Source organism: Thunnus maccoyii, chromosome 6, assembly GCF_910596095.1.
Source record: "Thunnus maccoyii chromosome 6, fThuMac1.1, whole genome shotgun sequence".
Classification (NCBI taxonomy): Eukaryota; Metazoa; Chordata; class Actinopteri; order Scombriformes; family Scombridae; genus Thunnus; species Thunnus maccoyii.
The window spans coordinates 19,953,297-20,014,244 of NC_056538.1; the positions used below are offsets into that span (position 1 = coordinate 19,953,297).

General features: G+C 40.3%; 1 protein-coding gene and 1 pseudogene across 2 annotated transcripts; both read left to right on the top strand.

Moving 5' to 3' along the window:
• Positions 1–17,085: 17,085 nt before the first annotated feature.
• On the top strand, positions 17,086–17,552 carry LOC121898460 (annotated as a pseudogene).
• Positions 17,553–17,727: 175 nt separating this feature from the next.
• On the top strand, positions 17,728–60,672 carry ppp1r37 (protein phosphatase 1, regulatory subunit 37). Of its 2 annotated transcripts, XM_042413544.1 has the most exons (14): positions 20,427–20,573; positions 21,648–21,675; positions 37,574–37,671; positions 44,500–44,545; positions 44,657–44,757; positions 48,729–48,848; positions 50,455–50,605; positions 50,803–50,958; positions 52,135–52,247; positions 54,691–54,832; positions 54,935–55,101; positions 55,264–56,947; positions 57,054–57,139; positions 58,245–60,672. In XM_042413544.1, the coding sequence occupies exons 1-13, from the start codon at positions 20,523–20,525 to the stop codon at positions 57,128–57,130; spliced, it is 2,934 nt and encodes a 977-aa protein (XP_042269478.1). In that variant the 5' UTR covers positions 20,427–20,522; the 3' UTR covers positions 57,131–57,139; positions 58,245–60,672. The 2 variants fall into 2 exon arrangements, with proteins under 2 accessions (XP_042269477.1, XP_042269478.1); XM_042413543.1 differs by lacking the exon at positions 21,648–21,675 and having other exon boundaries at positions 17,728–20,573.
• Positions 60,673–60,948: the final 276 nt, after the last annotated feature.

Genomic DNA, 60,948 nt, shown 5'->3' on the forward strand with positions numbered 1-60,948 from the left:
CTGAAAACAGGACTGATAACAGGCACATGAATAACTAGAGCCCATCACCGAGCAGCAGTACATGATGCTCCTGAGATACATTAACACAGGCCGCAGCCTTTCCAATCTCCCTCCAAAAAGCAAGAGGAGGAAAAGAGAAAAAAAAATGAGACAGGGAGAGGGGAAAGAAGCCGAGAGAGGAGGGGGAAGGCCTGGCATAAAGATTAGATTAGCACTTTAAAACATCTGTGAACTCGTCCGGCCCAAGCTACCGCTTCCCCACAGATTTGGGCCTGATCTCACATTTTCTTTACTCCACCTCCCCTCCCCTGCTCTTCACCTCTCCTTCCTCCTCCCTCATTCCCTTTTTTGTGGGTTGTCTGCTCTGTTTGCTCTGTCAGTGGTCTTTTAGTTAAAAGCTAAGGCTGGTGTTACATTATCATTTTATTTTTATCAGAGAATACCCTGAAAAGAAACCATCAATGAATTAATCTAAGATATATCCACTGTCATCCAAAAACTGTTCAAACACATAAAATAACCATACTATTGCAATGAGTGACATATACGCTCAAAGAAAACTGAATGACTTCACTTTAGATCTCTGAATAGCTCTGCGTCAGGCAGACGTCACTTAAAGCAGCCGATGTTCATGTTATCCTGACAAGGGCTTCAGTATGCTTCAAACAGTGCTTGTCAGATCACTAACAGAATCTAAAAGCTCCCTTCCCTCGCTCCTTTGGATGCCAAAATTGGGCTGCATCAAAGCATTTCTGTAACTTTCCGAAACCGACAATCCGACATCACCATTTTACGCAGTGATGAGACCAGATGGGGCCAGATACTCAAATGATGCGTACACACAAAAAACATTTCCCACATATAAACTATTGATTCAACTTCTTGATTACTTTTGTGTGATTCATTCTATCTGTCTTTTAATTTACATAGGGGTCAACATATTATTTTGCACTTAATAGGCCTATAACTGCATTTTATATTTATTTATTTGTTACACATCTTGTAAAGTCAGTTAAGATGTGAGCAGCACTACAAACTAATCACTGATTACATTTCTGAGATATCACTGCCGACGATTGTTTACGGGTCCATGTGATGAATTAATGATGTGGATGGTATAAATAGCCGCACTTATATAAATACTAGTACCTCTTAAGCTCAGTATTTAACAGTCTCAATTGTTTATACAAGGCCTTATACACAAACCAAAGTGTGAAAACAACAATGTGTGGTTTTACACAGAGTTATGTGCTGGCTTGTCTACATGCGGTGGTGCATCAATTGCTTCAGTGGTGTCATTATAGTTTTTAAAGTTTTTGTTTTTATTTTTGTTTTTGTTGCCATGTCAATCACAGTAGGAATTAAAATGTATATCTGTATTGTGTTGGCAATAGTCCTGTTTGCTCCTGTCATGCTTTAAGTAGATACTAAGCACTCTTACGTCTACCTGCTGTAAACTGAGAACATTGTTGAATTTATTTGTATTTTAATCACACATTGGCCCCCTCAATGAAAACTTGTTAACCAGCCCTTTAATTTGTTCTGGAGCTTTGCATCATGAAGGAATGAGGGATCCCAAATATGAGGTAGAGTTTGACAACAACTCATAATATGAAATTATGTCATCTCATACGTGTTTCCTGTGCAGCGCTGCAGCATCACCACCCTCCCTGGGGGTTGTTTTTTTAAGGCTTGATAATGTGTGTCGCATTAAACACTTTATTACAGGCCATCCATCCCTGCAAGTGAAGGCAAAGGACGGCATGCCTCCCAACATTGTTCACATCACCATTATGTACCCACTGGGACGAAAACGTTGGCCCGGTTTGGAGGAAAAGGGTTTCCTCCGTTCCTTCCCTCTTATAGCTGCAAGCTTGTTTCCAGAGCAGTACTGAGCTGCAACTCCAAAGGGAGGAAGGGTGGGAACAGTATGAAGACAAAGCGATGGAAAGACTGATATATTCCCTCTAATCTCTACTGGTGGGCTGGTGGAGTCTCAATTATTCTGTCTGAGAATGAAGAGATGAGCTGAGACTCTCTTGGGACCACAAGAATGCCCATCTGAAACTACAGATTTAGACTAAATATATTCTTAATTGAACCACATGCTATCTCAAGACAGCTTTGATGGCTCGCCCCCAAAAACTTAAAAAACTGTAAACTGCTCATCCAAAAAAAAACATTTGCGCTTAATCTCTATTTGTTACATGTAAAAAATATGACGGTTTCATAGTTTGTAACACAATGTAAGAATTATTCACGACAATACGCATTATAATGTGATTTTAAAAAACATTAATTACTGAGCTGCTCTACACTATGTTCTATAATTAACTGCTGAAGTATCGGTGCAATTTTTCTTTTAAAATACACAAACATAAAACATTTGACATAAAATAAGTAAAAATGTACTGTAATTAGGCACTGCAGGTCTGTCAAGCTTCAGTATTTCTCTGCATGTTGAAGCAGAACGCATGGGGCTGTAAGAAAAGATACTCAGTATAGAAATAGTTTTGAGGCTTTTTTTTTAGCCTTTCCATAAACAAAAACACAAGAGTAAAATTTTAAATAATGGATTAAACTTCATTGTTAAACACACACACAGTACATGTGAGCTGTCTTTATTTCTTCCTGAAGTTTCAGTGCAAAACCTTCAACCACCTTCAAAAAATCCTGATCAGATTGCTGAACTTGATAACTAATTATGCACTCTGAGCTAATCAGGAGGCATCTTTCTCGAGATGATTACTTCATGCATTTCATGCCGTTTAAGACACAAAACAACTTCACATATTGATCGCCTCATACACATCTTTGATGGCATTGCTGGGAAACCCATCTATTGTTAAAATGGCCGGCTAACTAGCCTGATCACTAAGTAAGTAATGATCGAGCAGGTCACACTTTATAATAAGGGTAAAAATTATATATTTAAGTAATGTATGATGATTTAATGCAGGATGTGTCATGAATTCCTGTTGCTCATCATTAACAATAGATCATCAGTTAAGGAATGTTAATTCACAGTTAAAGGAGAACCAGGTCAAAAGTAACACAGTGATTAAGTCTGAGCCTATACAAGTCTTACTGTCTAACTGCATCAGCACATACAACACTTAGCAGAACAGCAAAGAATCATGTGGACTTGTCGTACTTCCACAGAATTTTACCCGAAAAACTGTTTTCGATTATGGTAAGTTAATTCACTCAAGCGGTACACTTTTTTGAATGACAAGTTGTGTTTATTGTTTCATGTGTCATAGTCATGATCATCTGGCACTTCAAGACATCCTGAAGTTTTTGAGTGTAAAAGCAAGTCAATGTCGTGTGTTACTTTCATCCTGACTGCCAGGGTCAAAAATAACAATGTGCAAGTTCCATTCAAAGTCAAATTATACCAAAGTCGTTCCACATTTGTACAAAATAGCACCAGGTATTGATAGAACACACATGTGAGTTGTTGATCACAATGAAAATTAGTTTCTGTCTGTAACATTATCTTTTAAAATTACATTTATCTGAAAAGTGTTCATTTCAACCCGGTTCTCCCGTACTTCATACATTCATTGATATGTGATCAAATCAGCTGAATTCCTCTTACATAACAGTTTATTTTAGGATCATGCCAAACAGTGTTATGGTAGAATCAAATAACATTTTATCCTGTAGAAGTAGCTAGTTAGATTTCTTTTTCTTCATCGGCCAGAAATGAGAAGCCTGCTTTTGTCTACTTCTGTCTAAAATCAAGGACTTGCGGTTTCAAAAGTTACCAAGAATTTCGAGTGGTAAATCTGCCACCATTATGATTTTTAACTGCAGACTATGTGCTTTGCCTGACAGATGTAGCTAAGTAGCTCAGGGGGAGCGGGACATAGCAAACACCAGGTACAACTGGCTGTTTGTGGCTGACCGCTCTATAAGTAGCTAATGTGTTTTGTTGAAACAGAATATTCTTCATGACTCGCCCTAAAGCCCCTCTCATATCTTTAACAGTTGTATTTCCCCTCTCTGTTTTTAATGTCCATCTTTCACTAGATACAAACTTCACTTTAATTCAAAATCCAGCTTTGACAGACTATTTCACCATCAACCAGATGTCCAGCTGAGATCAGTGGTTTACTGGAAGCATGTACCCTCTTTAAATAAAAACAAGCCGCCACATGGTCTTGCAGATTCCCAAAACCTGGGCTGAGTCAACTTCAGGTGTTTGTGTGTGTGTGTGTGTGTGTGTGTGTGTGAGTGTGAGTGTGTGAATGTGAGTGTGTGGGGATGATATGTACCTCACATTTGGCAGATTGTGGCTACAGCTAGTAGGAAGGAAGCAGAGAGAAGCCAGCCAAGAGGCCATGGAGCATTTCCATCTGAGCGCTTATGGGACATCAACAAAGCCTGTTGTAATAACAATGAGCACTAAAGCAGGTGTCCATATTATACTTGTTTTGAAGATGCCTGGCAATAGCAATCGAGTGAAAATCGTTACAGAATTCCTATTTAATATGAGAGGGTATTATGTTTTATTAGGAGAGAGAGAGAGACATCCTGATTGCGGTTTGGTCATAGCACGGAAGGACCAAAAACATGTCGATAAACATCCCTCACACTCAATTTGGATTACTTTATTTAGGAGGCAGCTCAGGAACTAAAGGCTCAGGGGGTTGAGCACATCACATCACAATCACAGACAAAGGTAACCAAAGCAGTAGGAAGTGTGAATATACTCATTTTACAGACCTGTATAGTGTACAGCAATAAGCAAAATTAGCGAGAAATGTTAAAAATCACAGCAAATCATAGGTGAAAATCACTACCCGGCCCTTGTAGCCACAAAGTGCTTCTGTTTGTATAATCTCTCATAAAAATCAGTCTACTATGCTGTGCCATACTATTTAAATGTCGATCAAAGAGAATTAAATGTTTGAGTCAGCCACATTCCTGTAATTTGCACAACAGCTGCAAGGAAGAGTGATTCATCTCTGCTAATTGATGCAAGAACTCACATGTAATTCAACAACTGATGGTGGTCAAATATAATAAAATCAAACAGATGATGTGAAAACTGATACTTTCTGTTGTTATTTTGTTTTATTTTATCTTCTTTTTGCCATTGTTGTTTTTTCTTTTTTTCTACTTTTATTGTTATATCTCATTAATTTTTTATTAAATTATTCTTTTGTATGTTTTTTATTTTTTTCTGTCTTATCTTCTAGCAGGTGTAGGTGCAATTGATTTCCTGTTGATTAATGAAAAGGAAAAGGAGAGCTTGCTATTGTCATATACATTGTATATTGTATATTGTTTTTTATTGTGTTTATCAAGCTTATTTAAGGATTTTTATTCCACATACAGCTCCCTGGTGTTTCTTATTCCTTTTGTGTGGTGTATATTGTTTTGCCGTTTTTTGTACGTTATTGTGTTGTGTGTACAACAAACCGCTCCAAACAAATTGCCCCTAGTGGGATTAATAAAGTTATTTGTATTATATTGTATTATACTTTATGTTTTAATTAAGGTTTCTCCCCAAAACTTTGTCAGTCCATTAGTTGTAAATAAAATGTTCCAAAATAATCATAACATGACTTGCTTCTTTCACCTTTTTCATCACTGGAGTACCGCCTTTTTCCTGAATTTATTTTTTGGAAACAAACATTTGGGCTCACTGTACAGAATACACTTTTCTGAGGGCGCTTTTCATTCCAGCATAAACATTGCGATAATGTCAAATTTACATTAGTAATGTGATTAAGCCCAGACCAACTGTCAACATTTTCAAGTGAGCAATTGAAACTTTGTCCCGTCCAGCGACCCTTCCATTCGTACCTCCGTCCTCTCATCCCTCTTCCAGTCGTGTTTTGGCCAAAGCAACAGCACAATAAGATAAATCACAGGTCTGTTTGTAGCCAGAATGAGAAAACCAAGCCTGAAGGTTCGAGAGCATCTGTTCTTCCCTCTACAACACACAAACATATGCAGACATGCACGCAAACAAACACGAGCCTGAGAACAGCCTTGAGCTGTCAGCACAGGGGCCTGAATCCTGCAATAGGTTATTTTTATATATATTGACAGGCAGGGAGGGACAGACCTGAGGCGTCCTGCGGTCCAGATGGTAGAGCAAGGAACAGATAGAACCGTGGAAGAATGGGAAAAGGCAGATGGAGAGGAGGAAACAAAATATGATCAAGAACAGAAAAGGAAAGATTCAGAAAAGAGAAAAAATGGGCCATGATGATATAGGAGATATTCCAAAAAGCAGCTTCATCTCAAGGTATCAGAGGAGACGTGTAGCAGCTAAGTTACAACCTCATGTTATATTCTGTCGTTTTCTATATATTCTGTCTTTTCATGTTTCATATGATTGAATGTTTCTGTTTTTGTGTTCTCTGTTGTAAAAAACAGAGTAGATGTGTAGCAGAGGTAAAGGTATAAAGGCCTGGTCACACCAGCTTTTAAATCGTCAAAATTTAGCAGCGAAATAAATTAATTTTAATTGCCACATAATATGGATTTTCTCACGAGGGCGATGCAAATCCTTGCAAATTTTTTGTGTCGAGTTGAACTTTGATGAGCCCACAATTTTGTGCTGCTGACCGTTGGCAAGCCATCTTGACAGTGTTGACCTTTGAGAAAAAAAAACAGAGAATGGGAGAGTCCAAATTGGAGGATACGATCATAGCCCATTAGCTGTGACCTACTTTTATTTAACCTCCTCTGTCTGAGTATAAACTCTTCCACAAAAGAGGAATGGTTTGCCTACTGTTTATGAGACAGAAGTCAATGCCACAAATACGTCTTTTGAATAAAATGTTTGAACATATTGTCCCGTTGCTAATTTTAGCAAGCAGTTACCAAGCTCGTTAGCTTGGAGAGCTTTTTTCTGTCTGTAGTAAAACTCTTCATTGAGTAATATGATGTTCAATCCTGAGAAGTGGATATCCCCTGTGGCCCAAAAAGCATTTTTCCAATTAATACTCTTTGTATAATTATTTATCAATGGAGGTTTTATATTTGTAAAACTTTTAGAGTCGAGAAAAGCAAAATTTGTGAAGTCATCCCGATGTAAAGTCTATGGGCCGAGTAAGAAACACCACTATGCATATTCAGTGGGCCGCACAATGCCAAAGCTAGAAAAGGTTTTGGCTCATGCACCAGGTAAGCAATTTTCATTCGACTGAACAGGCAACATCTTTGAGTCTGGTATCCAGTTCCTATACATCCATGGGTTAGCGTGACTGACTAGCATTAGCATGTTCCCAGCTTGCTAGCCTGTTAGCTTGCAGCTGCAGTAGATCACTATACTAGACCTGTGAGTGGTCAAAGCATGACCAAGCGTCTAGCAAAGCAAATATTTTGAGAAGATGAATTTCACTGTGCCAGTTTCTGGTGTGACCGGGCCTTGAAGCCAAACGAGCAGCTAAATCAGTTGCACAGACATCCACGTCCCTCTATTTCCCCTCTTTGACCTCTCAGCAGCCATTGTCTGCTACAGACCACCAAGGAGACTCTGGAGGGCTTCTTCAGCTGAGAGTTTGCTGCTCCTCTGAACCTTGGCTTCCCAACAGTTTTTTTATTCCCTGGTGTCAATGTGTGAATCCTGTAAATGTGACCCTAAGAATCAAGTATTCTTCAGCATGTCAGACAAAAGAAATAGATCTTTTCCAGTCAGAAATGAAATGCACGGATTCAACTTTGCATGTTTATGTCGGGGAAAACATGCCATAACTTCCTGAGTGACAACCTGGGAATTGTTTCTGTCAAAAGAATTAAAGAAATTCTAAGAAACCTCCAGCTGTGAAATAGAGTAATATGCTGAGTTTATTAGCGAGCAGGGTTGTGCGGGTTGTCTTGTAAAGAGGGCCATATTGTCTGGGAAAAGGCTGTTGCAACAACAATTTTTGTAACAGAATCCAGAAACCAGTAATATTAAATGGACAGTAACCTCTGTGGCAGAGGTCCATTTCTCTCTTTCCATCTCTGTCGGTCTCTATAAGGTGGGAATGAGATGTAGGGGGGGCAAGAAATGAGTGCCAGGACTGCCACTTCCTACATGGCGGTTCTCAGGGAAGCGGGAGGGCTGGGAACAGGAAACTCCCCAAAACACATCACAGACAGACGGAAATGAATATTTAAAGTAATGAAGTGTGTGAATGCCTGTGTGCTGTGTGTGTGTGTGTGTGTGTGTGTGTGTGTGTGTGTGTGTATGTGTGTCAGATGATGAGGTACCAAGGGTGTAAAGAGGAGAGAGAGGACAGGAAGAGAATTACATCTTTAAAAAATGAGTTATACAGTGGAGAATAGTGTGAAGGAGTGCCAAAACAAGTTATGGCTGAAAAGAAAGAAAGACAGAAAGGAAAGAGAGAAAAAACAGATGGAGGAATTAAAAGCTGGGAGGAATGGGAGTTTTGCACAGGTGGGATGGACGGATGGATGGCTGGGTGGATGATGGAAAATCTCTTTATCCTTCATTCTTCCCCCTTTTTCTAATGACGTGGCAGTGGAATTGCCGTGTCTGTCTTCTTCTGGTCAATCCCCACACACAGGTGCTTAGTGCCAGATCAAATCCTACCATGATTTTATATCTCCCAAGGTCCACCCTGTGTTTTCATAGTGTTTAAAAAGGGAAATGGTTTTTATTGGGAAACCGGTGACATGTGGTATGGACATATGGTAACTATCACAGCTGGCCTATACCTGAGGAGGATAAAAGATGCATAGTAGTGTGACGCTAAAGATGAGGAAGGTGGCTAGGAAAGGAGAGGATGGTATGGAACAGGATAGGTGGGAAAATAATCATAAAGAAGTTTCTAAAATTAAGAATTTCCAGAAATAGTTAGCACAGGAAGTACTACTTTTGGAAACAAAGCCAGCCTAACATTAGTTTGCAATAGCAGGATTAAGACTATGTGGTGGGTAAGAAAGCCGCTGAGCATTTGTCAGGAGTTAGGAGTCAAATTGGTTGTAATTACTTTATTTCACCATGATAATCTACTCGGTATCAATAGCCCCTTCCAACCAAATAGTTCTCAGAACTATGCAACCAGAGAAACTAATGCCAGGAAGTATATTGGGAGGTAAAAGTTCTTGTTGTGCAGTACTGTCCGCGTTTCCACCACATCTGAAGAACCATATCGATGATGCAAAATAGACTCATGCCAATTACAAAATAAATGTGGCAGCGATTTAAGTGCCATTTTCACACATGAGGAAACAACAACACTGTCATCCTGTTGTTCTTGATAATTACTTCTGTGTGACTTTGATGTTTGAATGAGAAATGCAGAGGAGTTTTCAAGCCTTGGGAAGCCGACAGTGAAGCATAACAATGAGAAATGTCCACCCCTCGAACTAATATCGATATGAGAGTATTTCCTTGTTCTATGAATAAAGCGGTACACAAGTCAAAGCAGCGGCTGTGACTGTTATTGACCAATCAGTGGCGGTCAGCCCTGCAAACCCTGAAATTTTGGACAGTCCGTACCTCCGGAGCAGGTTCTTTTTTAGCACCTGGAACTATCCTACGGTGTGAAACACAAAACTTTCCCAAAGGGCTTTGAGTTCCTGTATCAACATTCCCTGGCCAAGAGGTGAATAGATTACATGTCTACTTACAGCAAGTTCAGAGACAAAATCCACACAAAATATGAAGAAGCTACTGGAGCAGCTAATACCAGCTAGACATCAGCATCAGCCAAGGGATCAGATGTGAGGATCCCCCCTGTCCTATGAAGAGTAAGTCCTGCTGTAGCCTGGGCTCTTCAGACAGTGAATAAACAATTCCCCTTGGACATTTTCCCTCCAAACTGGTATCTAGTGCCATTACTGTGGCTGCAGATCCTTCCTTCATCTGACAATGTGAATGAACAGAGAGAGAGAGAACAGCTTGGTGGCCCACAAAAATGCTTTTATATACAATATAATACCTGAACCCTGCTATCTGGTTCCTAATTCTTCTTTCATTGTAATTGGATATGACAACGTCTCAACCACAAATCACCAATTGCAATGTGTCTGTCCTTCTTCTTCTTCCTTCATGCAACATCATAATAATGACTTCATTAACCCAGTAGATCGTCCACACCCTGGACAGACTTCACCATCAAAGCCAAAGAAATAATGCATGTTTTATACTAATTCTATAAATTAAGTATTTATATCTATATATCCCTGGAGGTACAGAAAATCTGGCAGTATTGCCAAAATTCAATTTCAAAGATAACTAAAAAGAAACTCAGTGGAATACACAGAGTACAAGTGTTGAGAGAGAGACAAAAAAATCCACAGTAATGTAAATAGGATCTCCTTTCATCATGTTCCTTAATACCAAGTGTTTAAAATTTGGTGGATCTGGAGGTTTGTTAAAAGAGTGTAAGCGTGCACATTAAGGCTGAAGAACGGGGAGAGTACACCTACCGTAAGTCTCCTCGTCCATTAATGTGAGAATTCAGAATCTGAAAAAGTAATGTATGTGTTATATATATGTATATATATATAAAAATCTCCCTCTCACCCCCCTCCCATGGGGGGGTGGTGGTGGTGTGTCTTCCTCAAGCTCGGGTCCTCTACCAGAGGCCTGGGAGTTTGAGGGTTCTGCGCAGTATCTTAGCTGTTCTTAGGACTGCTCTCTTCTGGACAGAGACCTCAGATGTTGTACCCGGAATCTGCTGGAGCCCCTCTCCCAGTTTGTGGGTCCAATTACCACTGGCACCACTGTTGCCTTTACTTCCCACATCTTTTCTAGCTCCTCACCTAGCACCTCCTGTAACACATATCCAGTGTGCACCCTTAGGCAAGGTCCTTCATGCTGCTGGCCTACCTCAGTATGAGTGAAACCGCAAATTTGAGAGTCATACAGGCTCGGACGTTGCCCGGGTCAACAAGGTCCGCGTCAGGTGTTGGGGAACCAGGACACCCTGATGAGAAATAGGCAACTGGAACAAGACATAGATGGAGCAGAGCAGAGAATAGGGATATATACATATATATATACATATTTCTGTTCAGTGAAAACTGTTTAAATTCAAATTAAATGCATCAAATGCCAATTTATGTGTGTCTACAGCTTAGGCTAGTAAAACCAACTAGTAAAAACTGTGTGAAAGTTCATTCTTGACCTTGGAAATATTAGTCTGATAAAAAAAGTCCTAACACAAGGTCCACTTATGAGCTTTTTCTAGAGCTTTCAACCACATCTAACAGTTTTGGAGATCTCAGTCGTCATCATGTGACCAAAGTATACGATACAGTGTATATATAAAGTATGTATAAAAATTGCCACAAAGCTTAAAAAAAGACTATATTTTCTTGTTTCAATGAGATTAATGTTCTTATAAATTATACATATAAATGCACCAAATGTGTAAGATTTTAGTAAGAAAATAACTTATTTAACAGGAGTGAGCAGACTGTTGCATGGAAAAACAATCACAGCCTCACTTTTTTTCTAGAAGGTGACAGACTTTAAGCACCTAAGGATCTTGGGACCTATGGACACCCGACCACACTCTGGATGTCCATGAGGTTTCATAATTGAACTGGATCCACTCTGTAAATCACTCACTCTCCAATTACTGTGGACAACCTCACATTAATCGTCTCTTTATTAACTTCAAACTACAAGCAGGCCAGACATATCCAACCCCTTTTTTCTGCTGTCACAGCACCCATTTATGAATGAGGGGAAAGTGGTTGATGATGAATGGGCTATTATCCATTAAAGAGGTGAACAGTTGCAATGAAAAATTAAGTCATTTTCAATGGATTTATTGCCTTTTGAAAAATGACTCCACCCTTCATGTAAAAGCATGTCTATTATTGTACATGTGTGTCCATGACTGTGCACACGTACAAAAGAATTCACTGAGCGTTCAGATGATTAATTACTTTCCTAAGATCAGGCACAATCTCCTGTAATCCGCCGCTGACATCTCCATAAAGCTGAGGAACAGGGAAAAACTAGAAGTCCAAGTAACAACACAATCCAGCTACAGATTTATTAGTGCTCAGGGAAAAGGAGAAGGAGGCCTCCATGTGTCAGCTAAAGGGAGAGTGAGGCTGCCTTCACTGTTTACCTGTCCACCTGTCTGGCACATACAGACGGTGAAGAAGCCCACCTGTAAATTCAGTAATCAATTTGGGGAAAATGACATACAAGGGAGTGATAAATTATCTTGCTGAAACTATCGTGACTTATATAGCAGACACAAAAGATATCTTGTTTTTGGGATATGGTGTCTGGTTTTGCCTTCAATCTTGGATTTTAATCGTATGTTTGGATCATTTGACGGATTCCTCCGCTCTCCCTTTCATCTCCTCTCCTCACTCGGCAGCAGACTGCAAACCTCAGTGTTACTAGCTACTGTTGCTAATAAATATAGAGGGCCCTCAGCCTTTATCCAGATGAAGACTCTCAGGAGAATGGCGTAAAATAAATGGCTTGTCTCAATGATGACAACTCACAAGATGAAAAACTACAGCTTGCAGTCTCATGCTCATGCGATCTGCTAAGTGCAAATAAATTGTGTTAGGAACCAGCTCAACGTGTGCGCTGGCTTTATACTTTACAGTCTCTCACTTGAAAGTCAGGCAGCAGAAGATATGTACTGGGAACGGCTCTGTGACGGCTTGTGAGTCCCATCCTGTCTTCCTCGTGGTTGGGAGGTTGTTGGGAGGTTGAACAGAATCACATCCAATCTGTCCAAGGACGACCTGCTGGGAAGGTCCCTGCTTAATTTGTCCTCCCGCTGCTCTGCGATTGGCCCTTTGCCATACTTTAAAGTGAATTCGAACAGTCAAAATGTCCCTCTCTTTCTCTCCTCCATCTCTCACTGTTGGTAGATGGGGGGGGAGAAATGGTGCAGAGGACGAAGCTGGTTGCCTTCAAATTTGGCAATGACAGAGCCACACATCATGGCATTAAAGCGAAAGAAAACTGAGAAAACGGGTAAAAAAAAAAACGTGGCTGTGAGCACTTCCAGTGTGATGTTAAAATATTTACTTTAAGCTCAGCAAGGGGAGGTCTTATTTGTTCTATCTGCTCATTTCATGTGTGCCACTGGCAAATAACACGTGTTAATGCATGACATATCAGACATCAGAGGATAATGGATCTTAAAGGATAGGTTCACAACTGACATTGTGGTTAAAATGTAAGTGATGGGGTTCAAAATCCACAGTCCTCATTCTGAGCAAAAATACATTTAAAAGTTTGTCTGAAGATAATATGAGGCTTCAGCTGTCTGAGTTAGTCAAATAAAGTGGATATCTTCCACAGTAAGTCTTTTTAGTAAAAATTTATCTCTCTGTGTCTCGACAGAAAGTGTTTTCCTGTTGAGCTGCGGTGGCAGTATAGTAACAAAAAGAGGGAATTTGGCACTAAAAAGACAGAAACTTTGGAAGACACTGACTTGATTTGACTAATTTGGACAGCTGAAGCCTCATATTAACTTCAAATAAACTTTAAAATAAATTTTTGTACAGAAGGAGGCTTGTGGATTGTGGATTGGATACAATGTAAGTGCATTTTTAAGGAATGATTGCAGCAAGAAAAACATGTGTCATTGCTCATTTGGGCACCTGACTAGTGTTTTAGGACCAACTTTAAAATTGTGAACTTGTCCTTCAAATCAAATCAAGTTTCATATGCTTCATGTGGCATTAACAATCTGTGTATGTCCTCCAATCAGAAACAGATATTCTACACTTGTGCACTAACCTTTATTCAACCTGCTTTTCATCTACCAACTACTGACATAAGTAGTTGTTGCCTTTTTATGTCTGTTCTAACACATGTTTGTTGTTCTGTATATTTTTATTTTGCACATTAAGCTATAGAGGAGCAGTTTTGTTCTTTTGTGCACCCCTCACATGCATGGCAATAAAGTTTACCTTGTAACATTATTTGTCCCTTAAATGAAACAGTTTAATCAGCAACTTGACAAAACCAACTCATGGTCGACTTTTTCCAGTGCTTTCAACCATATCACATGGTCCTCATCAGCAGATGGAGTTTACTCAGTTGTCACGGAGATGGATCTGTTGACGTGCAAGCTCAGTAGCTGTAAAAAAACGATATGCACCATAGATATACAAAAAAATACTATGGATTAAGTTATAACAGCTACTCGAGGACCGTGTGATATGGTCGAAAACTGAAAAAAAAACTAGTAAGTGGACCTTGAGTTGGGATCAATCAGTGTTTCCCTTCTAAAATCAGAAATCATCACAAAAAGACAAGAGAGAGACATGTAGAGCAGGTCGCCCATTAACCACAGCTGTTGCCAGTTCAATCCCAGCTACTTCTCCCCACATGTTGAAGTGTCCTTGAGCAAGACACTGCACCCCAGTTGCCCCCGATGGTTAAGCCAGTTTTCAGTGTAGCTCACTGCCATCAGTATGTGAGTGTGTGTGAGTGCATGAGTGAATACGAGGTAGCTTTGTAAGTGCTACATTCCAGTCCTGTCCATAAACAAACACTTATATGATAGCATTCCAGTTACCAAGTTTGGGTTACTAGTCACGAGTGGCCTTTAAGGCCTTTAAACATTAATTGTCCCTGTTTATCCTTGTATGTTTCAACACTTGATACTGAGCTGTACACACCGGTAGGAGATGAGTCATCACTCCCCAAAGCAGTAAGTAAGCACATCGGGCACTGAGGAGGACAGACACAGTCAAGCACCGAAGCATAAAGTGAAGGATCATGGCACCACTAAATGTGGTTTTATAAGTGCTCCATCATTAAGAGGGTCTCATTTAAGTAACAAACATAGAGGAACACGACAGTATCACAGGCCGCAGGTTTAATCTAGGTCTGTGCTGCCATCTGCTGATGATGTTTCTCAGCACATTAAACTACATCTCATTGTCACATGGGAGGAAAGAAAGTATGCTTTCATGTTTTTATAGCAAATTACTCAATTACATTATTTAAAAGAATATATGTTTTATAAGCAGCAGGCCCACACAGATGATTCTCCCTAACTTTACCAAAACATAACATCTTCATATCAGCTAGTGAAACCCGAGTATCAAATACACAAATAAAATCCAACTCACTAAAGGAATATAAGATGGTATAAACAAACATTTTATTCAATATGTTTACATAGTGAGAAAGTGAGAGTTCAGGGGTAAAAATTAACATTTTTCTACAAAGGTAGGTCCAAAAGGTCCAAACAATACCTGTCTACTTCAGACAGAAATGTGTCCCATATTCTACAAGGAAGAAATATTTTTGGATCAGAATATAATGTTCTTCTTACTGTTAATGTTACTTTTTATTTTAGAGTTTAAATCAGGAAAAACACTATTTGGTCCCTCTTTTGCTTATATTGGTGGGCTCACTTGTTTATTTGTTTATTTGTTAGGATCTCCATTAGCTATGCCCTAAAGCACAGCTAGTCTTCCTGGCGTCCACATTTAAAAACACACATTAAACATTACAGTCAACACGAATAGCAAACATAAGACATATAATAGAGAATAACATTGATATATTAGAAAGTAATATTAACACTTCAGCACACTAATAAAGGGGAGTGATGAACTGAGGGTTTTTAAGATAAGAAAAAAAAGGTTTTCACTCACATACACACATTACACACACATATTATACTTGAATAAAAGTACAGAAATTCACATTCAGTTCAATTTTATTTAATATAGCGCCAAATCATAACAAAAGTTATCTCGGGGCACTTTTCACATAGAGGTCTAGACCATACTCTTTAACTTACAGAGACCCAACAATTCCCCCATGAGCAATCACTTGGCAACAGAGGCAAGGAAAAACACCCCTTTAACAGGAAGAAACCTCAAACAGAACTGGGCTCAACAATACCAACAATAACAACAATAATAATGATAGACTAGTAGTAATAATAGCAATAATAGCCGGAGAAGGTGTCAAGGCCGGACCATGCTGTCATCACTCAGGCTCTGGAGTTTCCTTTGAGACGAGAAAGCACAAAAACTCCCGGAAAGAAGTCAAGTTAGTAACATGCATTAATGGTACATGAACTAAATATGCAGCAGAAAGGCCTCTGTAGTGACATATGATTATTACTGATGCATAGACATGTAAACAATATTTTAAAGTTATAGCTGGTCAAGTTTAGGTAGTTAAATATTGTTTGCATTGATTTTGTATGTAAATTTTGTATATAACTACCTCAAAAGTGTACTTGAGTGCCGTATTTCATGTACTTAGTTACATTCCACCACCGCCTGTCATACATAAAAACGTTCCCACAACCCTCCTTTCTTTCAAAATGTGAAAATCTAACTACTGTCACCATAATCAATAAAGAGTGCACCTTCAAAACTCGCTGTCATTGAAACTGAAGGCTAAATCTCTCATCAGTTTTCCTTTTTTAAGATTAAAGTGTCTCCTCTGATTTAAACACTGATTGCACATATATAAACATGTTCAACTATTCCTGCTGCTACTCTTATTGTTTACATCCAGGTGCTACAAGTTGTACTTTTTGGTCAGTTATTGTCTGAATGAGGTGTCATTTTCCATTTATCACTCACAATTTTCTGCTGTTACAGAACCATCCAGCTCACGCAGGTGTTTGGCATTTGCCTAATGAGACTAATGAGGAAATTGGATTCTTGTGTCCAAAGAATACAAAAAGTACACCATGCAAGCAAGTTAATCTGACAAAAGAAACAAAAGTCTCATCTTGTACTGTCATTTATTACAATGAATGTGAGAGGGACGTTGGGCTCCTGCAGATATCGCGCAGCAGAGGAGCCAGGTGTCACCAATCAACAAATTACTGGCTAACTTATATAAAAGCAGCATCGTGAGTTTCAATGTGCAGTTCCTGTCTCATCTTTGAACAAACAGAACTGGTGAGGGTTCACTAAATTGTGTGTTATAAGATGGAATTGGCTTTAATGTTAAAACATGTAGATGCTTCTCTTCAAGCTTCAAGCTCATGACCCAAAACTCTTCAGGCCTTTATTTCAATCATAGCTCTTTTAATGACTTGTTCTTTTATACTTTGAGGTATTTGAAATAACTGAAATTAAGGTCTTACTATGTAATCTGGACTAAAGTATCTCTCTCATCTCAGACTGAAGATGTCTGGTCACGGGAAGAAAGCCAAAATCCTCAGTTTCCCGGTCTTCCAGAGCAGGGATCACTTTCCCAGTGAGCTGCATCCACAGGCAGCTCAGGAAAGGCCACTACGCTGAGCAAGTTGGCAATGGCGCCACAGTTTACCTCGCAGCCATCCTGGAGTACCTCTGTGCTGAGATCCTGGAGCTGGCAGGAAACGCCAGCCGTGACAACAAGAAGCTACGCATCGCTCCTCACCACATCTTGTTGGCAGTGAAAAACGACGAGGAGCTCAACAAACTGCTGGCAGGGGTCACGATCTCAGAGGGTGGTGTCATCCAAAATATCCAGGCAAAACTTCTCCCCAAGAGAACCAAGGCACCAAAGGGTGACAGTCCTGCTAAAGATGTTCAGTCTCAAGAGTTTTAATTGTAAATACAAGTCTTAAAAATGTTATAATACAATAAGTCAAAGTGTTTTTTTAACTATATTCTTGCCCTTAATTACTTTGACACTGTGCTGACTGGCAGTAGCTAATCAAGATTAAATGAAGTTGGCCACTGAGATTCAGTCTGCTGACGTGCAAACACTGGAATCAATAGATCATCTTTAGAAAATGATTAACAGTTCAAGACCCACATTGTCTTGTTGGCAACTGGAAAAAGTCACCCATGTTCAAAACTCTCAATCTTTACTATCAAAATCTGATCTTGTCCCTGTACGTCTTTTCAAAACACTATGCAGACTATATTATATTTAGCCACAGGAAGTCTATATTGATGCAGTCTAGAAAGTTTTGGTTTACTTGAGTGCATCCACACACTATTCAGGACATGCAGCTATACCAATGAAATTGACAGTAAGGCTCTTGTTTTGTGTGTATCCTGGATTGTGCAAAAATCGTAAATGTAGTCCAAAATGCTACCTAGGATAAAATAACTTCAACTGGTGAAGGGTTGTATTCTGTCAAACATTCAGTTGTGCACGATCTTCACAGATAACAGTGGGGCCAAATAAGACCTTACTGATTGCACTGACAGGGCTCATGATCTTGTTGTAGGAGAGAAGTCCAAAAATGACAGCGCAGCCAAAAGCATGACATAATTTAATGTATTCATGTGACTTAAATGCAGCAGAAAATCTTTATGGATTGTTTGTTAGTCAATGAATTCAGACTGTGTCATAATCTGGTTGTCCGGTGTCTACAAAGCTCAAGTGAGCATGAATTTTGTCACACTTGAACTTGAATTACCCTCACAAGTTTCCAGTTAGTTTTGGACATCTACAACAGTAACATGCTGCTTACACACTGATGCTTCGGTATTAATAATCTAATGATGTCATATATATTAGTCAGAGGGACGAAATGAGTGGGACAACTTTTACTTTAATACTTTAAATACATTTTGCTGCTAATATTTATGTACTTTTACCTAAGTAGGATTTGTCATGCAAGACTTTTAGTTGTAATGGACTATTTTTACTTTGCTGTGTTGGTACTTTTACTTAAGTAAAGGATCTGAATACGTCCTCTACCACTGCCTTAAAAAAAAAACAAATGTTTCTCTAAAATATTGTTTGTCTCTGGTGTTTTGCAACCCTATGTAACACTGCGTCTCCTGAACGTACCTCTGTGGGTAACGACGTGCTGACGTAAGACGTGTGAACAACAAACAGTTGTTGGACTTCAACAAGCTAGCGAATAGCAACGCCAGACAAAAACAGGTCCCACGTACTTCTCCCGGACAGTGAGATATCTACGAGACGTGTACGATCGGCATATAGTTTAATATAATCTCATAATAATCAGCACTGTTAGGAGCGGCAAGTGTGTCTTCGGCTCGGATCCCTGGCGGTAACGTTAGCCACCGAAACATGCTCATTGCTCAGAGTGTGACGCCTGTTTTTTTCCTCGCCGCCGCTGGTCGAGGGTTGTGATGCGAGCCGAGTTGCAGCACGACAGAGGGTGAGACAAGAGCTACACAGCCGGAAAATATTTTTTTTCTTGACACAGAAGAATGGACTTTGTCGGGGGGAAACGTAACGAAGCAGGCATGCGACCGTACACGGGCCTGGGTGTCATTGTCGGGCTACAACTTTAGCAACCTAGCTAACGTTAGCTCGCTTAAATTCATGCAAATGAATTGGTTTGGTGTCGGGCTGTGAGCTCACTTTGCTAGCGTAATGGAGGCACCCTGAGTGACTTGTTCATTTCAATTGACTGTCCTGGTCCTCTTAAATACTGCTGGCAATGTGCTGACGACCAGGGAGCCTTTCATCGGTTCCCTTTTTGGAGCAATAGGACACGGTTGGCAGAAATTATTAAGTGGTAACTGTGACTGCCTGGCTTGGTGATAGTTGAGCAAAGTTGCCTAGTTTGTCAAATAAATACTGACATAGTACTTCACACAGGTATCACATATTTATTGTATTGATATTTGTGTGGATTTGCACTTTATCTTACATTTTTAAAGGATGCAACAAAGTCACTTGTGATTTGGACTAGTGCAAGCTATTATTTAAATCACTTTATCCCCCAAAGCAACAAACCGGGCAATACGCAGGAATAATTTTCTGATTGCACTTAAATATAATTTGGTCAATAAAGGGCCAGCATAGGTGCACATCTACGTGTGTTTTAGTGAGACTGAGGCCAGAGACTGGCTTATTCATGTCAGTTGGTTCCTAGTTACTGTTTAACCTAATATCCAGGCTGTCTGGCACAGTTAAAGACTGAGTTTCACTGGAAATGAAAACATGAATATCGAAGAGCAGCGTTTAGATTTGTGCAATGTTAAGACAAAAAGTAACGTGGACGATGACCACAACACTACCAACAACAGCGAAGGGGTCATCCCCCGGATCTCTGAACTGATGACGGACAGTAACGCTGAAAAACAAAACATTGTTCCCACAGAGGCCTCTGAAACGTACCTGATGCCTCAGCTCACTGACAACCTTCAGGTGGCCGAGGAGGATAACCACCAGGCACAAGACACACTGGAAATTGATGAGGTCAATGGAAATAGAAAGAGCAGTGCCCAAGACACCCCTGCTTTAGCAAATCCCACTGACTTGATCTTTTCTAATGATGAGCAGCACAAGGACAATATTGTGGTGGAGAAAAGGAAGGACAATAAGGACACTGATCCTGCAAAGTTTGTTGTGGGTGAAGGGGATGATGGCGGGGACATGGACATTGGTGTGGATCTGAGTCTCGACGAGAGTGGGGTGTTGGAGGCTGAATCGACAAATGTCAGATTTTTGTCAGACAATACTTTAGACTCAGAGTTCACAACTCAAGATGCCCCAGCTGGCAGCACAGCGGACAGCCTCTCAGATGCAAACCAGACGAGTAGCACAGAAGCTTCTGCCACAGACCAGGCTGTGCTGTACCCCTCAGTGCAGGAGGGGGATGATAAACACAAACCAAGTGGCAAACGGGTGACGTTTCCCTCAGATGAGGATATTGTCTCTGGAGCAGTGGAGCCCAAGGACCCCTGGAGACATGGTAATACTCAGTGTTACTGCATCTCTTTTATGTGTGAATTAGTTTCTATTTATTCTACTTGTTTATTGTGCCTGTATGAACAAGCCAGGATTAATTCTCATGGGCCTTCTGACAGCTTTCCAGTTTTCTCAAGCTGCTCAAATTGGGAGTAAAATGTGCACTGTCATGTTCTGTACTCCATGTGTAATCGGTGAGAACATGCGACTGGTTTATGGATGTTGACACTGACACACGAGAGTAGTGTTGATCAGCCGGTCTTTTAGGGGAATGTTCTTTTGTGTCTTATTTCAAAGCTCATCATCTATTGCAAGATCACACCACACACATGCTATTAAGTCCCCAGGCAGCACCTGTGCCCCCGCCCCTTTTTCAAACAGAGGTTTTACTTTTAAATAGACAAATAACATAACAGCTTAGTCTGTTAGTGTTTTCCAACAGCTTAAGTACATATATATGTCTAAATATAGACCAAAGGCTGTGCTGTATGCTGTATTGTGAGAGGATCCCACCACTCCTTTAGGTGTGCCATTTTACCACTGTCGGTTCCTGTTTGTCCAGTGAAAACACCTCTTGAGGAAGCTCATGCAGGATGTGGCACTGCCTTTACTGTGTTGATATACCCAATCTTTAAAGTCACAGTGAAATGAGAAGTTACCTTTTCACCTTTTTAAGTTAATCCTCCATGTGATAATATGCATATGTTTTATAATAAATGCCATGTATTTAGATAAGAGGCAAGTTTAGCACTACAGCAATACAAAAATAGACCAGAGAGGTAGATAAGATCAGGATATAGATCTGTAGGAAAAGTAGATCCAAGTTAGAAAGCAATCTACATCATGTTCCTCTAAACCAGTGAGCATGAACATAATGTACTGTATGTGCAAAACCAGTAGTGCAGTTTTCTGATAATCCAGGTCAAAGTGACACAACAGATAAAGTATATTTGATGTGTTTTTATATATAGATTAGTAGTCATTACCACTATAATCAAATATAAAGTGAAAACAAATATAAATATAGTGTCAGCAATTGTATAGTTATAATTTTTTCTCTTTTTTTGTGTATTTTTAGATTAGATTCAACTTTTTCATTGCACAGAGTAAGTACCGATACAACAAAATGCAGTATGTATTTTATGTCAAAATACTGTTATTGTGTAAAATTAAGCAAAGTAAAAAATTGAAGGAATGTCCTAGTTACCTTTTTTGCACTAGAAATCATGATTCAAGTCTAATAATATTGATAATCTGCTGTTACCACGTCTGATATTTGTTTTTTATTTTATTTTTAATGCAGCATAGTTCTTGATATGCAGAGTTAGACTGCTTTAGTACACTTTTTATGTGCAGTTCTTTCTTGTGGAGGAACTGGTTAGTCTTGTGTGATCTGACCGTGAGTCACACGCTCCTTCATCTGTTGTGGACGATGGACATGATCAAATAAACAGACCCACAAAGTGTGAAAACTGGTGATGACACAGTTGCACAGCTGACTGCAGTCTGAGAAGCCACATTTGTGTTGATTTAGAGTTATATCGCTGACCTTCCAGTCTCAGTGTGACCCTGTGTGGTTTTAAGCCATTGCGAGTCCTGTTTTTTTCCCTGATGTATAAAACCAAAAATGTAGGCCAGGCCAAAGCAAGGGTCAGTGATGCGAAATGTCCAGATGGGGGAGGGGCGGTAGGAAGAAGCCCAAATGCAGCAAGGTTAATATCTATGAACAATACTGCTTCATGTTCAGCTGAATATAAATTGCTTTATTAACACCCATGCAATTGGCCAGACAGCCACTAAGAAAGACACTTTGAAGTTGTCCCCTATTTGTCCTTTCACATTTAGCTTCACATGACTGTAAACTATATTTTTACCCACTTTACATAACATGACATTTGCTTGTCATTGTTGCGTTTCCAAATTGTCTGTGTTGTCTGTATCAGTCTGCAGTGCCTTTTACAGAGCACATGCCAGGCATCCATTCTGATAGTAAATTGGACATGAAATATCTTTAGCCAAACTCCACGGGGGCAAAGTCCAACGCAGTTAGCCAAGATTTCCGGGACCTTATGAAACACAGAGTGCTGGGAACAGTAAAGTCTCTAGATGACTGTAACATGGGCTCAGATTATTTATCACAGCACATTTGTCATGTAGTTTATTTAAATTCCAAAGGTCCAACTGTGTTTGTACTTTTGATATAGAGGTAGACGGACAGTTGATGGTGGTGAAAATGTTTCGTAATGTAGATGTTATAAGGATTTGGTACATTTATAAGAATTAGATTTTACATTATTGCAGGAATAAAATAATTTAAACTGCAAAGGCTGGCACTCTTAAATTTTGTATGTTTTGAATAAGCGAATACCTCCTTTATTCTTATTATTAAGTAAAGTCTTTCATTTGTTAAGCTTGTGGAGACTAAATATTCTACTGTTCATAATATTTTGGAAAAATCTAAATATTTCTGGTGATCTTTAAGTGTGATCGTGTTGAAGACTCAGTTTGACACACAGGCTTTTCTTTTTTCCCAACATTGCAACGTGCTGCTCTGATAAATTACAGTGAAGCAAAGGAACAATGTGATTGATCAGTCATTGTCAACAGCTGAGCTGAATAGGCCTTTTGCATAGCAGACATTTTGACTTGTCTTTGCAGGAAAAGCACAGGTGACAGTGAACCAGCATGCACAAGACCAGGATCCTGAAACTGAAGCAGCTAAACGGATACACCTGTGTTTTTCCTACTTTGACATGTCAAAAAGTCCTCTGTGAAAAAGACTGATCAGACAAATCGCAACAATTCTAGTCTTGTTATTAATGTAATTTGTGGACTTTACTGTGTGAATTAGCACCTCTGCACTTTTTTTGTTTTTGCTTAAGCTTAATATTATGTTTGAAAATGTTTAAAATGTAATAATTTCCTTTTAGAGCTGCAACGATTAATCGATTAGTCAATTGACAGAAAATTAATCCTCAGCTATTTTAATATTGGATCGACTGTTTTGAGTCAGTTTTTTAAGAAAAAAATTCTAGGTGAGGCTTATGGGGCTATTTGGGAGGCTAGTTGGGATGCTAGCTGAGCATTAGCCACGGCATTGCCAGAGGGAAGCACAGCCAGCTAGCCCTGGGCAAAAAATCCAATATCATGCATCCCTAAGTATGCGTTTGCCTTGCGTTGGATATGTCATGTGTGTGTTAAATTTAGAAATTGCATCTGGTGCAAAGCTTTTGCAAATGATGGCCTGCTCAAACCTTTTATGTTCACATGGATTTCTGTTCCTTTGTCAGGCTTCTTACGTCTACTATCTTGAGGACATGCTTGCACATGGGACACTGTGTGTGTGTGTGTGTGTGTGTGTGTGTGTGTGTGTGTGTGTGTGTGTGTGTGTGTGTCTGTCTGAGACAAAGTCCAGGAAATGAAATGTATCTGAATCTCTACCTCAAGGCTCTTCATGCTTAGCGAGGAGTGAGCACTGCGCCACAATAGATCTATGATCTGTGCGGCCACTTTATCTGCTGATCTGGTGTCAGGTTCTCCACGTTCCTGTGTAATGTCTCCTGTCAGAAATATAACAGTGAGGTGGGACTGAGGTCACAGAGCCCAGAGCTTCATCCATGCATGGAGTTACTGCTGTAAAAGCAGAGGGAAGAATTCGTTAGACGGGTATTGAATCTGTTTTAATTGCTTTCACAAATTAAGCTTCTGAACAGGAGTTAACTTCATGGAGCTTTGAAAGCTGCCACTCAAAATAAACACCTGGGGGTTCAGGAGAGAACGATAGTAGCCAGCTGGGGTGTCATATTTCCATTTCTTCCTTGGTGCTCTAATTTTTCGAGAATTGGCATCGTCCAATATCATTCATAGAACTCTTTCTTTTCTTCTTCGTCTCCCTGTCAAGACTTGAGGAGAGCTTGTTCTTTCCCTCCAGGCCTGGGCAAATATTACATCATATCCTGAGATTCCTGAACTTCCCAACATGCTGCGTTGCTTCCCCTACTCCCTCCGCTTCTCTTACCCGATTTCTCCTCCTCCCTGGTTCTCTGCGGCTGGCCAGTTCAGTCTAGGTGTAGCTCAGGCTCATATCAGCAAGGCATGTCTTTACAAAAGCAATGGGTCATACTGGAAGCATGTGCTAAGTCACTTATTTTATCAGACTTATCAGTCACCGCAAATACTCTTAAATCTCCAGAGGTTGTTTTTGTTAAGTCATGCAAGATAGTTTTCCACAGCAGCCACAGTGAATAATAGTGTTCTCAAGTGTGTGTTATAAAGGTTAATACCTATAACTAATTGTAATACGTCATTGTGTGAAAATAAACCTGCCCTCTACTTGCAGTGCAGACAATTCCTTCACAGTAATGACCATTTATCGTGCAAGCAACCAAACCCTTTGGCCTACGTGCAGCTCCGTCTCGTGTCATCAGACCCGAGGCCCACTTGGCACCAAGTTATTAGTGGCTCTGTGACCCATGAAATGTTATTTGTTGTGGCTGTGGACCAAGCTACAAACTGATAGGCAAAGCTGTCAGTGTATAGAGTGGACGAGGGCTTTGAAGACCTACAGGTTGGTTCAGTTTGTACAACAGCCAGAACAGTACTGGATTTTTAGGACAATAGAGGGAAGGCTTGGTATAACATATCATATTTGATAAATGGACTACAAGCGTTCAAGTTCACAGTTTTTCAAGTCTGTCTTAAAACAACAGTCAGGTGCCCAAATGAACATTAGTAAAAAATTCCTTCTTTGTGTCTGGGCAGGCAGTGCCAAGAGGGAATTTGGCACTGAAAATGACAGTAACTTTGAAAGATATTGACTTGATTTGACTCATTTTGACAGCTTAAGCTTTATATGAGCTTCAGAAAAACTATTAAATGCATTTTTGCACAGAAGGACAGATGTGGATTTTGTCCCCCATCACTTACATTGAAATCGCATCATGAAAGGATCTCTTATGAACAGGAGGAATGATTACAGCTAGAAAAACGTGTGTCAATTTTCATTTGGAAACCTGACTGTTGTTTTAGGACAGACTTGAAAAATTGTGAACCCGTCCCTTTAAACCGGCCAAGTTAACATTATCACATGTCAGCTGATAATGTCAGCTGGCATGTAGATGGCATTAACACCCCATTTTACATGAAAACATGCAAAGAAACAGCAGATTTATACTCAGGCAAAGAATGCAATGAAGTAGACAACACTGGAAGCAACGAGGCAAAAATCAGGAATGAAAGTAACAAGTGTTTGTGTGTTTTCTCTGTGTTCTTTGTGTTCTCTGGTCAGTGTTTTTGTAATGTGTACGATAGTTGTAGAGCTGTTGACTTAGTTATTGTTTTTTAAAAAGCACTAAAGGAAAGTTTAGATGTACTCAACTGTGCGTCTGTATGATATAGGACAATATGAATACTTGATCTGGACTTGATTGAAATGTCCCTTTCCTGTCTCAAACAATGGAGTCTGCTAGATAAAACAAGTAATCATGACTCTGAATTGGTGTTTTCTTATTTTGGAATATTTTCTCCTGACCAACAGTACATGCTGATGCTGATATGTCAGTCATAATACCAGCTGATACTATCGGCCCCCTAGTCTAGTTTTAGTTTATATATTCATCTATTATGCATTTTGGCCTGTTTATGCTACACATGCACCTTTTGTACTGTGTATTTGAGAACCTCATGTCTCTCTGCACTGTAGCCCCAAAGCTACAGTGCAGACAGACACTGATAGTAAACGGTAGAATAGACATGGAACATGCTAGTCTACATAAAACATGCCAGTATTTGTCTGTGATGATTAATGATGATTTCTCATCCTGTCCTGATGTCAGTGTAGGACTTACTGTCCCCGTCAAACTGGAATTCCTTGCTCTCCCCCTCCCTCTTATCACTCCTGAGGAGGCTTGCCGTGACAAATATTACTTACACACTCTCCACACACATGGCACAAAATGCCCTTTCATTTAAAAATAGAGCATACAACTGTTAGCTCATAATGTCTCTCTCCAGCTAGTCCGACAGCTTTCTTTCTCTCAGAAAGAGGCCTGGTATCATGTGGGAGATTTTTTAAAATGGCTGCTCTGTTTTTTGTTGTATTAAGCATCATCATAGTTTATCAAACAAAGAGACAGACTGTTGTTGATGTACAGCCATAATATCTTGTACCACTGAAGGCATGGAGGCAACATAGACATGTTGTGATTTTATTTCCTGTCAGGCTGTAGTTGCTTTGTCTGCTGTAATGTGCAAACAAATCTAAAATACAGTTTTTCTACGTTGTATGAGTGCAGTGTAGGTAAATTTGAGGATGGGTATTGCGTGGGATGTGAGTGTGTTTGTAGGAGGCCTGGGGGTTGCATGTGTGGAATTGTTTTTCAGATTCTTTCTCAGTCTACGCTGAGTGCGGTCTGTTAATTATTGATCCGCACGCCGCTATTTGAAATCAATTCCAGGGTTTTTGCTTAATCACACTCCTGCAAAGTCTTGGCATTTCTTGAGCCACAACATTAGAAGTCATCAACTTTACGTTGCTTACTTTTGACCCTCTGCCTGGTGCAGACCTTTGCTAGAACAGCACAATTCAGGTTACGTAAAGGTGCTTCTTTGGAGCGGCTCCCTTCTAAAATTGGACTTTTATCTTCTCTGTGTGTTTACTTGCTGTCACCGTCTTGTCATCCAGACTGGTAAAAGCTCACAGCAGCAGTGCCACAGGTCCCCCCCGTCTCCTGCCCCACCTCTGAGCGGCCAGGCAGGCAACTGTCATGTGTGAATGACGCTGCTGTCACCATCCACAGCACGGCAGTGTGAAATGGCAGAGAACAGGGCTGGAGACTGAGAGAGAGCGGGGCTATTTTGAACACTGGCACTTGCATGATAAGTAGGAGCTGGCAACTCTTGTGTATTTCACTCCCAACATATATCCACATCCATCTCTGGAAGTTCGCCCAAACGCCTGCCATGTTATGTCACATATTGCTGTTGTCTTGTGAAAACCTTGTCACCCCTAAATGTAGGTGATATTCATGTTTTCAATTTAGCCTTCTTTCACACTAAGCTAGCTAAAATTAAAAATTCCTTGTGCATGTAAAAACACGTGCGTCCACACTGGCTGTTTCAGGCTGTTTCACATAAAGATCTCCATCCACAGTTACAAGCATCATTGACATATTTTTCTGCTTCTGTTATCAGACAACTAAATGAACATCAAGAAAGTGATTTGACTAGGCAATCAGTCATTCCTGTGCTGCTGCTTTGTGCTGGCAAAGCCATCTATCAAAATAAACATTTATACAGCTTAATGTCAGAACCTGCTCTATGTAATTAGTGGTATTGACGTTTTAAAGGAGTGCCCATTGAGTGGGTTAGTGGTGGCAGACAGTTGGCTTCTTTACTTGAGTGCTGCACACACCCCCGGCTGCATCGGTGCTGCTTTGCGTCATCGTTTTTCATCGTACTTTTGGATCCTGAGAGCGTCTTCTTTGTTTTTTTGTGTGCGGGCAATCTCTTTATGAAATGGGACTGTTGTTTTTGGCCATACCCATACGCATCTGACACCATCTTATGAAAAGCCTGGATTTAAGAGCGCAAACCTGGTTACTGTTCTTACATCATAGTTTGCCAAAAGCTCTGGTTTCCCTGCACACACTGAAATGCGCAGCCTATTTTGTTATATTTATTCACACTTGGAGACTGTTTTCAGAAAGCTCAGTTATTGGGTGTTAAAACAAAAACTCAATATGGACAGAAGACCGAAACGAAGGGAACCAGACATGACTTCAAATTAAGTGGACGTAAAGGATTGCAAGGTTTCGAAAGAATAATAATTCCCTCAATTCTTGGGCTTTTTAAACACAATAAAAGATGATTTGAGCTCATAGTGAACTGTCAAACCAACAAGTGTACATTTTCTCTCGAGGTTTTCATCTGACTGCAACAACTGCGGGACAGCGTGGTTTGAGTCAGTGGGGCAGCAAATCTCCTAAAGACTGCTGAAGATGCTGGCTATAGATCTGAAACAGAGTGGATTAAACCTTAAGCACTGCTAGTTGGACACCTGGCCTCCATGTGTCGCTAAGTGCTCTGTGTTCAGGCACCTTTTTTGAACTGCTGGCTGGGAATACTTACAGCATGTAACCTGTCACCACTGGTTTCCTGGCTATTACCTTCCGTTGTAGACATTTGAACCTTACAGATTAGGTCTAAATGATCAATTCAAGGTGACGGCCAGAGATCTCATACTTTCCACCGTGGAAGCATTTAGATTTTCCTCCTATCGGCGTGCTAATCCTTCAAGAGGATTGGTCGTCAGTCGTTGTGGTTGGTGTGTGTATTAGCTGCTACATAACAATTTGTCTGAGTATAAGCTAGGTCAGTGCCTTGTAAGTCAGGCAACAGACTTAACTATCTCTCACTGCACTTTTCCTACTACAGGCCTCTCTCTCTCTTTGCATGTTGTTATGTAACTCAACGTTATTCTCTCGTGGAACTCCAGCTGTGCATGCTCTTCCAGATGTGGTCTGGTCTGGTGTTTATCTGCAGTCGCTTGACTGAGGTTGGTGCTGCAATCGAGTATCCTGTATCACTCTTAACTAGTGAAACCAGAACGTGCAGACAAGTCAAACAGAAGAAATTCAAGACATTATCCAAGATGTGCATTTTCACATTTCATTGGAATCCGTTCCTCCTGCCAGATCTTTCAGTCATCTGTCTGTCTCCTTACCAGTTTCTGCAAATAGTGTTGCCTGTTCCTCCGCATACACGCAAACTTGTCTTTGCTTGTTTTCCCGTTTTTCGTGGGAGTTAAAGGAAAAAAGCGCAGCACCTGTAGGCACTGTATTTGCACTTCCCGTCTGCAGCTAGACAAAGAATGAAGGTACAGACATGGCAACGCTGACAAAGATAACAGACATGTTCAGAAATTGGCTTAGACTTTACTTAACAATTCAGATAATGTTACTCTGGATGTACCCTTGGCGCTGTGCAGAGAAACAGCATCTGTGAAATGATCATTTGTTGTACAAATATGGAGCAAGAGCTGGCATGATGATGTTTTTGTGCTAAATTGATGGTTGTCTACATTCATTCAGCACCTTCATATGACAGCGGCTTTCAGGCAGGTGAGGTCGTTCAGCTGCTTGGAAGAAAAGAATCACGTCTGTTTACAGGCCCTGAAGGTTTGGCATTGACATCAAATGCTTTTGAAGAGTTTTATAAGAAAACAGTTAGGGCCCTTACATGCTGTTTTTAGATGTTTTTCACAAGGTCTGAAAGCAGTAGAAAGCTCTTTTCAGAAGTTTAGAGGGAGATGTCAGTATTTCTTAATTTTTTTATAACTTCCAAAACAGACAATCTGATGGACATGTTGCTTTCTGCAGCAACTAGTCGGGTGTGACAAACTTTTGACAATTATCAGAGCTCTATTTTCTCTCCCTGTTTGAATTAAATCATTATACACACCATGAAGTGTTGCAATTTGTTTGCTACCATTAAATGCAATATTTTATTTTCTGTAGCGTGTTTATTGATCTTTTATACCTCTATTATGCAACAAATAGCTTCTCACCTCACAAACATTTAAAATAGAGCAACAAATTAAAAATCCTGACTACTTATCTCATACACAGCATGTTATGGTAACAGTTTAGCAAGCATACACCAATCCACTCATCTAACCCAGTAAGACTAGCACAACCTGAGTCTGGTAAAGCCCACGCTCACACTGTGGGCACTGTGGGTCAAACTGTTCCGACCTTTTGTGGGCGGTGGTAGAGGCTTTAACTGCAACAGTGTGATGATGATGATGTGCGGAAACAAAGGAAAAGAGAAGTCTTGTATTTTTAGTTGCTGCCTTTTTAATAACGGTACATCGTTTTGACGAGATGTTATACTGGCATGGCAAGAGCTCGTTAGGCAGCGTTAATTGAAATTCAAAAATAAATGATACTGTGTCACATTGGTTTAAAAGAGTGGATAAGAGGAGCTGGCAGCATCTAATTAGCATTATTGAAAGCAATTGAAAATAACTCACAGCTGATTACTCCTCTTCTTTTTTACTCTTCTTGTCATGTAAACCTGTTTTTCATTAAACAAAATTACATCAGTTGGGAAACAAAGAAGCACAGAAATGGGTTGAAAGCTCAGATGACAGCCGGAAAGCTTGTTACTCAGCTTTGTAGGAACTGAATGGACCTCTGGTGACTCGTTGATGTTTCTCACTATGTGAGCATGGGTTAAAGCCTCAAGACAGCGATTACTTTGCCTAGAATAATCAGATATTCGGTTGTTTTTTAAAATATGTTAAGGAAAATACATTACTCTAAAATATACTGTACAACCACTGGGTTTTTATAGCACCTTTGATTTAAAGGTTGGTTTGGAGCAGTCATTTCCCCTCCCTTGTTATCATCCTCCCTCTCTCCCCCTTCTGCGTACCTCCTCATCGCCACTCCCTCCGTACATGTACCAGCAGTACTGGAGGGAGTGCAATAAAACAAAGACAGAGCAAGCAGAAACACAGGCAACAGCTGTAGCTCAGTTCTTAATGATCCTGCAGGGCTGAGTTGCACATCTCTGACTTCTATTTAACACCAAGCATCTGACTCTTGAGGAGCCCACTGTTTCTTTTTTCTCTTCGTTTGTCTCTCTTTTACTGTTTCTTACGTTCATACACACAAATTTTATTTATTTTTCATTAAGATGTTCAACCCAAGCTCTCTTACATAGCTTTCTTTGCTATCGAGTACAGTTGTGATTTAAAAAACAAAAACAAAAAAAACCACATCCTTTAATTCTTTCTCCATCTCTCACCTCTTCTTCTTTTTCCCTAATTAATGAGGTGTGTGTAAAAATACAGTGCGGTAAGCATGGGACCACCTCCATCTCCCACCCCCAAACCCCACCTTCCCTCAGGAAGTGTTTACACACGCACACTTGCTCCACAGCGGCTCTGCACAATAACACTTTTCCAAGGACACAGTGTTCACTGGAACGCACACGCTGTACTGTACAAATTTACAAGACTGCACACTTACACACTGGTAGAAAAAGCATTTAGGTTAAATCCACATGTGTGTATCCAGATATGTTTTGTAGATAAAGCATAAACAGGAAATGGTTACAAGTTAAAAAAAAACGATTTTTTTCAGGATATATCTGAACTGAATTAGCTGTGCAGTGAAACCTATGAAGGTGGTATGAATGATGGAGAGCCTCACCCTAAAACCACTACAGGAAGTTAATAACATGCTCTTTTCCAATTAAAGGACTACTATAAACCATGGATACAGGCCAAAAGAAGAGCTGGAACTTTAAAGTCACAGTGAAACAGAAGTTTGAGCATCTTCAGCTTCTGTACTGTGACGTATTTCCCAGTGAAACGTTATATGTGAGCATTTGATTTAAATCAAATCCTCCACATTTGATTGGACCGCTAAAAAGCAGGCGTGGTGCAGCAAGTTCAGAGCGATACTGAGCTGTCAAGGATTGTTGGCTTCCACACACATTTCCCTCACCCGCGCTATTAGATCAGAAGGAGGGCGAGGGAGAAATGAATGAATCGCACTTCAAACCACATTCTTTTGGAGATGAAACCAAAGTTTGTTGCTCACTAATATAACACACACTTTCCTGATGATGATGATGTAGCTCTGCCAGCTACTACAAGCCACAAGTAGTCAAGTGCGGTTTTATAAGAGGGGTGTGGTTAGCTAGTCGCCTCAAGTCACATTTGATTGGATACATTTTTGTTTACGCCCACGAGTCATCAAATATTTGATGATCAAGACAGGGATTTTGATGTAAAAATACTCAAATATGTTTTGACATATAACTGGCATTTAACAAATAATAACTGAACGATTAACCAAGGGATACTGGATTAAAACTGGGTGTCTATAAAAAGTTGTGGAGCCATTCCAACAATAATAAATCCCATCTTGTACTCATTTAAAAATGCACCCAACTTAAAGTATGTTGCTGTTTCTGCCACCTTTTGTGCATCACAAAAGTCTCTGTAGCTGTGCCTGCGTTTCTACACAAAGCTTAAAATGTCTACTGATGTCGTATTTCTTAATGTAGTCAAATTCAGATGGATATTTTAGTTTTTATGACTTCTCCTCCAGTGTGTAAATATCTAAAAGTTTTTTTGCATTATTCAATTTGTGGAAAAGACTGAGGATATAGTACTTCATACTGTTTCTTATGTTTTTATTGTGAAACCAGGCACTGTTGAGTTTAAGACACCTACATTTCCTTGAGTTTCCCTCAAATACTATACTATCCATGTGGCCACAAAGGTCCACCATCATCTACCCACGTCCACAAATACGCCAACAAACACGTTAACATGTCCGTGTATGCAGATATCATTGATTGTATAAATATGAATGACGTGCCTTCACTTTCTATCGTTATGCAAAAGTGGAGCCAGAATATCTCCTTTCTGGGAGCTGCCATCTTGCTTGTGTGACATCATTTGGAGCTAGAGTCCCGCTGCCTGACAGAGGTTTGAGAGCGGCTGTCACAGCAGTCAGTCATGATGTCACACCCCCTTTTTTATATCGTCAAATAACTAATTAAAAACTAACATCAGCATGATAAGAACTACAAGCCGCCAGTCATCAAGATGTCATCGAGATGTTTTGGCTTCACTTTTGGGGAGCTGTCATAGAGTCAATGGCAGGCACCCGATGTAGTATAAACAGTGAGTTTATCTATCTGTATCTGGCCTTTAAGTGATTAACATTTACAAAGTTTAATCAGTTTCTTAATTTGATGTTTAGCATGTTTTTCTTTCCGCAGATCCACCCTAAAATATACGTAGAATCTGTCGCTAAGTGAAGCTTGGACTGGTGAGACTTTAGACAGTCAAGACATTGTCACAAAGTTACAGCCTTTACAGTCACGTTCTTGGTGCTGCGCATCTTGTCTTCTGTACATGTGGTGTTATTGAAGTGAAGACCTCTAGAAGTAATGAAAGACTGTCGCAGTACAAACATGGACTGTTCTCTTTTTAACAGCAGTGTTTTACTTCATGTGGTTGTTGGCTACATTGTACAGAAGTAATTAGAGTGAAGAAATTAGTTAAAGGCCTATGGGGAGGATAGGAGTCAGATTCCCATCCACCACTGCAAAAACCAAGAGTTTGATTCCCAGTAAGAGTACCATCAGGTTGGTCGTGTTTTAGAGCTTCACCCAACTCAGAATTTCGTCAGTCGAATCGGATTTGGCCGTTCAATACGAAGATTCGACGATTCATTCCTTCTTTTTGCATATAGACTATCTGGCAATCAGAAAGTCCACTGGCACGAGTTTCAGTGATGATTTTGACCACGTTAACAGTCAAATGCAACGGAGTCATGGGAACATATTTTTGAGCATTTAAAAATCAATGAAAGACAGCTGCACATGATGCAAGATTTAAATTGCGACCTATTTGAATTGCTGACATAGAAAGGAAGAAATAATGAGACAGGCAGCACACACGTATTTCTATTAAAATCAAGTTCTTATAGCCTGTTATTTTTATTTCACTTTAAACATTAAAAACAGCGTGTAAATGAACAAACAAATGAAACAGTTTAAAATAAATTCACGGCATCGCCCGCTATGAAATAACTGACATCTGTTCTTCAACTGGATAGGCCTACTCCTATATTATTAAACTAATAAATAAATCTAAACAAGAATATGTTAACAAATTAAATTATTTAATATAATATATATATTAATATATATATATAAATGCACGGCATTGTTGTCTGTGAAATAATAACTTCTCGTCTTCAACAGGATAGGTATATTAGGCTACTGTATTTCTCTTTGAACATAAATTAAATTTAAAAAATGTAGCAAGTGTGCCAGCTAGAATATGAAAATATATTTGTGATTCCCCTTATTTATAATTCCTCATTGAAATATCCCTGTGCATTTTTGTAAGCTTCTATATCGTAATGCACACTGACTGACAAAAAAATAAATAAAAAACGAGTGCTTTATTTGAAGAATCTCAGTCGACTGAGGGGTCTCCGACAGATGATTCGACTCACCGACTTCCAGGCGGCAGCCCCGTCATGTTTGCAGGTTGGAAGCTGGATGAGGATTCTCATCCGTTCCTGCTGTTTGGTCATCACACCTGCACCTGCACGTTACGCCTCCCAGTGAGGCTCATTGCTGTCAGGTGGAAAAGAAGAGTAACACCATGTGTCGTGGAGGTGGCACAGAGTTAGCTATTGGGAACAAAAATAGGAAAAATGCTCAGAATAGGTAGATTTGTTTTTTAAAGTTAAATATTTCTGTTCACATAACAACAACTAAATTTCCCCTACTTGCGATATAATTATAGCAAGAGATTCAGCAAGTTTCTCAACTTCTACATTTTAATTTGTCATGTGCTTGTGGTTCCTGCTTTTACTATTTTATGAATACTCAGCATTATTACTGATGATTTTTCTTTAAAACACGTGGCCTACGAATATGAGAAATGTGTTATTCACTCTTAACTCCTGTAAAAGCTTTAATCTTACATCTCATGTTTTACGTGTCAGACTCATGTTCACATCTTTGATGTGAAAATATCAGATTTCCACACAGTGAAAGAAAGAAAAAGTGTGTCCTGATCATAGTTCAGTCAGAAAATCCTAACGTCCCTCCTGTGTGGCTGCTGACAGCGCTATCAGCCAAAGAGTTAGTCACACTGGACAGCACTATGGGAGGTTGTACAAGTGTCTGGTTCAAAAGTAGCTATAATCCAGCCTTCCTAACATTCAGCTAACTGCTTGGCATCCCACCACCCTGTTTCCACCACTCTTGTCTATTTCAGTAACTGTTAGTTTTGTAGTTAGCTCCTTTTGAGACCAGACTCAGTTTGTAAAAGTTTATAGCCCGCCACGCTTTTATCTTGCATTGCTCTGTGTACAGTGACGCAGTTGGAGGGGAGGGGTGTAGTACAGCGAGTCAACTGACAAAATGAGATTCAACTCAAGGGCTTCGCAACTGACGAGTCAAAGCATCGATGTTTAAAGGGCAGCCCTACTGCACATATGTATCAGAGCCTGCAGCAGGATCAAAGACCAGACTGGCTTCCGTTCTGGTGGCTGTTTGGTCTGCTTCTGAAAACGAGTGAAAGATGTGTTGTGGCTGCTCTCATTGTATTCATGTGGCACTGGCACTTTAATTTTGCTTCCCCAACACACCATTGCCTCAGACTTACCGCAGTATCAGTCTTTTAGTAGTAATTTTCAGCTGTTGTCTGATGTTGATAAGTTTCATTGAGACTGTGAATAACACAGTTGGTCAAACATGGCCGGCTGCTTGTGCTGGTTATCAATTCTGAACCTGAATATCTTCTTTGTCCCACCAGCCGGTCATTCACTCTGACGTGTGCTCGTGCAAACACATACGCACAGATTCAATCATATGTACACACCCCAAGCCAGCAGTGTCCTATAGCTTATCATTTATAGCAGGTTATTACTTGACTGACGTAAGAAGAGGCATCTCTCAGTCTGCGCAGGGCATTGGGTTTACTCTCCAGGATAATAGTGAAACTGTTTTTGTAAGAAGACAGGGATTTTATCATTATTATTATTATTATTATTGTTATTATTACATTATAATAAGTGTTTCTCCTTAGTCCAGTTTGTACTGTCACTGTGTTGTACGGTTGTGGAGGGGGCGGGGGCGGGGAGGGAATGAACTTCAGAACGATGGAGGCGACTGAAAGCGGACAAAGTCTCACCTTGGCGAGAGAAATCAAAACGCTGACTGCAGCATAAAGTCACACACACACTTGTACACACACACACACACACACACAGCAAGCCTGTGTGTTAGCACTGTAGATGCGTCGGTACAGTCTGTAGCAGCATGAACTGCTTACTCTGTATTTATCTACTCCGTCTATATACGCTACCTATACCCAGGATCTGAAATAAGTACCAATACATATCATCCTATTTGTGTTAATGTAATTTCATGTCCTGAGCTTTCTACATTCCTGCATACATAAACTATTTTTTTTCCTTCCTTGTTGCTGTCTTTCTCTGCTTGAGTGCCTCACTTCAACTCTCAGCCAGAACAGAGTGTTTGAATGTTGCCCAGTCATCTGACTGGAGTTAGCCCCCGCAACAGTCTGGGATGGCAGCAGTGGCTGACCCACACACACACCAAGAACAATACCTTCTTTTTGCTAACTTAAGTAGGGGAGCCCTTAAAGGGGTTACAGTCTGATCCTCTCTGTCAAGAGAGTGCTCCCCAAGGCGGACACGCACAAACAGGTCACTTAAAAAGAGAACATTTTCAAAGTGTGCCCCTGTCCTCGACTTCATTATTTTGATCATTTTCAAGAGTCATGTAGGGATACAATATCCTGAGCCGATCTGCAGGGCTGATTCAGCCATGTTTCAGTGAATTTGCCACTCAAAGCTCAAACTGCAGCTATCAGACTCTTGCACTGGCTGCACTGGCACCAGTGACCCACGAGTGAACTGCGGAGCACACAAAATAAATAGGCATCAGTTAACTTAATGATATGACAACGTGCTCCAGCAAGCGATGAGAGTAGAGACACTTTGAATTAAAAACATATCGTATTTATTTTAGGGTAATATGAAACTGCACCGTACCTCTGAAGTGGTTCGTTTGAACTTCTGTCCAAATCCTGTCCAAACGTCCCTGCCTCGACAGATCCATACCGACACTCCTTTCCATGGATATAATGCGAAATACTGTTACACAATGAATAAAATATAATAGGAAACCATCAAAGGAAAGCTGTGAAACACTTAGGCTGTCCAACATAAATTGGATTACTAGCTGGTGTTCACTGTGCAGATGTGTTATGTAGAAAAAACTCATACAAACGTAATAAATGGTGAGTATCAGCAGACATCAGACAATATTAAATTACACCGAAAGTCACTCTGATTCCTTTATGTGTGTAGAAAGAAACCATGCAATAGAATCATGCAATCCTTACCTTTTTTATGTTTTTGTGTTTTTCAGCTCAGAATGTGACGGTGGATGAGATCCTCTCCTCCTACAAACAGGCCTGTCAGAAGCTCAACTGTAAACCCATTCCCAAAGTGCTCAAACAGATACAGGTGAGACCCAGTTTAACACAGATGAACAGACATATTCAGCCCAATCAAACACACACACACACACACACTTTTGTAAAGTTTTATAACTCAAACATGTCTGCTTTAGGGACATGAAGATATTCAATTCATCCAGTGAGGAAATGCTGATATTTAAAAACATAGCTAGGCGAATGGTGCTGAATGAGAAGGGTTAGTTAAACTTACCACCTCTAGTGGAGCGTCATAATCCTCTCCAAAATCCCTCAGCAGAGTGGAAAGCCTTCACAACCCCAGCCTGCTGAACTCACTCTGCTTTTTCACATTTTTCTCTGCAGTTTGATGTAGCTAATTCCCGTTTACTGTAGTCCTTGTTACCACTAACACTGCTGATGTGAAGCTGCCAACTGCTGCTATTTAATGGTAAGACTGTCAGCAGTAGGGCATAATACATGCAGAAGTTCACACTAACCACCCTGGACTTCATTTCCTAAAAGCATCTTGAGGCTAAGCTGATCGTAAAATCCATCTTACAAACCTTTTCGAGCATAAGAGATGTTTCCCATAACCATCGTTACTTGCAGGAGGAACCAAAAAGTACAAGTGCTTACAATTAATGCCGTAAATAGTTTTTATTTATGAATTAACTTCATACAAAGTTCAATAAAAAGAAGAAACCTAAATGAAATCTATATTTGGTGTGAGCACGCTTTGCCTTTAAAACAGCACCAGTTCTCTTCGGTACACCTGTGCACAGTTTTTCAAGGTACTTGGCACGTTGGTTGTTTCAAGCATTTTGGAGAAGTTATTCTGTGGATTTAGGCGTCTCAGTTGCTTCTGTGTCTTCATGTAATCCCAGACTGACTCCATGATGTTGAGGTCAGGGCTCTGTGGGGGCCCTACCATCTGTTGCAGGACTCCTTGTTCCTTGCTGAAGATGGTTCTTTATTACCCTGGCTCTATGTCTGGGGTCATTGTGATGCTGCAGACATTGTGATGCAGACATTTGGGACCGATCAGACGCCGTCCCGGATGGTGTTGCATTATGGATAAGAATCTAAACATCAAAAGTGCCTAAAACTTACTAAACCATTAGGAAATCCTGGTCGCTCCACCCTAAAGTTCTTTGTAATTGTGAAGCTTCCTGTCTGTGAGATAAAAAATAGAAAATTTTATTCCAAGATTTTTACAGTAAAACTTTTTCTTCTTGTAATAATAACACTTCAAAAGCATGCTGATGTGGTTTGAGGGCGCAGCGTGACGCACTGTGGCATGACTCTGGACAAGTGCTGATGATGATAGTCGAATCCAGTAGAAGCAGGCATTTTTCCCAACAAGCGTAGCTGGTACTCTGAACAGGCAGACGGGTGTTTCATGTCTTTCTTTTTTTCTGCTTTCTCTTGTGGGTTAGCCAGCACACAGTCATGTGTCCCATAATCCCCTCTGTATAAGCAGTTCTTCAAATCCAGTGAGGGAAGCCTCAGGGCTGTTTGTTTTTATATTTATGCCGATCTCGTGCATTTGTATGTGAACCGGTGCACATGATTGATGTGTGTTGGGTCTGATAATACATTCAAATGTTTTCCTTATGTGCAAGTTGTTTCTGCTAAATTGCCTCTGAATTTGAAACTTGTTTTTGTCACAGATGAATAAGAGTGAGAGGAAATATGAATGGAAACTTGTTTTTTTTTTTTACCTCCTTCTCAAGCAGACGTAGACTACAGTCCACTTACCACCATAATGAGGCTGGGAACATAATCCTAGACAATGACACATATACAGCCAATGTATCAGAGCAAAGAGGTTTTCATGATGCAATGGAAGCAGGTTTTGAGTATCCTGTGGTGAGTGGTGTTTGTGCTGCTTCTAGACAATGAAACTGACCCACAAATTGTTGGTTTTTAGTACAGATTGACAATGTTTCCACTGCAGATGACGGAAACACTCCTTGCAGTGGTGGAAGAAGTATTGAGATCCTTTTACTTCAGTAAAAGTACTAATACAACAGTATAAAAATACTCCATTACAAGTCCTGTATGAAAAATCCCACTTAATAATTAGATTATTAATACTGAAGCATCAGTGTGTAAGCAGCATTTTACTGTTGTAGCTGCTGGAGGTGGAGCTAGTTTGAATTACTTTATATACAATTAGCTAGTTTAGTCCAACATAGGGGTCAGGCCCCTCCAAAGGGGCACCAAATAAATCTAAGGGTGGTTAGATTGTGATAGTGAAATATTGGATCATTTGAACATTTATTGAAATTGAAATTTTATTGAAAAATCACTATTTGGTGGAGCTGTTAATAACTCACAGACATCTGAAATGTGACCCCGACTACACACTGCTTTTTGTAAGACGTCAGAAGCCAAAAAGGTTGGAAACCATTGGTTTCATCTTTAACAATGTGTTGTATTTTAAAAGCTTGTTATATTATCCGTTGTGTCAAATCTTCATCTGAAAAGTAACTAGCTGTTAAATAAATGTAGTGGAGTAGAAAGTAGAAAGTAGCATTAAATGGAAATACTCAAATAAAGTACAAGTATTTTTGTACAAAATTGTACTTCAGTACAGTGCTTGAGTAAATGTATTCAGTTACTTTGTATCACTGACTCTCAAGTGATCAAGTGATAGAAAGTAATATGATAAAGACCAATTTTTTACGGATGTGTCAAAAGAAACAATAAAGACCTGCTGCTCTCTTCTGTTTATGTAAATTCCTGGCAGCTGTTACTGGAAATTTTATGTTGGATCTGATAACTGTGATACTTGAGAACTGTGTGTATGCAGATATATGGGTGTCGCTCTCTCCGTTGTATTTGTACTTGTGCGAACATCCCATCACTAAACAGATTCTCATCTAGTGAGACTGACAGGACGGAGGAGTTGGCAGCGCTAGCCTTTGCAGCAGGGACACATTAGCACTTTCTCCTGTTTGTCCTGTCGCACAGTGGCTGCAGCACTCACACTCATAAACCCTTAACTGGGCCTCTCCACCGGAGCTTTGCACATTTGTACCTGCAGGTGTGTCTCCGTTTGTGAGTTGAAGTAAGGCGAGCCCCGGCTGGAAACTCATTTGTGATCCGAGAGACTCTACAAAGAAATCCTCACACGCCTGGTCAGCTGAGCGAGAGAAGCTGGGTTTACATCACAGCTACTTGTGGAAATACACATCAGTGTGCTAAGCGGCTGCTCTTGGTTTCATATAGTCTTATGGTCTGGGTATATTTCCACTGGCCTGGGACTGTTGATCATCACACGGGTGTCCCTCTTTCATCCCTCCCTCATATTCTGCCTTTTCCCCTCTGCAGTTATACATCTTTTTTATATTTCTCCCATTTGTGATTACTCATGTTTGCGATGTCTGGCCTCTCTCCATCCCTCCCCTATCGCTGTAGTCTGCTGGTCCACTACAGCTCCCTCTCATTTCTGCTTAGTCATCCCTGCAGTAACCAGCCATATAAACAAGCCAGTCAGACCAAATGGTCGGCCTCTGAGAGGGGGGTTAGCAAGAGGAGTTCAGCCATTTACTGTTTTTTTTTTTTCCTCTTTCACTCTAAATGCTTTCTTTATTAAGTCCAACTGCACATTTACACATGGCGGCTTGCCAGAGGCCCTACAGGTTATGTACATTTCAGTCCAGTTGTTTGTGTGTTTATAAGAGTGACTATTTAGCAGCTGCATGTTGAATGCCTGCTTCGCTGTAACTCCCACCAGAGTCTTAAGAGCTGGACACTTGGAAGCCTTGTGTCACATTTCTGCTGCTGCAAGTCCCAGAGAGACCAGCGGTTTTCTTATGCAATGTCTCACACGCAGCCAGGGTGCACGCTTGCTTTCCCATAATATGCAGAAACATGCTTTCCCTAAATGCCTGCACAGTATATCTGGAATAAGGTATTTTTAGTTTACAGGTAGCATAAATGCTGTGCACCTCCACATGCTGTGCAGACATCTACTGCTGTTGCGCCATGAAAGCACTATCCAGTTAAATAGGCAGGCCACTCAGCGGCTATGTAAGCTTTGTCCTAATTCAAGGGCTGCATCCCATGAACATTTCTAGACCAAAATATGTCTAACAAGGCGTTTCAAAGGCCTCTCCAAATGTGGTTGAGGAATGCAGCCTTCTTTTGTACAAATTGGAAAGACACAACCATCGTGTCTTTAGCATCATCTGTATCACAATCTATTGTGCGCCACAGTTTTATATTGGAATAATGTCAGCAATGTGAAGTCTAGAAATATCACCTGACTATTCGATCACTTGATCGAGACCAAAGAGGAAGCCACTGCAAGTTGAGCTGCAACAATTAGCTGATTAATCGATTAGTCGATCGACAGAAAATTAATTGCCAATTATGTTGATAATCGGTTTGTCATTTTTAGTCTTTTTTTTTTTTCTTTTTTTTTTAAACGTCCAAATTTTCAGATTCCAGCTTTTATTATTTTCTGGTTTCTTTAATCTTCTATGATAGTAAACTGAATATATCACCATTTTCTGACATTTTATAGACAAAATGACTAACCGATTAATCAAGATAATAATTGATATATGGATAATGAAAATAGTCGTTAGTTGCAGCCCTAACTGCATGGTTGCATAAATAAACTCCAGTGTTTGTTTTCATTAGGATATGTTGTTAATCACAGAAAACTGAGGTTATAATATTATATTTGTCATCCAGCTGGTAACCCTGTTCGCAAGCCGTCCGTCATGTGATGAACTTTAAGTCTTTCAACATTAAAGTGCAACACAAAATGGTGTCTGTAAGCGCCCACACACGGACAGAACGTTCACACATCGATACATCAGGGTACATCGCTGTCCTATTTCCCAGCGTCAATGAGCATCACCACTCCAGAAAAGCATTGATTTTTATTATTACATCCTCGTCCCAGATCCTCACATGCAAGCTGCCATAGCTTGACTATATTTTCCCCATAATTTGACAGCTTCCTCTGTCCGTATGTTACGTCCACTTTCTGCTATTGGCATCAACAGCGCAACAGCGCGCCTTTGTGTATTGACAGTTGACTGTCTCGTTAAGGCCACCTCTCCTGAACCCAGATGTCATACTTCTTTTTTGATTTAAAGTCAATAGAAAATTAGGTTTGCATAAAGTCTTGAGACTAAAACATAGTGATTAAGTAGAACGCAGTAATAAAAAAGTACAAATATATATCATAAAGGCACAGTATAACACGAGTCACCACAGCATTTAATGAACAAGACTAGAAAGTGAATCTGTAGCTCAATCTGGTCCACCCACAACACATACTCACATCAATACCACCACTCATGCAGAGGCACACTGTGCGTCATGCACTATTTTGGGGTCTGGTAGCTCTGTCAGAGAGGTATTTACACTGATAGTCATTCTCGCTGACAGGTGCCCAAGTTAATTGTAGGTGAAGATTGACTTGCTGTTAAATTGGTCAAAATCTGTGTGCGTTCTTGTGTTTACAACACTGTCTGGATGCTGAAGAACATCCAGAATTCTTGAATTAGACCATATTTCACAAAACCTGGTAGGGAAATACAGTTGAATCGTCTTTGTGTTTCTGTAATATTTCATTTTCTCCCACTTAAAGTGAGTGTGTCAGTCAGTTTCACACTTTAGACTACTGTGATTTGGAACAAATTGGGACCTGTTGAGTCATGCAGTGCAGGCCATGAACTCCCAAGTACAACGCAACCAGCATCGGTATGTTCAGTCACACACAGATAAGTAATGGCAGCGTGGCACGAGGGCAGAGGTTATGGAGTTCACACTGAATGGGCCGGGCAGTCAACTAGAGAGAGGGGGATTTGCTGGTACATAGTTTCGAGGGCAGCTCTCTGAATGTTTGTGTGGGTGTTTTACCAGGGCAGGAGGTGAAATAACTTTGCACCTTTTGATCTGTGATGCTCTGGTGTCAAACTACATCACAGGATAGATGAGATGTTCATGATGAACACAGTCACACTGACAGCTGGCACACAAAAACAGTTTGAATGACAATGGCAAATTTAGGAGCTGTAAAGCTGTTCTTATGGGACTACGCTGTTCTTATCAAAACTGCCATCACTGGGACTCACTCAGTATTCGCACTCAGTACTTCACCTGTAGTACCAGCACACACACTCAGCACATTTACATGCACCCAAGTAACCAGGTTACTCAGACAAACCAGGTTATGTGAGTTATTGGGGAATGCGTTTACGTGCATTGTAGTAACCTGTTCACTGTAAATCTGCATATACAAGTAGCAGATCAGTGACCAGATTTCAGAGCAGCCAGACAGGCAGAGCAGAGATACAGAATTTGTTTTACTTTCAGTTTGAGACAGACTTTGGATGAAGTTATTTTAAATACGAGGATGCGTCACTCTGTTAAACTATCTTTCCTTTCATCTGGCCGCTCCACACTGTGCTTTTCCTGTCTGAAGTTTAATGTTATGCACACGCTTAGTTGCAGAAAGCCGATTAGAAACATGTATACATGGCAGAGTAATCAGGAGATATCAACCTGGGGAAACCAGGTTTCTCATTTACTTGACAATTAATAAATCAGCTTTCAGGAGAAAACTGACTGTAACCCGGTTACTTAAGTGCATGTAAAGGCATTGAGTGACACACATGCAATTGGAAAACACCAGAGGTATGTTCAGCAGACGTGTCCTGCAGATGCTTTTCTTTGCAGCAGAAGTTCACAAGATCTGTGTTTTATCTCCAATTTTGATTTATTCAGTTGCCTCCTGTGACATAAGAAAGTTTCAACATGTGAAAAGCAAAGTTTGCTTCTATGGACAAAAACACAAACTTTATACAGCTTTCTTTTTCTTTGTTACTGACACTACTTTTTGTTTCTGTAGGAACTGAAAGACCTGACACAGCGAAATGAATGCTTAGATCTAAAAGGTAAGCACCAAAACACACCCAGACAGTCACACATTTAACTTGTGAGAATCACTAGTTGCTTTTTAATGTTTGGATGATGTGTTGACTAGACTTGTGTGTGCATTACTTCAGGTGAGAAGTTGGACTACAAAGCATGTGAGTCTCTGGAAGAGATTTTGAAGAGAGTCCAGTTTAAAGTGATCGACCTGGAGCAGACCAACCTGGATGAAGATGTAAGAAGATCCATCTTTGAAAATCATTCTGTGTCTCTCTCCTTCTCCTCCTCGCCGTGTCTGTTACGCCTGTCTCTCTGTCTCCTGTCATTCACTCTCTTTTTCACTGTTATCTTTCTGCCTTCAGTCACACTCTGATCCTCTTGTCCATGCTTGCTGCACTAGCAGGATGTGGAGTGTTTGTCATGGTTTTTTCTGATTACTGCAGATGTCCACTTGTGTAAACACCATTAGGGACGTTTGGGATGTAGACATGCACAGATAGAGACAGTGCTGCAGTGTGGAGCAGAGGGACACTGGCCCTGGCCACTTCCTGTCACACAGACCTCCAAATATACTATAAACTGCATCACACACAGCCACAAGCTCTGCTTTTAGCTCTGCCAGAGTTACACAGGATGAGTCTCCTTAGGGTAGAAAGGGTCACTTTAATTACTGCTCATTATCTTATTCCTGTCGGCGAGGTCGTGTCAGTACTTTCACTCTTTAACCGCAGAATTAATTCAGCCCCAAATCAGCTGCTGTTTTTCAGGAGACTTGTAGAAAGTCAGATACTGTAATTCTAGTCCTGTCTGGATAGTAAATATTTTGGCAGCTGTTATGTTACTTTCAGGTTTTCAGTTTCATTTTTTTCTGTGAAAGTGAAAGCATCTGAGAAAGCTTTAAAACTGTTATAAACCAACAAACATCATATATGCTCCATATTAGGAGCAAATAAAACAGAAGTTTAACAAACCCCTGATCCATAATAATAATTTCAAAAAATCTGATTTATTAGCAAGCAATTAGAATCTCCATTAAAAGTATTTTTATGGATTGATGTGTAGAGGCTGCATCTTCTCCCTATTTGTGAGGTTTTCCTCTGTTCATTCAGAGTTTCTCCCGCTTTCTAGAGACATACGAGGGGGGACCAAAAAATTCCAGGAAGCCATCAATAGCACAGGAGAAGGGCATAGTTATTGGATTTGCCGCTAGGTAGTGTATGTCTACAGCTTGAGGAAACTAAAATTGGGACTGAAAGGGAGCAGAGTTGCTACTGTGGAAGAAATCCAGGAAGAAACACAGGAGGCTTTGAACACAGTGATAAAAGATGACAGCTGTGACAGGAAAGGTTTCCAGGAATGAGAGAAGCGCTGGGACAAGTGTATTGCATCTCAAGGAGAGTACTTTGTCATTATAAGTCTTTCTGTAGTACCTTTCTAATCCCCTTTTTTGAGCAATTGGATCTCCCCTTCTGTAATTCAAGTTGATTTGGATAATGGAAATTTAACTGAGTGTTATTTTCTCCCTGTGTTTTCTACCTGGGGCATTTCCCAGGTTTCCCTCTTATATATGCTGGAGTAGCTCCAGTAACCTGACCAGCCAGACGGTTTGTTGCACAGAAATATCTGAGAAGTAGTCCTTGGCAACGGTTTAGAAAAGGGCAGACACTTTCAAAAAATACTTGACATGTGATTGGATAAATCATCTGTTTATCACCGTCTTACCTTGCAAGACAGCTGTATTCTCGATGCTGATTGGTCTGAACCACCAGTGGTTCGGACACAAGCGTATAATTTGAAGCCTGACAAGATGGATTCTCCTGGATGTCACAAGTCCAGCTGTAATAGCTCTATCCTCACAAAATGAAATACACAAATTCGTCACTGCGTCTTGGTGAACTCATAGATTTTACACAGTTGCATCTAGAAACATGTTGCCATGTAATTTCGCTCTGCCTGCAGCCAATCAGATATAACACTGAGAAGTGTGTCACTTGAATAATAAAGGCAAGTGAAATGTCTCCTGACGATGGCAACCCACTTTGGTTTCATAGTATAACAATGGTTGAAGTTTCAGGTGACTGACATATACAAGCAGATATAAAGATCTTAATTTTTAATATGCAGTAATTAGGGGAAACATACAAGCATTTTTTTTCTGCTCTTTTAGGGGAGATTTTCTGTTTTTCAGCACTGTGTAACTGACTCAGTTACTGACTCATTAAGAACAAGATCATTGTGTAAACACATAAAACCATAAACTATTGGTACACTTATTGACACACAAAGCTATCATCAATAAACAATATTGTATCACATCTATTTTTAAACACATCTGCATTAGATGGTACACATGCACTGTAGAGACACACATACCAGAGCTTCACATAATCCAAAACACGTTGCACGGTGACTTCTTTCACCCAACATGGCACGCTGCCCTGGAAATGTGAATGAAGTAGATGAATGAGTCAATGACTGAGTCACCAGAGTGCCGCATCTCAGTCTGAGACTAGTGTCTGGCCTTGGGCTCGGATGAAATGAGAAGCTGAAAGGAGAAAATATTGAGGAAGTGTTGCTGGTGGAGGCAAGAATAGAGGAAGGTGTGATTAGAAAAGGAATCAAATGGGGATGTGAGAGGATGGGTTCTTCTTTTAGATGGGTGTGGGAGACACTGTGCAGATGGCTTGATTTGGCAGCGTCTCATATCTGCAGCAGCGCTGTCTTGTTGGGAATGATATGGGAAGATGAAAGGAGAAAAAATAGTTTTTGGAAGATGCTTTTAAGACGTGTGGGGAGGAGCTCTAACACAGGCTGGTTTTTATTGGACTGGATGTGACTCATCCTCCCCCCGCCCTGTAGATAAACACACTTGTGTATACTCAGTAATGTCTCCCAGTATACACACACAAAGGGGGAAAGGTTATGAGACGCTGTGCAGCAGCCTGTCCAGTTATATTACTGCTCATCAGCCTCAGCTAAAGATGAAATCATACGCTTGTACTTCATTTTTATCTGCTAGGCACGTCCTGCAAGTGGCTAAATTTATTGACATTTAATGACAGTTAATGACCCATTAGCCAATTTCTCTGTTGAAATATGCAAATATTTGTTTATAACTGGGTATTTTGTGTTATGAAAGCAAATGAAATGAAAAGAAATGAAATGCAGGGAAGCAAATTACCAGCAATCTATCTCCGCTCCAGTACCATCAACACCATTATGAAAGATGAAAGAGATGCTCCCCCACAGCATTACCACAACCAAAATGAGATTAAAACACTCGGATCACATGAGTGCACTTTGACCTCATACTGCATCACCTGACGTTTCATAAGAATCCTGCATCTGTTCCTGACCAACCAAGGTTTTGTGCCCTACAGATTTAATGCACTGATGATTTGGCACAATTTCTATACCTGTAATGAATGACATCCATCACATTATCTCTAGAATATAGCTGAAAAAACTACTCGATTAACCGATTACTTGTTGGACATAAAGTTAATCTTTTAATTAATCAATCCTTCAAGTTATTTTTCAAGCAAAAATGCCAAATATTTGATGGCACCAGTTTCTCAAATGTGGGAATTTTCTGCTTTTCTTTGTCTTACTTTATAGTGAACTGAATATCTTTGAGGTTCGGACTGTTGATCAGACAAAAAAGGAAATTTGAACAAGTCACCTTGGGCATTTTTAACTGTTTTCTTACTTTTAATAGATCAAATAAACAATTTATCGAGAAAGTAAATGACAGAGTAATTCAAAATGAAGATAATCTTTAGTTGCAGCCTTATTCTAAAAATTTAGCTAATTTAGTATTATTGTATATCTAATAGTTAGGAGCTGTTAGACTCTTCATTTGTACGTGTTCACTATTTCACATCCTGCTGAATATGATTTTTGTTTTTGCAACAGTAGACCGTATCCTAGACAGGCTGAACTTGTCCTTCCAGCTGTAGTCTCTTCAGCCCCACCTGAGGCCCTCATGGAAAACACCTCAGCAGGTCTCACCTATCCTGAGGGACTGTTACCATAGCAACCACAGCTGCTCTAGACCGTATCTTGTAGCATCTCTTTAAGGGATTTTGACACAGTGCCTCAAACTGAGATTCGTTCAAATTGTTGGGACTTTTTACCTAAAATAGCATAATGGTTAATATATGTCTCTATATTTTCTCTTGGCTTCTGTCTCTCTCTGCTTCTCAGGGTGCATCAGCTCTGTTTGACATGATAGAGTACTATGAGTCAGCCACACATCTCAACATCTCCTTCAACAAGCACATTGGCACGCGGGGATGGCAGGCGGCGGCTCACATGATGAGAAAGGTGAGAGATCATCCCCCCCTACAGCGGTTAGCATCTTTCATACAGGAAAAGGATGGGAAAGGACCGAAGAGAGCGGTGAAAGTGAAATGTTGACACCGAGATCTTCTTCCCTGATTCTGGTCTGTTTGTGTTTGTTGTCCTCAGCTGACAAAAAGAAAGCAATACAGCCTCAAGTAAAAACTGTGTGCGCTATATGAAAATATGTTGTTTGCTCACAGATTCTACTGATGTGAACTCAATTTTTTTCCTCTACTGGTATACTTTTGAGCCCAGTTAAAAAGACAGAGGATCTCTCTCTGAGCTTGTGTTGTGCAAAACTGCCGTTTTCTGTCAGCGCTCAGACATTAAAGGGTTGGTCTTTCCTCACTTGCTCTTCCCCGAGTCTTCCTTGTGCCCTTTATGGCACACTTTGACGTCAGTCATCACTTATTACTGTTAAGAATACAAATGGGTTACTAGGCAAAAACCTTCATATATTACTGTTGAAGCAATATATACATGACAAAAACATGGATGTAAACAGCTACTAGTTCTTTTTTTATTGAACAAACCATGTGAGGGAACTGTTAATTGTATGCCAGAGATGTATGGAGGTAGATGAGAGTATAAAGCCACTCTACAAAAGGAAATTTCATACTGGTTGTTGTGTATGATTCTATATTGTTTATCTAGAGTTAATGGTGTAAGAGGAAATGTGAGTCGATAAATGCAGAAAAACATCCATAACCAAATATAGTAAATTGATGAGTGGACAATTAAATGAGAAAAAAATCCTTTTAGTTGATTAGATTGTGGTTGATGTGGATATCTTGGCTTGGCTGAAGTTCACTGTGCTCCAGCTTTTCATCACAGTGTATCAGTGTTCAGGGATCTGTTTGCAAAGCCACAAATGTCTCTGAAAGTCATCACAACCTTTATTATTAATATTGTGGCCTATGTATGTGTTTTAAGACTGCATTCAATACTGAACATCCTAGAGGACAGTAACAAAGTAATCACAGTTACTAATGATACTGTTACAACATTTTATGATCACCACAATCCTGCTTTAATCACAACTCACTGAGTGAGTGATGCTTATTTGTTGGACAAGCCTTGAGTGTCTGATGATTAATGAAGCTTGTGTATATTTCAGACACACTGCCTGGAGACACCACACGTACACTCCAACGTGCAGATTGTTTGTGTCTTTGCCTATCAATAAAAATGTCACCGCTCATTTCAGTAAAGCTCAATAGATCTTAACGCACCAATGCTTTGACAAATGCGTGTCCTTGAATCCCTGAGGTGAGGCCTTGGATTAATCAGATGAAAAAACAGTACGCCATTGCTTTTATCTGAAGACATACGTCATCTTTTCATTCTCATTTGCTCTTTTGAGGATAATGTTGTATGTATGGAGTCTGATGAAACTCAGATCCACATTTAACCACATCTGACCTAATTATCCTACCTGCACTTTAAGAATAATAGAATAAAACAGATTTTCATCATGATAATAAGGACATTATTTCATACACTGTTTTGGATTTGGATGCATACACTTGTTGGCGTGCAAAGCAAATAATGTGTATCTCTGTTGGTGCGCGACTGTTTTCCCCCTCAGACGAGCTCTCTGCAGTATCTCGATGCACGTAACACTCCTCTGCTGGACCACTCGGCTCCCTTTGTGGCACGAGCGCTCAGGATCAGTGGCAGCCTGGCAGTCCTCCACCTCGAGAACGCTGGTCTGTCTGGCAGACCGCTCATGTTACTGGGTAAGACGGGCAGAGTGCCAGGCGGGTGATGGGGGAGGATGTACAAGGAGAAGTGGAGGGGAAGACTTTCACCTGATTGAACATAGAATTTATTTCCTCCTTATTTCTGACTTTTTGTTTTGTTTTGTTTTGTGTTTTGTCTTTCCCCCTTTTCTCCCTCTTTATCTTTTCCTTGTATCTTTCATTTTTCTTTTCAGCTACAGCACTGAAGATGAATATGAACCTGCGGGAGTTGTACCTGGCAGACAACAAGCTCAATGGCCTGCAAGATTCAGCCCAGCTCGGCAACTTGCTGAAGTTCAACTACAACATTCAGATCCTGGACCTGCGCAACAACCACATCCTAGACTCTGGTACGCAGCTGTGATAGAACACAATCGGTTTATAGTTTTGTATGTTTTATCCAGGTGGAATTCTTTTGTGATAAAGATTTATTTAACGTGCATGCACCTCAGTACCTTTTCACAAACCCAGATAAGATGAGAGCTTATTGATCCTCAATCCTGAAACTGAAAGAAGTAAACAGAGAAAAACACAGCTAGAGAATATAAGCAGGTTGTTTTAAAAAGCTGTGTAAGAATAAATAAAAAACAGAATAGAATAGAGACAATGCACATATTGTGTAAAAGTACATTAAATGTATGTAGTAGTCTATGTATTTGTTAGATGAAGGACAGAGATCTAGTGTTTGAAAGCAGACATGAGTTTTATCATCCATTCAGTATCATTGTTTTATTACTGTATGATAGGACAGGCTTCTTCCCAGTCTTATTATGTTAAATGATTTGGTTTCATTAAATTTGAGAAAATTATTACTTTTCAAGCTAGGAAGCAAACAAAAGTTAGTAAAAGTATTAGACCTGCTCTTTTTCTGTTGTTTTTGTTTTATTATTGAATTGACTTTATTGACTGTATTTATTTGGGTTTTTACAGTGCTATGTTGCCAAATGTCCTTGTTGGTAAGCCTAAACATGAAACTGACTAATGAGTTAATGGCAATGTCCAAGTCTTGATGGAAAAAATGTTTTTCTGCTCTGCTTTCCACCATCAGCTACATATTTTTCTTATACACTTGATTAACAGATGTACACAGAGCACTAATATCATTCTCAGCTGAATTTAGACTATAGTAGTTTTTGACAAGTATGAACAAAATGTATAAAGGTAGAGCTCAGGCTCATTGATAATTTGTTTTTGTAGTTTTCCAGGAGAAATACCCCAAATAGATCAGTTTAATTGATTTGTTTCCATTCATCTAAATGTATTGTGTTTCCTCTTGCAAGTTAAGTTAGTTTACAGTAAATGAGGTCCTCATGCTGCTCAGAAATGCTTTCTGTTATAGAAAATGAAGTAAAAATGCAAGAAAATGCAAATAAAGTGCTGCTAATGCAACAGACTTCCTCAGATTAGACTGTACAGTTTGTAACATTTTAGTCCACATCATATACAGTATATTGTGATATTTTTCGAGTAAATCCAGACGGTCTGACTCTGTCTGTGTTGGTGCCTGTCTCTGTTTGTCATCACAGGTTTGGCCTATGTGTGTGAAGGACTAAAAGAGCAGAGGAAAGGCCTTGTCACTTTGGTGCTATGGAACAACCAGCTCACACACAACGGCATGGGCTACCTCGCTGCTGCACTGGTACACACACACACACACACACACACACACACACACACACGGAGAGGCAAAACACTGCCACACATTCACCAGAGGTTTTAAGAGGAAACAACTGGCTCTGTGCCCTTAATTTGTTTACGTGTGTGTGTCTCTGTGTGAGAGACAGTGGTGTATGTGTGACACCCCAGGCAGAGAGAATTCAATTTTCTCCTCATTACTCTATCAGTGAAGTGATCAAAATAGAGCTGTGTTGTTTGTTGAACCTCTTTTCTTCTCGTATCTGTTCGTGTTCGGCAGCTGTACATGTTGTACTCTAGCTCAGTGTCCTCTATGCCTGGTATGAGGTTTTGTTTATTTAATGGATGCAGTTTACCCATAAAAAAGTGGTCTTCTTTTTTCATGAGTAAACTCAAAATTTGTAATCCAACCATTTAAGGAAGGTAGCTGCTTGTTTGTTTCAGAGTTAAGTTCAACTGAGATAGTGAGAATTATATGTTGAAGACAAGATTTTCACTTAGAAGTCGCACAGGAAGCTAACAAGATTAAGAACATTTACTTTAACGCTTTTAAACTGAGGACTCATATTTGCATTTCAACAGCTACCTTTTAGGGTGACAGGTGTGTTGGTGAGAGATTAATGAGCGGTCTAAATAGGTGTTTTGTGATTTGACCGGGAATTTCAATCATTACTACACCTTACATTTCATGCAGTCGTATCTTGCTCGGTGAGCAGATGTAGGCTCAGGCTCGGGTCTTAGTGCCGCACCATTTCCCGTTTGATTTCACGGCTGTGTGCTATAGATAACCCATAACTAAATTCATTGGTCTCATTTCTGTTGCTGAGTGATAGCATCATTATCTTCACACTCATGTTTTCCTCGTAGGAGATAAGTTTATTGTTTTAGTTCTACATTTAGACCCTGATGAGTCATGACAGTGTCAGCCTTGACAGAGGAGGATACACTTTTTCCTGCTGTTCTTGCTATTCAAATGTTTTGTCATGGTTGCGCTGTATAAATGGAACCACAGATGCTTTTATAAACATGGCATAAGTCACATTATAAAATGGCTTTAATACATTTTTCTCCGTTTATCAATACTATTTTATGAAATTAGATTATAATAGTGGACCGCAAGCAGATATTGAGTGATATTCCTACAGTTTTAAATGTAATGGATACAAATTCTAACTTTTGTTTGTTTGAGCAGTGAAGTTTGAGTGCTGCTCATGTTTAAAAAGCTGTTAACCCAGAATTTAGAAGCATATTTAATTTTAATCAAATCATTTTTCACAAACAAGAGTTGTCATTTGAAAAAAGACAGTTGTAAGAAGAACTGTTGTACTTAAGTGGAAATTTATAAACTATTAAAGAATCAAACAGCTGTAATTACATTTCCCTCTTACAATTATGTTTCTGTATTAACAGGAAATGGTGTTGTTTACTGCTTTAGTCCATCCACATATCTGTCTGTAGAGTTTCTGTATAGTATCTGATGCGTCCCTGAGGCAGGAAGTAAGAAAAAAAAGATCTGCGAAATAAATCCTTATCACGATGATAGTTAAAGCAGTTGTAAGTAGGTCTTTATACACAGAGTAGAAGGCACTTGGAGCTGCAAGGTAAACTAATTTACTTTGAGTTTTGTAGCAGTTAATGGACGTAAATCAATCATCAGGTGTTTGAGTGAAGTAATTGGTAGATTTCATTGAACAACAAGTTTTAAATCTGAGATTTAACTAAACTAAAGACTAAAGAATGCCCTCACCATCCTAGATGTTGTTAATTATGGACAACTGAGACATAGCAGGCCACTTATTTCTAGAAACATGTGATTGTTTTCCTTGTGGAACATAAAATACTGCATTTTCTGTCTGATGGTGGTTTTGTCACTGTGGCTTGCGTGACAGTGCCGAACACACAGAAATGCCTAAAACCTCCAAACACACTGATAAAGAACATCCCATGACCACTGTGGCTGCTGATTCATAAGCTCAGAGATAAACACAGTGTAGATGGTTGTGTGCAATGAGGTGGTAATGTTGGTCTTTTAACAGTTGGTAATATTAGGAGAAAAGGCCTGTACACTGACAAAATGTGTAGAAAAATAAAGATTTTTTTTACATAGAGAAAAAGATGTTGACATAAAAAGTGCATGTTTTGTTTTTAACAAGAAGGAAATGAGCTGCTCAAATCAAAATATAAAGATGCCATAAAAAAACTGTTTGATCAACACTCGAGGCAGTTAAACAACCAAATGAGGATATAAAACAGACTGTACACAAAGCATTTTACACTCACTGTAATATTATCTTAATCTCATTCAGTTACAAAGCTTATTCAAGTTTGCCGCCAACATACGCTGTTGGCTGTAAAAATGTCGGTTTATTCTAAACAATGTGATTTTATTACTTAAGTCTCCCATTGCTAAAGAAACCCTCTTGATTGTCCTCTGTCATTTCTCTCAGCCTTGCACCCAGAGTCTGGAGACTCTGAACCTCGGCCATAACTCGGTGGGTAATGAAGGGGTTCACAAGCTGAAAGACGGACTGATTGCCAACCGCTCTGTGCTCAGGCTTGGCCTCGCCTCCACCAAGCTGTCCTGCGAAGGTGGGAACTGGCACCCATGTGCCTCTGTTTTCGTCTTTGTGGAGGATTTTAGCTATTGTGCATTTTTTACTTGTTTCAACTCTCTTGTCATGTGTGCTGTAGGAGCTGTTGCTGTGGCTGAATTCATCGCTGAGAGCCCCAGACTACTGCGACTGGACCTTCGAGAAAATGAGATCAAGACAGGCGGACTGATGGCTCTGTCGCTTGCCCTAAAAGTCAACACCTCTCTGCTGCGTCTTGATCTCGACCGGGAGCCCAAGAAAGAAACTGTGAGCATGGGAATAAATAATATTATGTGCAGATAAAATTGCAGACTGAAGAATGGTACTAAGTAAAAAGTGATTGTAGGAATTGCTCTGATTTAGTTTTGTTTATTCTGATCGTCTTGTGGTTTTGGTTCTCTGTTTTTTGGGGCATTTTTTGTCTCCCAGGTGAAGAGTTTCATTGAGACCCAGCGTGCACTGCTTTCTGAGATCCAGAACGGCTGCAAGAGGAACTTCATCCTGGCCAAAGAGAAGGAGGAAACGGAGCAGAAGATGAGGCAGTCTGCATCCATGGCTGAAATCGCCACAGAGGATGGAACCAGAGAAGAAGAGGAAGAACCAGCATCACAGGAGAAAGGGGACAAAGAGGGCAAAGAAGAAGAAACAACAGGAAGCAAAGGACAGACAAGCAGCCAATCAGGAGCAAGCTCTGAGACGAGCGTTCCTCAGATGACCCTGGAGTCAGACTCGGATACTGAGGATGAGGAGGAAGAGGAGGTGGTCACTAAGTCCTCAAACTCCTCCTCTCGTTCAAACCAGACTGCTCCTCAAACCCAGACAGGGGTCGCACAGCCCCCCCTCAGTGCCTCACGTACATCCCCGTCTGCCTCACCTACCGGCGGGCCGAGTGTCATATCAGGCATCACCGTCACAGAATCCACAGCTCCTCCCGGCACGCCTCCATCCCCGGGACGCTGTATATCCGTCTCAAGTCCAGGGAGGGGTCATAAGATCTTCATGGTAACTCGGGTGGAGAGCCCGCCTGAGCAGCAGCAGCTACAACTCCAGATGAACACACCTGCAGCTCCCAGCCAGGCTAAAGAGACCTCAAAGAAGCCTTTAGACGCAAGCACACAGCAGACACAGCCGCCGCCCGCATCTCAAACACAACTGAGTTCACCTGCTCCGTCAACAGACTGTCCCCTGACAGAGCAGAGTCCCGTAGCACGTGTGGAGCCCACACTGAATGCTACACAGACCCACACACCAGAGCCACAGTCTGAGGACGTCATAGCTAGCACTTTAGACCCAAAAGTGACAGATCCAAGTCTACAAGCACCAGCCCTGCCTTTAAGCTCCTCGCCGGTGCAGGCTGTAGCATTTCAGCTCACTAAGGAAGTAACGGAAAGCACTAAAAACCCCCAACCTGAGCCCACTTGTGTAGAACAGCAGCTTGCTGAAGAAAAGAAGGAGGAAGAGGTGCAGAAAGAGGGTCTACCAGAGGAGGAGAAACATGTGATGGCACCAGAAAGCGCAGAAGGAGAGCATAAACCACCATTAGCATCTGCACTTGAACAGATACAGAATGAGCTAGCATCTGCGTCAGAGGAGACCCAGTCATCGAACCAAACAAAGAAAGACGACGAGGCGCTTCCACAGCAGGAGAAGCAGGAGACACCCACCAGCCTGTCTGAAAAACCTTTAACAGAGGAAGAGGACAGACAGCAAAGCCAAGAAAAACCGAGTCTAAAGCCAGACGGAGAACAGCAGCAAACTGCACCAGATGAGAAGGAAGTAGTGCAGCCTGTTCTCTCTGTCCAGACTGACGAACAGGCACAAGGAGGATCACAGGAGCCAAATCCTCGAGCAGGAGAAGCCTCAAAGAGCCCCGCCATATCCTTACCTGCCTTGGCCGGATCTGAAGCTGCTGCAAGTTCAAACTCGCCTTTCGAGGTGGAGGAATCGCCTGATGAGAGCTCTGCGGATGAGGGCGAGTGTTTCGGTGAGGCTCTAATCAGCGTGGAGGATGAGGTTGTGAGTTCAGCTCTGCCCAACGGCCTGAAGCCCGAGTTCTCCCTCCATCTTCTTGACCCTGAAAGCCCCAAACCAGGCAGCTGTGTGATGGAGCACGGTGAGTCGCTGTGATCTCTGATCTCTGCTGTTTTTAGAGCAGGTTTCAAAGTGTTTCGAGTGTGAAAATCTTGTTTAATAATGTGAGTTATGTGTCATCTGTGCAGTGAGTGTGAGCTGCGGACAAGACCTGGAGGAGCTGCTGCTAGAAGCCAGTTTGGAGACGGGGAGAGACGCACCATGAGGTTGTGAGGTAAACATTAATCTTTCTGTAAATTTAATAGGAAATCACAAGCAGACAAAGATTTATACGTAATGTAAACTTTTCATGAAACAGGGACTTCATCTTTTGAAATCTTGTTTTTCCATCACCGGGACTTACTGACCCAAAACTGAACTTGTAGCCGTTGCCCTGGGTTTCGCTTTTTTTTCCCCACTGTCCTCCATTTTGAGAGCTAAATTTCAGCACCCTTCAGGAGGTGGTACAAAATCAATCACATCTCAGCTACAACAAACATGACAATATAGCAGCAACCACCATTTCACTGTTGTGTTGTACATTGGTGAGGATTTTTAAAACTTTTAATAATGAAGAATAATCAAGAAACGGCAATGTCTGTTTACCCGTCTAGTTATTGTCATTGTTTATCTGTTATGTCGTTTTGTTTTGTCTTTTCTGTTTTCTGTCGTCTTCTTTTACTCATTGTTTTATTTTTATCTGTAATCATGAATATGTTTACTTATTTCTGTTTGTTTTATTGTCTGGCTGATGTGTTTGTGTTCTTGTGGCGGGGGAGGGGAACCAAAAAAACAGGAAAATACTTGTTGTATATCTTGTTCAATTGTTGAATAAAAAGAAAAAATGTAATAGACGTACATCCGATCATTCCTGTTTTCCTGTTCTCAAAGGTTCAGGTTACAAGAAGTTAAGTCCCGGTAATGTAAAAACACCAATAAACTGTCGTACAACCTCATACAAGTAGATGTTTTTTGTTTTGTTTTTTTTAATCCATCAAATGAAACTACATTTCAACAAAACAAAACTACCTTTCTCTTCTTAAACAGTATCTCACAGATATGATAACTCAAGAACTAAGGCTGGCATTATCCTCAAAATGAAACTGAATTTATGTGTTTGCACAGCCAAAATATCAGATTAGCAACTGAAAAACAAAGTGCTGCATTGGCCCCAGATGCTGCAGTGTGCACAGGCTGGTCAGGGGAAAGACGCTAGAGAGTTTTATAAAAGTGTGTAATATTTTAGCTGAAGTTAAAACATCAAATTTGTCACTGAGTTTGGTTTAATACATGTACTCCACTACATTCAGCACTAATTTATGTCCTGTCTTCTACCACAGGGACTGCAAGGACAGGAGGAAACAGCTCAGATAGTTTTGTCTGGCTCTACTACATGACTGGTTGCCCCTACAGTACAATCTTCTGTCATTTCTTTGACTTTATTACCAAAACAACCGTTCCACAAAGGACACGAGGACCTGCTGTTACAGTTGAAGCTCTTATACAAGAAAAAAAAAACAAATCACGGAAAGGACAAAATCATCTTCTCGACCTTGGCTGTGACAAATAAGGAATTCTCTACATCCACACTACATCAACCACTGACACACACGTACATATGCACATTTAGTCTGAGGAAAAGGGGAGAAAAAAAGAAATAAAATCACCCTGTTATCACTACATCTTGTCATTCTGCAGTCTTTACCTGTGAGCAAGAAAGAAGAGCGATGAGGGGGGGGACAACTGGGGGGAGGATAAAACACTAACCAAAGACTGACCTTTCTCACACCCCTGCTTGCTCTCTTGTGTAGATATCCACTGAAGTTGGGGAAAGTACAAGCAATTAAACTTTTGGGGGGGTTTTTTGACACAAAGACATACAACTTTAAGGTTGTGTTTAGAAAGTGGGGCTGACAGCACCACTCAGAAGACACACGGACCCTGCTGAGCGGACCTGCTGGCTTTAAACACTTGTTCTAGAGGTGGAAGTGGGTCACTGTCAAAGGCTTTTATATCCAAGGAAGCTGAAGATTTCAACACGTCTGTTTAAATGTTTCGTCTGTGTCCCCACTCTCTACTATTATCCCCTCGTAAAAAAAAAAAAAAAAAAAAAAAAAAAATTAAAAAGAAACCTCTAAGGGACCTCTGCCAAAGTGACCTCCTTCTTGTCTGTTTTCTCGTCCTCTGCTCACTTTGGCCCCTCAGGAATCAGCGTCCCCCATCCTCCCGTCAGTCGGAGCTGCAGCTTCCTCCCGCCTGCCTCCGCTACAACAAAAACTGCTTTTTTTTGAAAGAAAACTCAGAACTTCTGCGAATGTTGGAAAGCAAGACGTCTGCCTTTTTGGTTGAGTTATTTACAGTAAAGAGGGAAAAAAAAAAAAAGTTTTTGTTTCCTTTTTTTTTTTTTTTTTTTTTCTCTGCAACTTCAGACACTATCATCACTTTGTCCGACCAGTCGTCGTTGTGATTTGTGTGAAACTCGTCAGAGCGTAAAGAAAAAGCAGCTTGGTCTGTGTCGTGACCTCCCCCTCTCCTTCCTCTTGTGTCCCTCGGTCTTCCACCGGTACCTCTCCTCTGCTCCAGCTCATCATCATCATCATCATCATCATCATCATCATGTTGCCTTCAGCTCACCACTTCACTTCACACTCATCTTTGTTTCTGTTTGGCTGCTTTGAGAAATCAGTTGTTTTTTTTGTATTTATTTTATAGCTATATGAGCCTTCTCTGATTTATTTCCCCTCCCCTTCACCCCTCTCCTCATTTTATCTTTCTTTTTCCATTTTTGGGGGTTGCTTTTAAAGATCCCCCCCCCCCCCCTCTTTTTTTTTTTTTTCTTTTGATGTATATTTCAGATTCAGACTAGAGCAAATATTTAGTTTTGTTTTGGTTTTTTTTGGGAGGGGGGGACAGGCAATCTGTGTTGGGCGGAAAAGGTAAATATGATAGTTGACTACGGTAGCAGTCGGGGTGCAGTTATGAAAGTAAACACAAGGAAGCAGCAAACATAATGGTTCTCCTGTTGTTTTTAGTGTAACACTACTCTGCTGAGTGAAAATGTGGCCACAAGGGGGCGCTGGCAGTTATGGTGTTTTTCCCTACAGGAGACAACTGAAAGATATCACATACAACACACCGTTCAAATCCAGCTCCTGTCCTGAATTTTCCAGAGCAAGGCAGCGAGACTTCACTTGAAATGTCAACTTCATGTATGTTTGTGAAGAAAGCCGGTTTTCCATGCTCTGAATTTTTCCTGAAGTAGATACAGGCAGGTGTGTGTGTGTGTTTTGTTGTTTTTTTTTCTTTTCTCCTGGGAAAGAGCAGTGTTTGATGATCCTCCTGCTCTTCATTCGCTCCACCCAACAGATGGTTTTGAGAGCTGAAATCATTGTTGCTGTGCTGCCCCCACTGTTTGTAATGCTTTAATTTTTAGAAATTTTTAATAATTTGTTAACTTAATTGAAATGTGCTGGTAATCACAAAGATATGTATGGCGAAATTTGTTCCTCTCAAATAAATGCATGTAATGACTAATGATATGTCTGAATGTTTCACTGAAATTTCTCAAGTTTGGGACTTTTTTTTTTTTTTTCTTCTTCTTTTTTTTGCGAATTTTGTATGAGAAACGGGAGAAGTCTGTGTTCAGATGGAGTTTGGTTGGGATATTTGGATACAACTGATGACTTTCAGATGTGTGTTGCAGAGAATTAAATCAATATATCACTTCTATAAGAACAGTACTGGTTAATAAATATACATGAAAAAGTGCAGTGCCTATAGGGTTTTCTTCACTTTCTGTTGATTCAGTGTTGTAAAACATAAAAATGTGAAAAAATTCAGCTAGGGTTGAATACTTGTTACAGGCGCTGTTTCTGATTTTGACACTTATAAGGGAACTAATACAAAAAAACAAAGCCTGGTACTGTATGTGTGTGTGAACATAAAGGGATAACTAAGTATATTTAGTACTATACTTCAATACAGTTTTGAGGTACTTGTTATTTCCATTTTATGCTACTTTACACTTCCACTCCACCACATTTC

What these genes read in the sequence shown, in the direction of transcription:
- ppp1r37 (XM_042413543.1), top strand. Translation starts at nt 19,820, where the DNA reads ATGAATATCGAAGAGCAGCGTTTAGATTTGTGCAATGTTAAGACAAAA. An exon ending in GCTACCTCGCTGCTGCACTG is followed by an intron (nt 52,248 to 54,690) that starts GTACACACACAC and finishes CATTTCTCTCAG; the next exon opens with CCTTGCACCCAGAGTCTGGA. An exon ending in CACCAAGCTGTCCTGCGAAG is followed by an intron (nt 54,833 to 54,934) that starts GTGGGAACTGGC and finishes TGTGTGCTGTAG; the next exon opens with GAGCTGTTGCTGTGGCTGAA.